The sequence below is a fragment of the Phoca vitulina genome, unplaced genomic scaffold (assembly GCF_004348235.1).
Source record: "Phoca vitulina isolate PV1807 unplaced genomic scaffold, GSC_HSeal_1.0 scaffold12, whole genome shotgun sequence".
Classification (NCBI taxonomy): Eukaryota; Metazoa; Chordata; class Mammalia; order Carnivora; family Phocidae; genus Phoca; species Phoca vitulina.
This window is the reverse complement of record NW_022589715.1, coordinates 16090810-16162898: the sequence shown is the minus strand read 5'-3', so window position 1 is coordinate 16162898 and position 72089 is coordinate 16090810. Positions and strand designations below refer to the sequence as shown.

The window sequence follows — 72089 nt, the reverse complement described above, 5'->3', positions numbered from 1 at the left end:
TGATGAAGTCCCAATAGTTCATTTTTGCCCTTGCTTCCCTTGCCTTTGGCGATGTTTCTAGGAAGAAGTTGCTGCAGCTGAGGTCGAAGAGGTTGCTGCCTGTGTTCTCCTTTAGGATTTTGATGGACTCCTGTCTCACATTTAGGATTTTCAACCATTTTGAGTCTATTTTTGTGTGTGGTGTAAGGAAATGGTCCAGTTTCATTCTTCTGCATGTGGCTGTCCAATTTCCCCAACACCATTTGTTGAAGAGACTGTCTTTTTTCCATTGGACATTCTTTCCTGCTTTGTTGAAGATTAGTTGACCATAGAGTTGAGGGTCCATTTCTGGGCTCTCTATTCTGTTCCATTGATCTATGTGTCTGTTTTTGTGCCAGTACCATACTGTCTTGATGATGACAGCTTTGTAATAGAGCTTGAAGGCCGGAATTGTGATGCCACCGGCTTTGCTTTTCTTTTTCAACATTCCTCTGGTTATTTGGGGTCTTTTCTGGTTCCATACAAATTTTAGGATTATTTGTTCCATTTCTTTGAAAAAAGTTGATGGTATTTTGATAGGGATTGCATTGAATGTGTAGATTGCTCTAGGTAGGATTGACATCTTCACAATATTTGTTCTTCCAATCCATGAGCATGGAACGTTTTTCCATTTCTTTGTGTCTTCCTCAATTTCTTTCATGAGTATTTTATAGTTTTCTGAGTATGGATTCTTTGCCTCTTTGGTTAGATTTATTCCTAGGTATCTTATGGTTTTGGGTGCAATTGTAAATGGGATCGACTCCTTAATTTCTCTTTCTTCTGTCTTGTTGTTTGTGTGTAGGAATGCCACTGATTTCTGTGCATTGATTTTATATCCTGCCACTTGACTGAATTCCTGTATGAGTTCTAGCAGTTTCTTGAAACCTGGGATTGTGTGAGCTCCAACTTTGTTCCTCTTTCTCAAGATTGCTTTGGCTATTCAAAATCTTTTGTGGTTCCATACAAACTTTAGGATTATTGATTGTAGTTCTGTGAAAAATGCTATTGGTATTTTGATAGGGATTGAATTGAATCTGTAGACTGCTTTGGGTAGTATGGACATTGTAACAATATCAGTTCTTCCAATCTGTGAGCACAGAATATTTTACCATTTTTGTGTGTCATCTTCAATTTCTTTCATTGATGTCATATGTTTTTTGGAGTATAGCTTTTTCAGTTCTTTGGTTAAATTTATTCCTAAGTATTTTATTCTTTTTGGTGCAATTATAAATGGGATTGTTTTCTTAATTTCTCTTCCTGTGACTTCATTTTTCATGTATAGAAATTTAATAGATTTCTATGTATTTATTTTGTATCCTATAACTTTACTGAATTCATTTATTAGTTCTAACAGGTTTTTTTGGGTGGAATCTTTAGGTTTTTCTATATATATAATATCATTTCATCTGCAGATAGTGACAGTTTTAGTTCTTCCTTACCAATCTGGATGCCTTTTATTTCTTTTTCTTGTAATGCTGCCGCTAGGATTCCCAACTAGAAAAAAAAAAAATAATGAAAAATTAGTAATCTTAAACAAGGAAACAAACACAATTTTAAAATGCCCTCCTTCAAACTCTTCAATACTTTCTCATTTTTATGAGAATAATTATCAAAATCCTTCTTGGCTCATTATATGTCCTATGTATTCTACCTCTGCCTTCTGATAAATTTCTTTTCTACCTTCTTTCCAATTTTTGTGGCTTTCTAATTAGAAATCATTCAGTTCCCCATCTTGCCATATTCTCTTCCAAATGAAAGCTTTTGCATACCAACTGCCCCACCTGAAAAGCCCTGGCCCCTCCTAAACAATCCTGCCTTTCACCTTGTCCTGGTTGTCTTCTAGTTATTCTTCATATCTCCCTTTGTGTGTCATTTCCTCAGGAAAATCTATCCTGACTCCTCAGACCAGGTAAAAGTGTTCAGAAAATTTCTTCAACAGATGAAGTGTTGTAATTGATTTATATACATTTAGCAATAAATGATATACTAAATTACAAAGTTAGCTCTCTAAATATAACTATTTTCTATTTTATTTGATTTATTTTTTGAAAACTATTTTATTTGATTTATTTAACTTTTTCCATATGCAATTTTATTGAGAAATATTCATTAATAAACTACATAGAATTTACTATTATACATTTTTAATTAGAAAAACTTTCATTCTTTAATGAAGGGATCAAGAAACTAAAAATATAATATGTGAAATAAAATATATTCTATATTTAATATATGTTAATAATAAATATATACCATGAGTTGACTTAGCATTAACCAAGTTGTTATAGAAATAAGTAATTCTAGATTTCTAGAGTTAGAAAAAAATCACATGGTCATATAGAGTCATCCTACTATTTGCCATAGACATAATGGCATGTAATCAACTTGGCCTTGAGAATTTTCTCTCATGAGATTTTGCTGGTGGCTCTAATGGGAAAATTAATTTTAAATACTGAATCAGCTCTGCCCCCCTACAATGTCTATTTAACGGTCTTAATATGGCTGTCTTACTACAGGGTATAACTTAAATAAGTAGGCGATAACAATACTTAAAATAACTGAAAACACAGATATTTTTCCCCCAGTGTATCTTTTCATCTCTAGTCTAAAAACTTAAGTCTTTCAGATTACCTTCCTGAATGATATTGTTTTGGTCAAAGTTAGTATTATAAGAGAGTGCCTTGAAATGAATTTAAGGTTCTTGATAGAGTTATATCTATTCAATGTTCAGTTGATATATATTTTTTATACTCTATGTTAGGGGACACCCCCTAATAACTTAGTTGATGGTAATCAAATTGCCATGTACATGTTGCTAATATTTTATCAACATCACAATGTATGTGTTGCAAATATAATATATTGTAGTATTTAAAATCACATGTATTCTCTTTTGCTTATTTTTAAGTTCTACCTGCAGAACATTCTTTTCTTCTTCAATTTTTATATTGTTAGATTTGATGATTATCAAATCTCTAGATATTTGAAAGTTACAGTTTTTTTCATTTATTCTATTTGCTGTGTCACCTTTGAGCCATATATATATATGTGTGTGTGTAATATATGTGTGTGTGTGTGTGTGTGTGTATATATATATATATATATATATATATATATAGCAATAATAATTCCAAATCTGCTGTAGAGACTTAGATTCTTTAAATTACTACCTATTAAAGAAAATGGTGGGGGAAATTGACCAAGACATGTGTTGACCAATACATATATATTTAAAATTAACCACTTATAATTAAGATGCTTTTTTTTAATCTTTACAGATGACTAGCTAAATCAGCCCTTAATACCCCATTTCCTTGAATTAGATAACAAACATATTAGTGTGTATCTGTGCATTACAGATCGTTTTCCATTTATTAACTCATCTATACTATATGCTCATGTACTATATAATTTAAATTTGTTAAAATCTCCATGCCTGTTAGAAATGTTTTGGCTGCCATTTTGCTGTGAGGTTATGAACTGAACCACAAATGCAAATTAAAACAATCCTGAGGTTGCATATATTTTTTTCTTCAAATCTATCTGCTCTAAAAGCTCTAATGACACAAATACCCATAAAACAGGGCAATTGAGCTCAACTGGAGACTTCATGTGGTCAATTAAGTGGGAAGATTTTTTTTGAAGCTTTCAAATATCCTTAAGCTGAGAATGTTTTATTAAAGGGGTTATTTTACTTTTAGTGGTTGAAATATTTCTGGGCTTTCAAGGCATATTTGGTCCTTAAGGGCTCCTTGGGGAGAATGAGTGACCTTTATCATCAAAGCACTACATAAGAACACCATTGGCATAGCTGCATTATCATAAAGCAAATTTAGAAACCAGATTTCTAAAAGGGCATGGAATTGGCATAATGGAAAAGGCCAACTGTGAGTCATTGTGGAATTTTCCCATTATTAAAGAGAGTGCAGATCAACTGGAGTGGGGCCAATTTCCTCTTTTAGAAATCTCTAGCAAATTGAGCATGAGATTATGAAGATAGGATAACATCATTGCAGAGGCCACACACCAACCATACATATAGGTTATTGTAAAGAAAATCTTCTTCTACAGATAATAACAGGTCAGGGGTGATTGACTCCATTCTAAACATTTGTTAACCTCCACTCGGTGACCAGTCAATGAGATAAAACACAGTTGATTGTCAAAGATAATTTTAAATCACTTCCATGTGGATACCAAGCACACTGAGTTATAGGAAAACAATATGATACTTTTATACCGAAAAATTGAAGAACTCACTGGCAATAATTTAATATCACTTGAAATACATAAAATGTAGCAGCATGTAATATAAAAGGTTGGTATAGCACAGATAAATAAGTTAATCTCTTGCCTTATCCTTTCTAAGGAACCCAAGCTGTATACGCACGTGCACACAGAAGGTCAGAAATATCAACCCCAAAATGTCAGTCTGATTTCTAATGTGCCTACAATTACCAAGATTGTGGAATATAAATTAAAAGTGTAAGTGTGGTTACCTCTGAGAATTGCTATATTTAAGTAGCTTACAAATAACATTTTATAACATTACCAGTTTCAAATATTGATCCTTTGAATTTTGTTAATGTGAGTAATCAAGGCTTCATATGCATAATATTACATATTTAAACGGACTTAAAAAGAGTACTGATAGATAAAAATAAGGAGTAAGAATTTGAACAAATGATTTCTGAGTAGTTTTAGACTTTCTTTAGTTATAACAAAATTACTCAGAGTTGATGAGGGTTTTTTTTAAATCAGATAAGGAAACATAAGTGAAAGTAAGGACAAATAAAATGTGGAGTATGATTTCATTAAATGCTTTCACTTTGTGTGTGAGTATTTAATGTTTCCTCAGCAGGTAATTAAGAGGCCAAGGAAAAAACCTGTTCAAATCAGTTAGATCTTAATAGTTTTAAATGTACATTGACTGAATTGAGAAAAATCTTAAAATCCCATTTGATATATACATAGATAGACGAATATATACACAAACTTAAGGGTCACACGTTAAACACAAATGAAGGAAGACATGTCTATTAAACTCAAGCGAGTTTAAGACTGAATCTGGACACTGAAATATTTTTAATAGTACATAGTATTTGTTTGGCATTCTCACTCAATGCTTCTAATTTTATGCTATCACAAACAGATCTGCTACAAAACCTTCATGCTGTGGCCTTAAGACTTAATGTGAGCATTTGTGTTTGCTACCATATCCAGCAGTGGGTTTGATGGGTCTTAAGTACACTTAATTTAACTCTGTGCTACCAGATTATTCTACTGAAGGGTGACAAGTTTATTTTTCAGTCACAGTAAAAAAAAAAAAAAAAAAAAAAAAGTCCTACTTTCCCACTTACAGGCCACACTAAATATTGTATTTTTCTCTGATTTTTGTCAGTTGGACAGGTGTATTTTTAATTTAATTTCTATAGATCTTATTTATTAGTGGGATATATAGTGGGACATTTCTCTTCAAAATGCCTATTGATTGTTTTTTTAAATTCACACTCCCCATTTTTATTTTGTTGCCTGGGAATAGTTCTTTTCATATGTGTGATAAAATCAGCCCCTTAATGGTGCAGACATTGATAAAAAATTTTTTTGCAATCTGTATCTATTAATTTTCCTTATAATATTCTCTTTTTAAGCATCATTTGTTAGATATTCTTTTTTTTTTTTTTTTTTAAGATTTTATTTAACAGAGAGAGACACAGCGGAAGAGGGAACACAAGCAGGGGGAGTGAGAGAGGGAGAAGTTGGCTTCCCGCGGAGCAGGGAGCCGTATGTGGGGCCCGATCCCAGGATTCTGGGATCATGACCTGAGCTTAACGACTGAGCCACCCAGGCGCACCAGTTTGTTAGATTATCACATATAACTTATACTTTTCTATTTTTTTTAAGAAACTTCTGAACCCATGGTCACAAATATATTTGCCAAATTTTCTGGATTTGGCTTTTTGTCTTACATTGTTCTTCTAATATATCTGATGTACAATTTATATATTGTGAAGAAAGATATTATTCTTAATATTTTTGTTATCTTTAATTGAAATTCTGACATTTCTAATTAGGTACTATTTGTTATTTGTAATATTGGTCATTTGTGCTTTATTAGCTTTTAGATTGACCTACTGTTATTTTACCTATTATATTTTTATTATTTCAAAGAAAAATCAAAATCATTTGGCTCTATTGGGCCTCTCTTTTATTTGTTTTATAGTTAATTCATTTATGTTCCTAACAATTAGATTCGTATTCTACATTTTCATAGGATCTTATTCTTTTTTTCTCTTTTCTTTGTATTCTTGATATTGGATGCTTACTTTTAAAATGTCCATCATTTTTAAGCATACTATAAGCATTTAAGGCCATGAGTTTCTTTTGAATTACCACTTTAGCTAAATTCCCTCTGAAAGTTTCTATTTATTATTTTAATGTTTTGTTCAATATAAACTATTCAATAAATTTACATAACCATTTTTGTGGCCTATTAAATATCCAGATGTGTGTTGTTGAGGTCCAGACTTTTCTTTCTTTTTGTAATTAATTTGTTTCTTTGATTTTTTTTTTAGAATTCTTAAATTGTAAATGTTTACCTTTTGTAGATGTTCTATAAGTAACCAAGAAGGTGTATTTTCTAAGTGTAGTATGTAGGATAGTATGTAGGATTCTACATATTTCTACATATTTCTGTTAATTCAAAGATGGTAATTACATTGTGTAGATATTCCCTATATTTTCTAATCTTTTTGTTTTGCTATTATTTGAAGGAGTATATTATACTCCTTGAAATAATACCCTAATTTTTTTTTTGCTTTTTATATTTAGACTATATTAACCTCATATAATTACAATTACAAATAAATATATATATATTTAATGTTATTAATTTTTTCTTGGTTTCTGTTTTAATGTATTTTACATATATTCTTTTGCTAGTCAAGTTTTTCTTCTTCATAACATAAATACATTTGAGTGTATTTTGTCATTCCTCGACATACATGATATATTTGACTAAATTCCTATTGCTGAGTTCTACTGAGAAAATTTTACTTTTTGAAATCAAGTGACAATTTGTATATGTCTTACAAGTGTAGTAATAAAGAACATGTTTTTTTTTATTTTTGGAGTGCAGGAATTTTTATATGAAATCACCTTGTTCATTACAAAGTTCATAGCTTTTATATTTTTTACCAATTTTTTTGTCAGTTTGCTTCATCAGTTTCTGGTAGAGATATTCTAAAACATTATGCTCTTATTTGGTATGTGTCCTCACAAACTGATTATTTTTGGTTTAGGTTTTGAGGCCTTCTTGTTAAGTACATCTCAATTCATGATATTTCATATTTGTGGTTTACTCCTTTCAGTATTGTATAGTGTCCTTCTGTCTCAGTCAATGTCAAGAGGAAACAGAGTATATACTCTAACATCACTGAAAATAAACTTATTTACAAACACAACTAATGACAGAGATATAGGAACAGTTTAGAGAAAACCTAAGGGGTAGTGCAGGAACCCAGAGTCAAAAGAGGACCTTAAGATATAGGGGATGATGGGAAGAAGTAGAATAGGCTGCCCGGAGAGGAATATCAGGAGGCAAAGCCCAGCATAGTAAACCTTCAGGAGAATAGCCTGGTAATTTCCTGGCTTCATTCTTCTTCCTCCCTTTAATTTTCCACACAGTTTTCCTTTTGCCCAAAGTCAACCAGAAACCACTGTTATTGAAGGTCATGCAGTTTCAACTCCTGTCAGAGAATAGGTTGGAGAAAGGTAGAGACTGAATCTGAACTTTCTGAAAACTTCCAGGTGGACTTTCCTGTCATAATTGTGACACTGGAAGTATCAGGGTCCATCGTAGTGATTCTATCATTTATTAATTATTTCTCTCAGCTATATATTTTGCAACTCAGTAATTATGGAAAACATTCATAGTTCCATCAGATCTCCTATTAGATACGCTAGAACCATAATGTGATTGATAACCTAACCCCCTTGAATCTCTCCTGGTGAACCACACTCTCATTTCTGGTCTCCAGAGATCAGTAAAAGTTCACAGTTAATATCTAATAACTCCTGGAAGATCTCATTAGTTTTTCTCTACCTAGTACATCAGTGCAGATGCCTCTTGGAAGGCTTGGAGAAAGATTTATAGTATATACCTGAGGGTACACTAAAGAAAACTTCCTAAAATAGATCGGGAATACTAATCAGTTGACTATCTCTCGGTCTATGAATTGGTCTGTGAACTGAAGAATGAAGATTGTGTGAATCTCTACATAGTGATTTCAGTTAGATTTCTCTCCAGGTGTCTAGGAGACCTCAAGGTTTTTCCCCAATGTATAAATATATAGAATCTTGGTAAGCTGCTCATTATTTCATTTCTAGAAATCCTTTTTTGTTTGCTTTTTGTTTTTAAACTTAGATTTTATTTTGTAATACTGGATGGCATTATTGTGTTACATTTATTAACAGACTCTAACTGCTGGTATCTTTTATTTTATTTTATTTTATTTTATTTTATTTTATTTTATTTTATTTTATTTTGTTCATCATGATGAATTTGCTTTTTAATCCCCATCCCCAATTTTCCCCATCCCTTCAACTGCCTCCCTTCTGGTAACATCAGTTTGTTCTCTATAGTTAAAACTATATTTCTTAGGTTGTTTTGTTTTGTTTTCTGTTTCTTTCTCTCTTTTTTCTTCTTTGCTCACTTGTTTTGTTTCTTAAATTCCACATATGAGTGAAGTTATATGTATTTGTCTTTCTCTGACTGATTTATTTCGCTTAGCATTATATTCTCTAGCTCCATCTATGTCACTGAAAATGAAATGATTTCATTCTTTCTTATGACTGAATAATATTCCATTTTGTGTGTGTGTGTGTTTATGTGTGTGTGTGTGTGTGTGTGCTGCTTCCATAGTTTGGCTATTGTAAATGATGCTGCAATAAACGTAGAGTGCATGTATCCCTTTGAATTAGAGTTTTTGCATTTTCATGTAAATAACCAGTAGTGTGATTACTGGGTTGTAGGGTAGTTCTATTTTTAATTTTTTGAGGAAACTCCATGCTGTTTTACACAGTGGCTTCTTCAGTTTGCAGGGTTCCCTACATCCTCACCAACACTTTCTCTACATCCTCACCAACACTTATTGTTTCTTGTGTTGTTGGTTTTATCCATTCTGATAGGTGTGAGGTGATATCTAATTGTAGTTTTGATTTGCATTTCCCTGATGATGAGTAACGTTGAGTGTCTCTTCATGTTTCTGTTGGCCATCTATCTGTCTTGTTTGGAGAAATGTCTGTTCATGGCTTCTGCCCACTTTTCAATTAGATTTTTTGGTTTTTTGGTGTTTTTTGTATTAGTTCTTAATATATTTTGGATACTAACCCTTTATTGGATATGCCATTTGCAGATATCTTCTCCCATTCAGTAAGTTGCCTTTTAGTTTTATTGATTTTTTTTCATTTAACCATTCAACAAGATCCCTAAGAATCAAAATAGTCAGAGCTCTCTGTTCTCATGATCTATAGTTGTAATTACACTCATCTCCTCTGTGATGAATAAGCAACAATACTACCTGGACTCTGCTACTCTGGGATCCAATTATTCCCACTAAGATTAGAACTAAAATACCACTGAAGAATCATCTAATGTCATGTCTTAATATAGTCTGCAACTACCATAAAGCTCCTCAGGGATGTTATCGCCTCTCATTACTAAAGAATCTCTAATGCCTTAGTTAAGACCATCCAGTAGGCCCTCTTGGAGGCTATGATTAAGGAAAGAACAGAAGAATTTGCCATAGAAAATCCATTTGAACATCTCCATTTCCCTGGGCCATTGTAACCCTTCATTTGGAGATCCTGGTATTTCAACTTGATTAATAGTAGGGCATTGGTTAGTCCAAGCTCTTAGTAAGCAATATAGAAGACCAGTGCTTATGTCTCTCTATCAAGAATATGTTTGAATTAACCCTCGGTATGGAACTTAGAGTCAGAGGTGATAGAAGTGCATGTTAAGGTAAATCATCAGCTGAAGAAACTTCCCTAAGGACAGTCATTGAAAGGATTTTATTTGAAAGCTGAAGAGAATGTTTAGTTTCAAGTTTCTGTTCCTCATTCATGTTTGTCCAAATGTCTCCATCTCAGGTTCTGCTTTCCTCTTCATCCCCATCAGTGTCCTTACCTCAGTGTAAGAAGATCATAAGATTGAACACTAATCAGTATTTCAATTCCATATTCATACTCTAGGCTTGGCCCTCAGCCTTATCTGAGTACAGCTGCAGGATGAGGGATTCCTTCAATGATGCCAAGGAGGACTTTCTGTCATGTGTAGTTGTATATTTGTAGCTTTTAATTATGTTTTTCTCAATATAGACTTTTTAGAGTCAACAGAAAAAAAACAGAGGACATCTTTATAAATTATTTTTGCCACAGTGACTAAGCTGCATGGACAGACACTCAATCCTTCTTATTCTCTGCTGTTCATTTCCCCTTTATCTCATGATGCCACCAGAACTAATTTGAATAACCATGTTGCCAACACGTATCATGAATTGTTTGTGTCCCATCTCATACCACCAGGGAGAAGGTTATCCTCAGATATATGTTCAATCCAATCCATGAAATCTATTTTTAAGTCTGTTTCCTGTGGCCACTTCCCACATTCTGTATCAAATAGCTTTCAAACCAGAGATAGAGCAACCATTCAAAATAACACAATTCAAGGAGGAATTATTTACAAAGGAAATGATTGCAAAAGTGGAAGTCAGATGTGGGGTGACTGTAATAACCTGGGGCTTGCAGAAGAAGAGTTATTACCATATCTTGGCCTAATAGAATAGAGAAAAGGATCAATGATGGGAAGACAGAGGGAAGTGATACAGAGGAGGCCGCAGGGAAAGAGGTAATAATGCTGAGTTGAGAGAAACAGACACCAGCTTAGGTCATACTTGTAGAGAGGAGATGCAGAAAGAAATCCCTTGGCCAAGCTAACCTCCATCTTTCCAGTATTTTGTATGGACTCACCATTAACCAAATCCAACTAGAGGACAAAGGACACAGAAGTTTGGTTGATGTAGTGCATTGCTGTCTTACTGGGGCAAGCAAAGTTTAGGGTGGAGAAATATGGAGGGTGGGTATGGAGGGCCAAATGGAACACTTCCAGCATTTCCTCTTATGCTTGTTTCCAAATTTATTATTTTTTATTAGGATTTCTCTAACAAATCATTTTCTTTAATATTTTTATTTTTTTAATCATTTGATTTTCATTTACTTTCTGTGTGCCTTTGCTTCAGGTTTCTTTTTAAAGTATCACATAATTTTTAAAGCATCATATAATCGTAATTCTAATCTGATCATCTTGAGTATTGAGTATTACATGGCAAAATTAAGTGTCTTTACATGTATGGTAGTTACTAATTATATCAGTCACTTATTGTCATGTAAAAAAGTCTATTAAACAAACAATTTAGTATTTCATTTATTTTTCTCATGCATCTGCAGGTCCTTTGGGTGTTTACTGAAATAGCTGGGTTTAGCTAGGACCAATCAGTTAGAGTGGATTTATTCCTTGTGTGTCTTACTGTCTTCTTAGAAACCAGAGGTCTACCCAGATATGCTTCAATCAGAGTGGTTTCAAAAGCTCCAGGACTGGGGAAATAAACTTCTCCCTGTTAATGGAAATAAATACCAGCTACCTGGTAAAGGGTGTGTAGACAAGTTGGGTTAAAGAACTGGGGCAATAATGTGATCTCTCACAAGAATAATTTGTAATTAGGATCTGCACCTTTATTTTCTTTTATCAGCCCTTTGATTTTTCTTTCTCTTACTGGTCTTTTGTGGGACTATTTTTTTTCTTGAAATCCCTTTATTGGGGCACCTGGGTGGCTCACATGGTTAAGGATCTGCCTTAGGCTCAGGTCATGATCCCAGGGTCCTGGGATTGAGCCGCATGTCAGGCTCCCTGCTCAGCAGGGAATCTGCTTCTCCCTCTGCCCTCCCCCCACTCGTGCTCTCTCTCTCAAATAAATAAAATCTTTAAAAAAAATAAATAAATCCCTTTCTTGTCCTATCACATTTTCAAAAATGTTATATCATTTTTATTTCATACCATAATACCTACAGAAATACATGTAACAATAGTTTTATTATATATATAGAATGCATAATTACTTTATACATACTCTATATATTATACTGTATATATTATGGTTCAAGGCTTTAGTTTTATCACTTTAAAAAAACACAATATTAGATGTTTTATTCTTTACTTAACAGTTTTGAACTAAACCAGACCAATTTAAATAATCTTTATCTTATTATTATTATTTATTTTAGTTAATCATTATGGCCATTGATATATCTGTAGTGAAAATTAATACTCATGTATGACCTTGCTACCAGGTACAAATGAGTCAATCTCAGACTAAATTTTCCTTGTACAGATGTAAATTATTTTTAATAACATTGAAAACTAAAACATGTCTACAATCTGTTCTGTAACTTCTATAAAGTCCTAGTTGTCTGTTGTTTTATATGCTCAAATCCCCACCTTGTAAGACATGTTCATTGCCAGCATATAGAACAATATTCCAAATACATGTTTGTTACCCATATAGTATGAAGTACTCAACCAAAGTTTGGGCACAGATCTATTTACATCTAAAGCTTCAGATGCTATGTCTAAGAAGTATAGGGAATAAGCTTCAGTAGCTTCTTAAACTATTTCAGTAAGAAGGTTACATATACAATATCTTTATTTAAAACATTCTTTAATGCCAATTCACAATACACTGATTTTACCAGTAAAGCTTACTTCTGACATTTGTTTTGCTAATTAACAAAATATCTGATGTTTATCAGAGTTAAAGAAAAAGTGACAGTTTAAGTGGCTGCCACCAAATATGGAATTTCTGATAATGCCAGCTACCCTAATCAGAAACACACAGTGCTACCAGAGTGTAGCTGAAATTAATTAACACATACACTGTTACTACAATGATGACATAGTTTAGAATAAGTTATAGACATAGTAACATCAGTCAATAATCATATTTATAAACACATTTTATCTTTTTTGTTTTCTTTTTTCCCTAATAATATTCTGCTCGATTGTCTTGCACTGAACTTAGATGCAAAAATTCTGCTACAGGGTGACTTGTGTGGTCCTAAAATTTACTGCATTGTTTAAAATTGTACGATAAAAAAATACATCGATTTTATGGATAAAATGGGATTGGGGCACAATACTCAGTTTGTTCGTGACACATAGAAAAAGATAGTCACCTAATAAAAAATGGTAGCAAAGTTTTATACATGAACAATGTTTAAGACATATGTAAAAACTTAAAATAACTATTATACTTTCCAAGAAAAAGACCTGAATTTTTCTTGTCCAAGTGGTGTGGAAAGGAATACAGCTTGTGAATTTTTGTGAAGCGATAGAAGGAGGGTTCTCTGAAATCTAGTGGAAAGTTGTAACACCAGATTTGGATGGGTGTGGCTTATCATACACGTGGTGAGCTGGGGGAGCCTACAGGTGTTTGAGATTTGTGTTTCCATGTGGCTTGATCAGCTAGCTGGGTGCAGTTTTCTGAATTTACCTACTGTTTCTCATGGATAAATGAAGCAAATGTAAAATTCATGGTATGCTCACATTATTCCCCAATACGTTAATTGTTTGGGAACAAACTCATATTTTAAAATAAACTTAATAACAAAATGTATTGCTTAATTATAAGCATTTTTTTTTTCCTATTTGAGGGTCTGTTCCTATTAAATTATTTTTTGCCTTTATATTACTGAACATTTCCTCTGCTCTTACTCTTGAATCATAATATAGTTAGGTGTAAAATTGTGGCATAGGTGCTTTGTATGTTTATTTGCAAAAACATTTTGAAGAAACTATTATATTTTGGTATATTATTATATTATATTATGTTATATTATATTATATTATATTATATTATATTATATTATATTATGTCGCTGATGAGAAATCTCTCCTCAGGTTTTGTGGGCAATCTTTCTACCCTCTATTGGACATAAAGGTTTTCTCTTAGCTTTCTTGAATTGCTGTTTTACAAAATAAGTCTGGGCATAGATTTTTTTTTTTTTTAAAGATTTTATTTATTTATTTGACAGAGAGATAGCAAGAGCAGGAACACAAGCAGGGGGAATGGGAGAGGGAGAAGCAGGCTTCCTGCTAAGCAGGGAGCCTGATGTGGGACTCGATTCCAGGACCCTGGGATCATGACCTGAGCCGAAGGCAGACGCTTAACGACTGAGCCACCCAGGCACCCTGGGCATAGATTTAATTGTGTTTATTCTATTTGGCCCCTGAGTGTGATTTTTATTATGAAGACTTATATTTTATTTCTCTGAAATTAACAGAATCTCTTCAAATATTCTTTTCCTCCATTCTTTTGTTCTTATACTCCTATTAGAAAAATTCAGAGTCCCTTAATCTATGCTCTGTACTTTCAACTTCTCTCCCTTCCTTTCTTCTTTCTTTCCCTCCCTTCCTCCTTCTCTCCCTTCTTCCTTCCTTCCTCCCTGCTGCCCTTTTTACCCCTTCCTTCCTCCCTATCTCCCTCTGCCCCTCTTCCTCCTCCTTCTCCTTCTTTTTCTTCTTCTCCTTCTTTCTCTTTCTGTCTCCCTCAATATCTTCACCTCTTAGAGTTGGTTCCTATGTGCTATGTCAATATTATCTTTTACTACTATACTATAATAATCCCGTGTACTATAATACTGTAGTACTATAGTAGTTATATACAACTATTAGTATATCACTAATTGGTTATTGGTTCTTCAGTTTTATCCTCCTGCATTTTTTAGATCAGTTTTATGGTATTATAATTTACATTCAATAGAATGCACACATTTTAAATGTATAGTTTGATAAGTTTTGACAACTGTATACTCATGTAACCACCATGTCACACCATACTCAAGATGCAAAATATTTCTGTTTTGCCAGAAAGTTCATTCATGGTCTTTATGCTGTTTTGCAGTCAGTCAACCCTCTCTCACATAGGGAACTGCTGATCTCATTTCTATCTTGATAGATTAGTTTTGCCCATTTTAGATTTTCAAATAAATTGAAACTATCAATATGTACTCTTCTGTTTATGACTTTTTATGGATGAATGGCTTTGCAGTATTTTTGTTTTTTGTTTTTTGTTTTTTTAATTACTGAATAGTATTAAATTGTATTTAGTCATTGACCACTTGATTGACATTTGGGTTGTTTCTGGTTTGGGGCTATTACGAATAAAACTGTTATGTATATTTGTATATAAATACCTAAGAATTGCATTTCTCAGTAATATTGTTAGTGTATATTTCACTTTATAAGAAGCTGCAGACACACTTTCCAAAAGGTCGTATGTTTTACAATCCCACAAATAGAGGTCAAGAGTTGTAGTTCGTCTATATCTTATATCTACATACTTGGCATTAATGATTTTTTTTTTTTTAATTTAGACAATTTAATGAGTTTGAAGTGGCATCTCATTGTGGTTTTAATTCGCATTTCCTTAATAACTAATGATGTTGATTAACTTTTCATATTGTTTTTGGTTATTTGTATATCTTCTTTTGTGATGTGTCTGTCCTTTGCTGTTATAAGTTGAGCTGTTTGATTCTTTATTTCTTTGGCATGACTAATTTAAATGGCTCCTCTTCATATCCAACGTTTTTAAAGATTTTCATGTAGAATAAATCCTATTCCAAATGTGAATTTTGGTAATTTTTTCAATGTTGGAGTTCTTCATATATATTGAAATTATAGTCTCTAAAACTCATTTTCAGGGAAAGTTTTATCTTTTCCTATTTTCCTTCTCTTTTCCCTCTCTGTATAAACTTTAGTGAGAGAGACATTAAGTGGTTTGACTTGGTATCTGTTGGTCTATATCTTCCAATAAGATTCAGTTCTATTCAGCACTTAGCAGGTTATATTTGTTTGCTTTACAGATGCAGTGAGCCTGACTTTGCTCTCCTCTCAATGATGAGAAGTTTTAATTCATTTTTTTCATGAAAGTAGTCAAACCTCCAATCTGCAGCTTCAGCCTTATTCATTGATTTACATTTCTATTCCATTTCTAGGTCTTGGAAAAGTTTACTTTGCATTTGATTCTGAATATTTATTTCTGGCTGTCTCTTTTTATAGGATGGCTGCATTTTGACATGTTTAAACAGAAAGGATTTTTGAAATGTAAACTCACTGTGCCGTTTCATCTCGATTTAGAAGTATACTTGTAAGTATTTTATTTTGTCTTGTTTTAGGCATTTGTGTTTTCTGACTTTGCATAGTAAACATGCATTGAATTTTATTAACTTAAGAAGACAGAGTTTCTTAAATTAAAAATGTCTTTAAAATCACTTGATACACACATACACACACATAAAATATATCACATATATGTATTTTTAATTTATAGTTCTAGATTACATACTTATAATTTAATAAATTTAAGAAAAATATAAAAATTATGTGAAAAATCATAAAAATAATGGAAATACATAGTCTCTATATAGTAATATGAATTTAAAAAAACAAAAGGAACATAATATTCACATGCTACTTAACTTGGTTTCCTCTGAATAGTGAAGTAATAAGTGCTGTTTTTATGCTTTTGTGCATTTTTACAAAATCCACCAATGAGCATATATTACATATGTATTTTGAAAATAATACTTTAAATTACCCTTTAAAATTTTGGGGGGAAATGAATAGCAACAGAATAAGAATGTAATCTTCACATACAATTGAGAAAAACATAAACCCACTGATTAACATACAGTAAATTCAAGCAGTGAAAATTATTTTGTAATCAGAAAAAATAAGATGTTTTCAGAAAAATTAATTGTGGTAAAATCTATGTTAAAATAATCAATGTATATGTAAGACTAATTTTTTTTCGGGGCACCTGGGTGGCTCAGTCAGTTAAGCGTTTGCCTTCGGCTCAGGTCATGATCTCAGGGTCCTGGGATGGAACCCCTCATCCTAGGTCTCTGCTCAGTGGGGAGCCTGCTTCTCCCTCTCACTCTCCCTCTGTGCTCTCTCTCTATCTCTCTCAAATAAATAAAAATCTTAAAAAAAAAAGACTAATTATTTTCTTACTCTGAATCTATTTCATATTCTATACATGTAAAATCAAATTAATGATTCTAGTAACACTTGCAGAATGCTGTACATTTTATTTGTTTTATTTATTTATTATATTTTTTTCAGATTCCACATATAACTGAGATCATGTGGTATTTGTCCTTCTTTGTCTGACTTACTTATGTAGCATAATGCACTCAAAGTCTATCTCCGTTGTCACTAAGGGCAAGATTTCACTCTTTTTGGATAAGTAGTACTCCATTCTATGTATATATACCAGAATTTTTTAATAACTCCCAGTAGTTGAGAATGTGTTAAAAACCTGTCAGTGTCGCTGAGGGGAGGATCTCAGCACTTAGATCCAGCCTGTTTGGAAGTCAGAGCCACAAGCCTTATCTTTAAAAATCTATGCAAATATATGTAGTCCTGTGAAACCACAAGCAGAGAAGCCCCTTTGCCAGGCTATCTGGCTGTGTCCCCCTCTGCAGCAGTTGCAAAAATCATGGCTCCATACAAGTGTATGAGCTCTTTCCTGGGGAAAACTGGCAAGCTGAAGCAAGACAGAGAGTGTATTCACAGAGCATCTGCATTACCCACTAGATGTGTGCCAAACCTGAAGCCTGGCCTCAGGCTGAAGCTCCAGGACAAGCAAAGGAGCCTCCGCCACAGAAAAACTGGGGTCATGTGCCACAGTTGGCTATCCACAGACTACTCTTGGGCAATGCCCCACAGGTGGCAATCTGCCAAGAACCGGTTGCCACAGTCTCCTGGAACCCAGGAATGCAAGCCACATTGGGCACCAGAACCAGGTGAACAGTGAACATCCCCTGGGTGGCAGCTTGCCAAAACCAGGGCACCAGCTACGTGTAAAGCTCCCCTCTAGGAGACACTGGCGTTCAGGAACTCGGCAGAGGGAGAGTGTGAAGATAGCACCCGCCCGACAAGGTTTCTGGAAAGTTACAGTCAGCGCCAAATGATGTGTTTAATTAGAAGCCTGCCCCTTGGCCACAGCCATTCTGATTAGCTACTCGGCCTCCTTCACAGGACAGAGTTCCTGGGTCCATTGCCTCTTGCTGTGCCCTGCGGAGGGTAGCTGTTTAAGAATTCTTTCTTCTTCATTGCTTAGAGTCCTGTGGGACCCACAAGAGTAAGGCCCACTGGTTGCCAAGGCCAGGCAATACATTAAGTGTCTCCTGGCGGTAGCTGTAAAAATCAGGGAGTTACGAGCTCCTTTCTGGGTAACATGAACTATTACACCCCTTGTGACCAGGAACACAAGCACCCCTAGCCTCTAGAGCCAGGCACTGAAGAGACATTTTCTGGATGGCAGCTGCAAAGATAGGGATGCTGGACGTATGTAAAAGCTCCCTTTGGGGAGATACTGGTACTCTGGAGCACTGCAAATACAGAGCCTGAAGATGGAATGGCACCTGCCAGGCTCTGGCCAGGAAGGTGTTCCAGCAGTCTCCTAGATGTGTGTCTTAAGCCTGCCCCTCCGGCTTGCATTTTAATATGAGAAGGTGAGCCTCCTTTACGTTAAGTCTGGCTTAATATGAGAAGGTGAGCCTCCTTTACGTTAAGTCTGGCTGAGCCCTTGGGAGGCTAAGTCCGAGTGCATTTACCCTTTAAGAATAGTTTCCCAGGGGTGCCTGGGTGGCTCAGATATTTGGGCGTCTGCCTTCAGCTCAGGCCATGATCTCCAGGTTCTGGGATCAAGGCCCGCATGGGGCTCTCAGCTCAGCGGGGAGTCTGCTTCTTCCTCTCCCCCTGCCTCTCTCCCTGCTTGTGCTCTCTCTGACTCTCTCTCAAATGAATAAATAAAATCTTAAAAAAAAAAAAAAAAGAACAGTCTCCCAGATCATTATGACCTTGTGGGTCTCGGCCCTGAGCCCTGTTGTTTTCAAAGGTAGATGTTTGGGGGGCTTATCTCTTAGGTGGAAGTCCTAAAAGTTGAGGTGCTTGATGTGGCGTTTGGATGTTTTGCTCCTCAGGGAGAAGCTCTGAGTTTTGAGTTCCCTCCAGGTGGTGAGTCTGTGTGACAGGTTGGGTTTTATGGTAAGATTGTGTCCCAGTCTCCTACCTGCTTCAGTGTGGTTTTCTTCTCATTTGCTCAATTTGTAGTTGTCACTCAGCCAGCCTGTGGAGTTTTTTAAGAGGAAATTGGTCTATACATATGTAGCTGTAGACTAAATGTATCCATAGTAGGAGATGAGTTCAGGATCTTCCTAGGTCACCATCTTGAACTGGAACTTCCATATTCATTTTTGAATGTATTAATCATTATATTCCCTATGTGTATATATGTGTGTGTATTTATATATAATAGTCACATATATATAATCTTCACATATATATGTATACATACACATACATATTCACACACATGCTCATATAAGTATAAACCACATATATTCACACTCATTTTTTTTTTACTTCTTTTAAGTTAACATATTATGTATTATTTGTTTCAGGGGTACAGGTCTGTGATTCATCAGTCTTACACAATTCACAGCGCTCACCATAGCACATACCCTCCCCAATGTCCATCACCCAGCCCCCCCATCCCTCCCACCCCCCTCCACTCCAGCAACCCTCAGTTTGTTTCCTGAGATTAAGAGTCTCTTATGGTTTGTCTTCCTCTCTGGTTTCGTATTGTTTCATTTTTCCCTCCCTTCCCCTATGATGCTCTGTCTTGTTTCTCAAATTCCTCATATCAGTGAAATCATATGATAATTGTCTTTCTCTGATTGACTTATTTCACTTAGCATAATACTCTCTAGTTCCAGCCACGTCGTTGTAAATGGAAAGATTTCATTTTTTGATGGCTGTATAATATTCTATTGTGTATATATACCACATCTTCTTTATCCATTCATCTGTTGATGGACATCTTGGCTCTTTCCATAGTTTGGCTATTGTGGACATTGCTGCTATAAACATTGGGGTGCACATATTCACACTCATTCTAAATGGTCGTTTTGGTCAAAACCAAATCAAAAGCCTACTCCAGGATCAATATGCCATTACATTAAGTATAACCAGATATTCATTAAGCACATTATATATGTGCGATTTTCCAAAGTGAGGCTAGATGAGCAATAATAATCATATTCTATCCTACCCTTTGAAACCATAGTCTGTAATGATGATAGGGCCTGAGGTTATTCCCATGTAATTACATCAAGCAATTTGATACATATGATAGTCAAACCCTTGATTGTGTTGCTTTAACACAATACTATAATCAGTGGATATAACTATTCATTATAAATGGTTAGTACATCATGAATGAGCAGATGGATAGATGACTTCTAATACTTCAGTTATGTCATCTGCCAATCTCAACAAATGACCAGAAAGAAACACAAATCAATTTTAAAAGATTTTAAATGTGGTTTAAAAAGGAAGCTTTTGAATTTTGTAAGTCCATTTCGCATATTTATTAAAATACTGCACAATGATGTGCATTTTAAATAACGTGCTTTCACAGATGTGTTGTTTGATGCTAAACATAAACAACCTAATGTTTTCAAAATAAATAGCGGATTGTTTGAAAATACTTAAATCATATTATTTTAAAGTTTGGTTATTTTTCTTAGAATCTTTGTTTTCTAATTAAATATACATTCATCATTTACCACTTAATATCATTATAACAAATTACAAAAGCGGACTCACTTTGTTGACTTGTTTTCACAAAGTAAAATTGAATGATGTTAAATAATAATAAACTAAAGCTATTTGATGTAGCAAATGCAAAATCAAAATGTCTGGTGACATCCAAATTCTCACCCAGAGGAACAGAAAGATAATGAAAGAGTTGTTATTTTGAGAACACAGAGATCACAGAGTCCTAAGAGTTATGCAGTGCTGGAGTTATGAAGAACATGAAGGACTTCCTTTAATTTTAAACTAATAGTTGGGGAATATCTGAGTCAAAATACATGGAGCCCGAAGTAGTGCTATAGTTATTTTGCTTTCATGAATTCTCATTTTGAAATTTCTTATCTCTTATTTTCATATATTATTCATACCGGGAATTATAGATATATTAAGACTAATGAAATCATTTTTCCATTGGTGGAGGAAATAAACAACTTTACATCTAATAAAAGAGCAACACTTTAGAATAATTGAATTATTTTTCTTGATGTTTCTTGATTTGCCAAGATAATGGTGCTACCCCTGGTAAGATAACATAATATGTGGGGGAAGACAAATCCAAGCTTTGTTTGACACACATACAAATGTTAGGAAATGTTTGCAAATGTTAAAGGTTTTGTGTTTAATTTCTTATCATTTTGAGTTAATAATTAATGAGAAATTTGTCTTTTTATCACAGTTATTAGACTAACACAGATCAGAACTCAATGTGAGTTATAAAGCACATAGGTATAAATTACACTAAAAATAAAAAAGTTTCATTTTTTTCTTCCACGATCATCATCTTCATATTCTGCTTTATCTGGAATATATTCATTCTAGTTGCAAGAGAAATGAGGATATGCTCCAAATACAGAAGCCAAAATTCTAAAGTAACTCAGAAATGCTTTATATGCTGCAAAACTGAAGAAATTGGGAGGTTTCAAATGGAGAAGAGAAGATCATGAAGTATTATGAGAGATCTCATTGGGGGGGAAAAAGCAGACTTCTTTCCTGTGTCTAGGGACCAATAAGATGTTATATAGACCATTCTCTTCCTTGACAATTCCCCACGTTTCTATCATCACATAAAGCTTTGCTGGGGTGCCTTGGTGGCCCACTCAGAAGAACATGCGACTCTTGATCTCAGGGTCGTGAGTGTGAGTTGGGTGTAGATATTACTTAAATAAATAAATAAATAAATAAATGAAAACTTAATTTAAAAAAATGCTGGGCTGATACCATCTCCTCTACATAGCTTTATTTATGTCTTCCCTAGAAAAATAAAATACATCAATGTATATATTATGTTTATAAATATATCTATAAAAACACTTACATTTTATGTTTATGATTTGATATTACTATAATAAATGAATCAGTGAATTTTTCAGGGATAATAGCTGTGCTTTTTCATTAGTTTATTGCAGATAGAGAATAGGTTCTCAATAAATACCTATGGTGGGAGTGATTGAATTGATAAACAAGATTGATTTCTATTTGATACGTAATATAAAGTGCTAAGAAGCATAGCAGATAACATTTTAAGTGAATTTTCTATTGCTCTGATGTTGGATGCAAGTTTTTTTACATTGTTGTTCACCATATAGGAAAGATGTGGAAGGAATTCAAATATTTGTACAATAATTGGATTAGTCTTCAGTGTCTGTTTTCTAATTTAAAAATTCAATAATTCTCATATCAAAAAACAATAAAATACTTAAGACTTGCCAAATGCAAGTTAAGTATCAAATGATTCTCCAACTTTGCATGTAGAAGATTCCTTACTTATAGTCACATCTATGAATTGGGTCCTCCGGTATATATAGGTGAGGTCTAGTCTTCACCCATATTCATAGACACATTTTACATGTGGTTGATATTAACGGATGCGAAATGTTTAAAAAGATGCCAATCTCTGTGATTCACACCTTTTTATTTTATCTTGGGTTTAAATAAAAATAACCAGAGGCATAGTTTTCCTTTCTTATCTATAATACTAAGTAGCATTGCACAAGAACAAATTTTAATTTTTTTCTTTTAACAAAGACTTTGAGGAATACCCAAGTAATGCCCCCAAATATTGGAAGTGTAACATCGATGATTTACCAAATTTCAACTATAATATAAGTACTTCAGCCTTTACCTCTGTGTCCTAAAGGCTTATCTGCAATCCCAACCTAAAGTCCTATACCACCATTTCAAGTGCTGAACTCATTATCTTCGCCATAAACAGGCTTGTTTTCGAAATACTTCTGCCTTTAGAATATTCTTCTGCCCTTCTTTCCAACCTTGAAATCTTACGGTTTTATCACTTCAGTTTGTTTTAAATATTTCTTGCAGAAATATAAATGATCTATTTCTTTGGAGTCCCTCTTAAACAACTAAACAGTGTCTGTTGATGTTACAGTGCTAAGACAGGTAATTTCATTAACTTTTCATAATATAGAAACAATCCAGTTATTGAATTTAAACCTAAGTATCTGTTACTTAGATTGCTAATTTCTTTGTCTGCATTTTTTTTTGTTATACATTTTTGGGATAATAAGATAAAGTTACACAATATAAGGGAAGGTTTAAAAAATCGGTTTATTTGCTTGAACAATGCAAAATACATTGTTATTTGACTAATGATTAACTGAAAATAAAGTTTTCTAAACACCAGCAAAAGGTAAACACATGTTCTACTGGCTTTAAGTAAAAGCATGTATTGAATTTACATGGTTTTTATTTGAAGCAAAACAATTGCATAGGGTCAGAAAATGTAAAGGACTCATGAGATCCCAAAGCCTCTATAAGGATAGATAGAATGATACATTAGAAAAAAGAAAGTGAAGATAAACACAGTGAGGTTGGACTTCAGGCACACCCTGGACATCTTTTCAGTTGTCATATATAGATTGTGCATTTGTATTAGGAACCACCCTGATACACATGAGAGAAGCCAAACCACAGGATTACTAAGGTGTCTTTTGTACCCTACTCGTCATGTATCTGAAATCAAGCTCTGTAATCTATTGTTTAGCAAGATGAAACCCATCAATCTGATATTTTCATTAAGTAATGTAGAAAAGCTAGTAAAGAGATCATTCAGGGGACTTTCAAACTATAAACAGCATATTATAAATTGCTAGCTAAGACATTTTCTTCTAATGTTGGCTAAGGTCAGTACCAGGTATCTTTCAGGCATCTCAGAAATAAGCGTGGTGATATCACATACCACCTATCATTTAACCCTATTTTTAGGCAAAACTAAATTTATAAGAAGTGGTAGGCTGAGTACTATGACCCATTCAGCCCACATTAATATTTCTTACAGTAGCATCAATGGATTTGTTACTGGAGACCCTGGTAGTAACTTTTTAGGATAAAAATCTTCCTTGGAAATTTTAAGGATAGATAAAATGACAGTTAATTTTCCCAAAGGATTAATTCAAAGCAGAATTAATTCACTGGATTTTGTTGTTGTTATTATTGAAATATATTTTACATATAGTATTGTATAAATTTAAGGTATACAACATGTTGACCTGATACGCTTACATATTGTAATATGATTGCGGTTGCAGTGATACTTAGCACCTCTATCACATCATAATTATCATTCCTTTTTTTGTGGTTAGATAATTAAGATCTATTCTCTTAACAGGTTTGGTGATTATAATACAATATTGTTGTCTCCATTGACTATACTGTGCATTAGATCTCCAGGACTTATTTATCTATGAGTTGCAAGTTTGTACCCTTAAACATCTCTCCAATTGCCCCATCCCCAACCCCTGGTAACCACCATTTTACTCTCTGTTTTTACAAGTTTAGCTTTTTCAGATTCCACATAGAAATGATATATAGTATTTATATTTCTCCATTTGACTTACTTCACTTTTGGCTTTCATTTTAATCTAAAAATATAGTAATGGAAAGACATAGTGATTTGTTTCTATGAACCTTTTAATGGACCTCATATGTGCAGATCCAGAATAAGCCACTTTACCATTATTATTTAATCTTGACCAAAAAAAGAAAAGAAAAAAGAATTTGTTTGTGTTCCAATTTACTGACTGGTTATCTAAGTTTCAGAGAGGGTAACAAATTTGGCAAAAGTCACAAAGCTACTAAGAAGTGGAGCTTGTATTCAAACCCTCTTTTCAAAATCCGTGCTTATTAGGTTTATCTGTTCTACCATGTGTCTGGCTTATGGGTCCCATGAACATCAAAGGTTTCTCATAAAATTATATTTAATGCTGCATTTTACTATCTTAAAACTTTTTTTTAAAGTTCTCCCTTGATATAAGAAATGCTTTGAGAATTAAGCCAGAAATGCTGCAGAATACTAGAATGCAGTAGAGCAATTCATGCTCCAGATTTTGGTCAAAGGGCTTTGACAAGGTCCTGCCACTTACTGTTTCTGTGTCTTTGAACAAAGACACAATGAATGTGAATATTGCTTTTCTTGTTTTTGGAATAATTGCCCAATAGTCTGATTATTTCCTCCATCCTATTAGCAATCATTGAAAACAATCAGGTCACTAAAACAAACTCATTCATTTGACAGATGGTCATATATTCTTTTAGTAAGCACATAACTTGAGTATGACTTCTTTTTTATTTGTCTATGAAGGAAGCTAATATCACAAGTATTAAGTCTTCAATGGTTAGCATTGATTTAAGCATATTTGGGAAAAAATACGCAGGACACTTTAAAAAGAAATGCAGGGTTTCTAAAAAAAAATATGAGATATATTATAAAACACCCCAAGCAATGTAAAAACAATTTAAATAATTGCAGGGAGACATGTAGTTCCATTATAAACTAGATTAATAAGGCAAGAAAATCTAAGAGAAGAAAGTACTCTACAATTATTTAACTGGGGAAATGGTATATAAAAATGAAGCTGTCCTGAAGACAAATTACATATATATAATGTATAATATATAATGCATAAATTTATATAAATTTTTAAATATATTTATATGAAATTATACATATACAAAATTGGAAACAGTTATGTGCAGTCTTTATAAAAAGTGATGAACAATCAATCTAGTCTCAATTTTAGCAAGTGGGTCAATATACCCCCTCCAAAAAATAAGAAGAAAGCATGGGAAAAGGGAGGAATGAAATATATATTATAAGGAGTAAGAGATTTGGTGTAGAGCCACTTAGGGAATAATCAGTATTCTTTACTGAAATACAAACGGTGTTTCTATTTATTTTACTTCAAAAGAGCATTCATACCTCATGAATGGAATTGTTAATAAGCACTCAAAATTGGAGGGCAGAAGAAATACCTACAGAACCCTACAAAACTTTAAAAAAAAGTAGAGTATGACAGAAACAATATTAGGTTGGGAAATTGTAGGAAGACATTTAATTCAAACTCTAACCCCAAGTATGATATCCATAAAGGGTATGAAAAAAACTAGGTGTACTCTTCCTACACCTTTCTTACCTTTCCCTCTAGGAGCTCTGTCCATCAGGAACAAGCTAAGAGTCCAGACTGTCTATACTGTGTCTTAATGGCACCAGACCTCATGCTGCTATTGGCGCAAAGAAACTGAGAATTTACTCAGATGAAGTGACCCATAGCTTTAAATATACAAATAGTCTAAGTTTCTAAATGTCCCAATATCTTCCCACCCCTACCAGCACCTGAGCAAGTGTGATTAGTGTGGTAACAAGAATGGCACAGAACAAGCATAGACAGACTAATTTTCCTAAAAAGGAAAACAGAAATGGGGTCAATGTTTATGATCAAAGTTAGATTGAAAATGTGTTCTTTTGAATATTGGAAAAATAAAGCATATTTTTTTGCTGATAGAAATGATGTGTTAGTAAGGGACAAGAATAACGAGAGAAAAGGGAATATTGCTGGAAGATTGGTCAGGGAATGGAAAGGAAGTCTACTGGACATACAGACTTTGGTCTCATCTAGGAGCATGGAGTTCTGATCTAGAGCAGCTGGGGAAGAGGAAAGACTGAAGTTACAGGTGCAGATGTGTGTGTTGCTGGGAGCTATATGTGTTTTCAGCTGATTGTGTCAATTTCCCCCCAAAAACAAGGCCATGAGATGAAAGTGAAGATGGGGAATATGGTGGAGGATGTTTGAGGAAAGAGGAAAAGATTTGAAATACTCATCGTATTGAATGGTTGGAGGAAGATCAATAATAAATCACTGGGAAAAAAAGAAGGCCAAGGATTTGAAGAGCCAGGGAAGCAGAAGGGTCATCTAGGTGCATATGAAAACACAAGGGGCAATGGCAAAAGCAGTACTGAAGAGAGTGACAGCAAATCAAGAGTAAGTGATAAATCAATAACTTAAGAGTTCATGACTCTGGGAGCTCTAGATGATTATAACATGGGGATGTACTGTTTTTAATCGAATGACCAATAACAGCCAAATGGAATATACGATTAGAGAAAATTAGCTTTTTCTCATTGGTAGTCTCATTAGTTGTCCATACTTTGGTGGATTCTACCATTACCCAGTGTCTGACTACAAACTGAATTTTATCAGCCTAATATTGAATGATAAGACTTTGGAGATATATTTTATAATGACCAAATGTAAAGAGATACTGACAAACAAATCATAATGGCATTTAGTTATATTAGAAACCTCTCTGCACACAGAATTAAAGCCTTCTCCAGTTGTGCACACAGCTTCAAGAAGAAGACACCATATGTGTTGAAATGTATAGAACTTATTGTAGTTGCACATTATTTATGTCTTATTCATGTCTGTGTGGCTTAGGGATTTGTAATTTAACAGAAAAAAAAGACAATACAGGGCATATGAAAGCTTTGAATCTAAAGCTATGGATTTAAGACTTTTTTCTCTAGTTATTGTATATAAAATATATTTTTCTAATAGTATATATATTTTCAATTTATATTTGTGATCATTTCTTTTCATCTAAAAATAATTATGGTGGATAATATCTTGATTTTAGAGATATTTAAACTGAGAATCACATAGACAGAAGCCAATTAACATATCAGAAACAAAACTGGCCTTTGTTGAAGCAGGGATTCAGACTCCTACATTATCAAGAGGTCATTCTCCTTTTATACATATTCAGACCCTCTGTATCTTTGACGTCTCACTTCTTGATAAAATCTCCAGAACTCTGCCCATAAATATTTTTAATCTTTTCTGAATGCCTATTGTGTTTACTCTCTTTCCCACACATTCAGATATGATATGAGATAAATAATGAGTTTATGCATTTTCTGTATGTCATCACTTAGTTGGAGTAAATACCTAATTTTCTAATATAGTATTCTCAGTTCAATTATTTGATTAGATAAATATTGCATCTGTAGCCCAGGTTTTTCTCTGAAAGTACCAATTAAATTTAAGTAGGATGATCATTTATCAGGGAATATGATTTGACTCTTTGTTTTAAAAGATGGTGATTGGCACACCTGGGTGGCTCAGTTGGTTAAAGTCCAACTCTTGATTTCTGCTCAGGTCATGGTTTCTGGGTCCTGAGATGGAGCCCCGCATTGGGCTCCACACTCAGCAAGCGGGGAGTCTGCTTAGGATTCCCTCTCTCCCCCTGCCCCCCCTCCCCCCACTCACGCTCTCTAAATAAATAAATAAATAAATAAATAAATAATAAATAAAATCAAAAAAAAAAAAATGATAGTTATTGCTTCATGTTGGTGAGTGGATCATTGATCCCAACGATGGCTACCAAAATGTGACTCCATGCAGCTCATATTCACCTGATTTACAAAGTGATTTATTAACATCATCAATGTTAAACAAAGTACAATGTTAAAAAGCCATTTCTAGATTTCTTTTCCTAGCTCAAATAATGTAATACTAAATGTTACAGAATAACAGATTGACTGAGTAGTCAGTCCTCTCTATGCATATCATTTACCCTAGTTCTGGCCATCTTGTTTTGGTTAGAGTTTACAGACCTTCTAGAAGCTCACAGATATTTCCAGTGCAAGATTGACTCTCCTGGGAATAAGAAAGGAATGAGAGATTTATTGTAATTTACATACTGTTCTTATAATTGGTCATGAGAATAACTATTTTTATTCTGTCAAATAAGATTTATTTCAAGAAACCTTAGCGTCTATAAAAAACAAATCTCAGTAATTGACTACCTTTCTCCCCCACCCCCAACTAAATGTACAGTTGTAAATTTTCCTAAAGGTCTGAGGATGCTTCTTAAACAGAAGTTGAGAAGGTAATGTAGAAGCTGCTAATTAGTAACAAATGCATTATTTATGTATGCCTAAAAATATTATTTAAATGACCCTTAAGTTAACAATGTTGCAGAATTAAATTTTAATTGGATACGGTTTCATTGTTTTTGAGATGCAGTGGGGTTTTTGTTCATATACTTTTTTATAGAAAAAATATAAAAATACCTCTCTGACCAAATTTTCTTTGCATAAGAATGCTTTCTACAGTAAATCTGGCTGTATTTGCACAACAGAGCTGTGTTTGTGTGTGTGTGCATGTGTGTGTGCACCTTGCTTTGTCCAGAAAGTACATGTTCAAAATTATATTAAGTAGATTATGTTGGGTGCTCTGTGCCAAATGTCAAAATGGTCAAGGACATTTTGAAGATATATTCACCAAATTGTAGAGGATGTCCTAGGTATATACATATTCAGCATGCTTTCCTCCACTATTCCCATCCAGCTGTAATTTTGTAAAATTAGAATTGATCCTACATCCTACAAGCAATGAAGAGAATACAGAATCGATTTGATGATGGAGAAATCTAATCAACAAAGGGAATAATCAAAGTAAATAGGTGAGAAACAAAGAAGCCATCCTAAAGTGAGCAAAGGACCCATTAATGCTTAGAACTAAAGCTACAACTGTAAAAACTTGCAATATTTTATATTTTTATTGTGGTGAATAGTTATAGTAATATATGTATTTATCAAAAAGTATAAAACTGTATACATAAAATGGTTGAAACTTGTTTCATATAAATTATACCCTGAGGATGGTAATTTTTTAATGTTGCTTTAAGCTGTGCTTGTATTTATTTCACTTTAGAAATTAGAACTACTCTAGTGTGCTTTGCCTCAATGAAATCTAATCACCTAAATTTACTTTATAATTTTCTGTATATTCTTTAATATAAGAATATTGTAAACATTCTGAAAAATATTATATAATTTTATATTTTCATTTATATAAAGGATATTATAAATATTCAGAATGTTATTATATTCTATAAAATTAAGAATAAGAGAAATATAAAGGTTTTTCTGAGGATTAAATATGTTTGTGAATATAAAGTAGCTAGAACAGATCCTGGCATATCAATTCTATATTTCATGCCAGTATATACGCTTTAGAAAAGTATTACGCTTCCCAATAATTTTTTTTCATGTCAGCTGGTGCTTAACTCACATAAGTGCTTCTAATGTAGAATATTTAAGATATAGTGTGAGGTGAAAAGCTGAGGAAATAGTTTTATGACGTTCAAGAAACATTTTACATATGACTATCTGAATATAGGTTCAGATCTGTTACCTGGATGGGATTTAGGTAATAATAGGATTAAGATGCACAAGTATGAACATGCTTACTAAGAATATATAAATATGTTTGTCTTATTTGTTTTTAATTTTAATGCATCAGTTCATTGGTGCCCAGATCACATAAAGGTAAGTGATTAGCAAATATCTTTAAAACTTCATGAATATCTTCTGTAATATCAGAGTAATCTCTTAAAGACGTTGCAAGACACTTGCAAGACACACACATTAGGACAAAATACATCTTTCAATGGTCTGTGTACAAATAAACTATGTTAGTTGTGGCTACAACCACCATGTGGAATGCCTTGGGACTATCTTTAAACTCTTATCCCTGTGTCATTGTCATCCACATAATTACTTTTTTTTGCAATTTCTTAGTATAAATGCATTTTCACTTTATTGAAGCACAATATTTAAATTATCTTGGCCCATAAGGAAGCTGATGGTTTTGCTTACTCTCTCACCTTACTTCACCCCCAGTGTACACTTCAGTGTCGCTGTTTCCAAATTCATATTCAACAAGTCTGTCACTTGGGGAAATTATGGGCTTTGGAGTCATTGAGATGTGAGTTTGGGTTTTTAGGTTTATCAGCACAGTGGCATTTTGACTGTGTCCATTTTTCTTTTCTTTTTCTTCCCCCTAAAGATTTTGTTTATTTGTTTGACAGAATGAGAGAGAGCAGAAGCAGGGAGAGCAGCACGCAGAGAGGGAGAAGCAGGCTTCCCACTGAGCAGGGAGCCTGAAGCGGGGCTGGATCCCAGGACCCTGAGATCGTGACCTGAGGCAAAGGCAGACACTTAACCGACTGAGCCACCCAGGCACCCTGCCACCCAGCCACCCAGGCGTCCATTTTTCATCAGCTCTATAGCATTCAGTTTCCTCATTTGTGTGATACAGAATATTATACTTACCTTATGGGATGGTTTTTCAGAATAAGTGAGATAATACAGGTAAAATACAAAGCAGAGTGCCTGAGATAGTTAGTACCCTTTGTCACCACTAACATGACCTCCATTGCTCTTAACTGTTGATGAGAGGTATATATATATCATACAGACAACTCTATGAAAGGGTATATATATATATATATACTGGATGTGAGTGTTAGCAAATTTAGTAGCAAAAATGCATATATGTGCATGGGTGGAAGATGGGTGTGGTCAAAGAGAAGCTTGGCTTTCAATACTGGGGACCTTTAGAATGTATTATTGTCTTGTTCTTTTCTTTCTTCCTTCCTTTCATTCCTTCCTTCCTTCCTTCCTTTCTTCTTTCCTTCCATTCTTTCTTTCTTTCTTGTGGTAAGGAGAGGAAAGACCAACTGGAAATAAAATAAAATCTGAGTTCACGCCACAGCATGAGGTAGCTACCACATGGGCCAATGAAACTGTCGAAGAAAAGGAATTTGGAGGATGTTTCTTCCATTCAGTATTTTGCCTAAGGGTAAGTTTGACTTGGTAATTTAGATATTCATCCTCTGTGTGTTCTTGCTGCTATGTACAGTTGACCCTTGAAGAACACAAATTTGAATTCCATGGCTCCACTAATATGAAATTTTTCTCAATAAATACAGTAGAGTACGGTAAATGTATTTTCTCTCCCTTATGATGTTCTCAAGAACATTTTCTTTTCTCTATCTTATTTTATTGTAAGAATACAGTATGTGATACATGTAACATAACAAAATATGTGTTTATCAATATGTTATGGTCTTGGTAAGGCCACCAGTCAGCAGTAGGCTATTAGTAGTTATGTTTTGGGGGAGTCAAATATTATACATGGATTTTTGGCTGTGGGGTGTTGGTGACCCTAACCCTTGCATTGTTCAAGGGTCAACTGTAAATTCGTCTAAATTAACTAAGGTTTTTGAAAAAAAAGCCCTTAAGACAGAAAGCACCAATCACATCAGAATTTAAAATAAATGTTATTTAATCAGTTCAGTAATAACTTTTGACAGATTAGTTCTGGTATCCACTATATACTTCCTAAAGATATACAGACTCTCAAATGAAATGTCCTGCAATATAAATCTCACGAGAGACAAATAAATTATACTGCTAAATAAACATTGTTTTTTAGGAAATGAGAAGATAAACACAGTTACATTACAACAAATAATTAACCAAACCTGTGTAGACAGCACCGGTCTTTTGTAGAACCTTTGAAATTAGGGTTTTGTTTTGCTTTTTAATTGATGCAAAGGTACTCTGAGCCTGGCTGCGATAAATGTGAAGTCCCTGAATCAATGCCCTGCATTGTGCATTCTGTCATGGTTAAGTTAATGGGAGTGTGAGGTTCATTAAGCAAGTGTTAATGATTTTCTTCCTATATAGTCTGACCCTCACTTAGTTACAGTCAAATATTAATATTACCAGACCTGGTCATCTGTCTTATAAATGCATGTCAATGGTGATAAGGATGATAATATGGATACTGCTGCTCACTTATCTAGGGAAGAAGTCATTCATTCAAAACATTCCAGGTAAGAATGTGTCTCAGGTTTCACGTGGAGAATTGAAAGGAAGCACTATAATGCAGAGCTCTCTGAGTACTCTGTAACATGTGTGTATGTGTGTACACAGTCTTATAAACATACACACAAACATATATATTTCTTACTGTAGGTATACATTAATTTTTTACATCATAAAACTAAATATTAATGTAATAAAAAACTTTTTCAAGGTCATTTTTGTGTAAAGGTTGGGTAGGAAAACATTTTCATAGAGTTGTCTGTATGATCATGACTAACTTTTTAAAAAATTTAATCCCCCAGACTTGCCAGTGGTAACTAGTCTGTTCATTTAAAGATATTTCTGTAGTTTGCTTTCTAGGACTTGCAGTTAAATGCCAAAAGACATTTTTAACACTTATTCAAATTAGCTTTTCCTGTTTTATCTATTTTGAGTATCTCTGAATAAAAACATCTGAAAAACAATTTCCAAGTCTTATAACTACATAATTTTGGAGACAGAATTTTATTCCAGGTTTTTTCATAACATTATCTTTGCTTTTACATTAATTGCAAAGACATGGTTCTCACCCTAACAGTTGTGTACTCTTAACAAATAATACACTAATAATTATAGCACAAGATCAGTAAAAAAAGAAAAGAAACAGTAATAAACTATTTAGATAAATGCATTGATATATTTTAATATGATCAGTAAAAATCCATAGTATAAATACATTGATATATTTAGATATATAGTGATATATTTTGGGGAGCAAGGATTGCTTCTCTTTGAAGAAGAATTGTGGAAATCTTCATAAAGTAGTGAAGGAGGTGGCCACTGAATTGGATCCTGATGGCTAAGTGTGAATTGAGCATATGGAAAATAAGGAGATGCCTTTCCTGATAGAGAAACCATGTAAGCAAATCTATTTGTAACCTGTGATTACATGTAGGAAAAAAAACACAATGTCATTTTGGTCTAGATGTTAGAAAATAAATTAGTAATTAATTTAAGCTTGTTTAGGATGTTTCCGTAACTTGACTGTCATCCATCCAGAAAAGGGTTAAGTCCTGGGGCAGAAAATAAAGACTAAGGAAGTGGATCTTAACACAAGATCCTTCTTGAAGAAACAACTTTCTCTTCTCCATATGTCAGGGAATTAACTGACTTTAGCTCAGGGTTTCCCAGTTTTCCGGGAGTGGAGACAGAGCCTCTATAGGGAAATAGTTTAGCCAGGTGGGATACAGACTTTAGTAAAATCTTCTTTAGAGCAACAGCCTTTACTCCATTTTCTGAGAATAATTAAGAATAGCCTGCGCCTATGGTTGAGGCAGAGATCACATTCAGACTAGTCTTTGCTCTCCTTGTGCGGGAGTTGGAGAGGCAGTGCCACGAGCGAGGAAGGGATGCCAGTGTTCAGCATCCCATCTGCCTCATGGTGGTTGTTATCAGGGGCCGAAGTCATGAGAGGACCAGTCAGGGAGGCAAAGCAATAAGCCATTTGCAGGACCATTCTAAAATTGTGTTTTAGAAACAGTGAGTACGGAACTTAATTTCTATCCGTAGAATCAATAGAGGAGTTGGGACCTCATGCCATCCAAGTTTAAGTTAGACAAATAGACCAAATATTGGAAATCATATTCAACCAATGGGGAGAACTTCAGCTTTTTCTAGAGTCACCTTCTTCTCACTTCACTTGCTGTTGTGAGATATACCATTTTCTCCCTTTCTGATCATACCTTTAAAAAATGTGTATAAAAATTCTCCATTACAAAACTCCCCAGACCATTTATACATGAAGAGTCACTACGAATTTTAAAGAAGGGAGTATGACATAGAGGATCCCACTATCTTATTTGAACACAGAAGCCATCTGTGGAAATTGTGTTTGCTTAGAACATATTTTGGGCAACACAACCAATTCAAGAGTAAGGCTCTTTGAATGGTAAATAGGTTTTTACAGCTTCTTATCTAAGGTTCTCTCTCCAACTCTAATAATACAATTACGGGTTTTAGAAAATTATTTCTACTCCCAATACTTCTGTTTTCACTTCCCTCCTAAAAAAGAAGTGTTATTGTATGCGTTTAATATTACTTCCAGATTTAAGTCTGAAATTCAATGTGTAGACTTGATCTGTATGTATCCGCTTTATCAATTTGCAAACATTATAGAGCATCTGTGATTCAGCATGGGGCAGTTTTTTATGTGAAGATATTAAGATTTCTCCATTACTGCTGAATGCTGTGCTCTAATTCTCACCAAAATTTTTACAGCCTTACATGTATTGACGGGAGGGCATCAAAGTTCAATAACCCAAGAGTCACAATTCAATCAGTTAAATAAAACCAGGAAGGGATTAAACTATGACAACTAGACCATAAATGTCAGATTAATTCACCTTCACTTTAATATTTCAGGCATTAAATATTTTAAGAAGTGATTTTTCTTATAGACTGAATGTAGAATTGGATAATGAAAATTGGCTTATGAAAAAGGGAACATTTATTCTCAGGCATGTACCAATGCTAGTTTTATATACTACTGAGGCTTTATGAACTTTTCTGAAATCCACATTACCATCTGGAACTTACTTTATGAGTTCCACTTTAAGAACTTCAAATAGTTTTGTAAGGAACCTAAAAGGAAAACAAAACAAAACAATAACAACAATAGAAACTTCTTTACAGGCTGTTTTCCTTGGGTAGTTTAGGTAGTGCTGGCAATTTAGCTCACTAATTTAAGAGCTGATGCTTGTGAATCAGTGTCATTGGTTCTTCCAATTAGTTGTGTTGCTCCTCTGGACACAAACCTCCCTGATAACCTTCATCTGGCATCCTGAACACTTCTAACTTCAGTAGCAAGAGGACATAACTAAGTGAGCCATGAGAACCCAACACAAACCATGGTGTTATTTACGAACAAGTAAGAATGCATGCCCCGCTGACCCTGAGGAAAGAATATCACTCTCATACAGGAAAGGTAGAATATTTTAAAGCTGAGTTGGGACACTGATTTTTCAGAAAATGGCACAACTTGTAATTTCTTGTCCAAAACAGAAGTATCATACAGGTTTTAGTTCAGGGTGACTCATAAAAAAATTGAAAATCAGAGAAAGGATCTATAAATGTAGAACCATTACCCACTTGTAGAGGAACTAGGAAAAATGTAACTGAAAGTTTTGGTAAAACAGAAGTACTTTTTTCTGCAAGTATGTTCTTATAACTTTATTAGTAACCACATTATGTTGTTTATAATCCAACAGAAATTTATATTAACAAAATTTGAAGTTTAAACATAAAGCATCATTTGAAAATATGAGACAAAATATGTTTATTATTTGTGTTTTATAATTTGAACATAGCTTTTTTCATCACAATTGGGCATTCGGTCAAGAATTATAGGATAGGTTTTCTATTCTGTTCTATTGATCTATGTGTCTATTTTTGTGCCAGTACTGTACTGTTTTGATTACTACAGCTTTGTAATATAACTTGAAATCCAGAATTGTGATGACTCCAGCTTTGCTTTCTTTTTCAAGGTTGCTTTGGCTATTTGAGGTCTTTTGTGGCTCCATACAAATTTTAGGATTGTTTGTTCTAGTTCTGTTGGTATTTTGATGGGGATTGCATTAAATGTGCAGATTTTTTGGGTAGTGTAGACATTTTATCAATAGTTGTTCTTCTAATACATGAGCATGCAATGTCTTTCCATTTCTTTGTGTCATCTTCAGTTTCTTTCATCAGTGTTTTATAGTTTTCAGAGTACAAACATGTTGGCAAATATATATGCATATATGTAATATACGTGTGTGTATATATATATTTCCTTTTAATCCATACGAAAATAATAAATTCAGATAGAAAAATAGGCAAAGTAAATGAATAGGCAGTTCATATGAAGGAAATATCACCCGCCCAAAAAAGGGACAGTATTTTAATTAAAAAAATTATCAGAGAAATCAGAGAAATGCAAATTAAAACAGATATACCATTTCACTGGCAAAAAAATTAAATCCTTGGGACACCTGGCTGGCTCAGTCGTTAAGTGTCTGCCTTCGGCTCAGGTCATGATCCCAGGGTCCTGGGGTCGAGCCCCGCATCGGGCTCCCTGCTCAGCGGGAAGCCTGCTTCTCCCTCTCCCACTCTCCCTGCTTGTGTTCCCCCTCTCTCTGTCTCTCTCTCTGTCAAATAAATAAACAAAATCTTTAAAAAAAAAATTAAATCCTACAATACACACTGTTGACAAACTTATGGGAAATAAAAACTCTCACATTTTCTTTTGGTAACCATATGAATTGCTAAAGCAGCTTTGAATAACAAAATATAATTACTAATTAAATAGCAATCTAGTCAAGATAAAAATGCACATAGAATGCCTCCCATCAATTCTACTCTAAAATATACTCTCTGTAGGAATTCATTAAAATTTGACCAAGGACTTGCAGATCCTGCGCCCGAGGAGACGCACGCAGCTAACATTGTCTTCTTCGCGCGACTCTCCCAGCGGGTTCTCTCTGGGCACAATGGCAACTCTTAAGGAAAAACTGATTGCACCAGTTGCAGAAGAAGAGGCAACCGTCCCAAAAAATAAGATCACTGTAGTGGGTGTTGGACAAGTTGGTATGGCGTGTGCCATCAGCATTCTGGGAAAGTCTCTGGATGATGAACTTGCCCTTGTGGATGTTTTAGAAGATAAACTCAAAGGAGAAATGATGGATCTGCAACATGGGAGCTTATTTCTTCAGATACCTAAAATTGTGGCAGATAAAGATTACTCTGTGACTGCCAATTCTAAGATTGTGGTGGTGACTGCGGGAGTCCGCCAGCAGGAAGGAGAGAGCTGGCTCAATCTGGTGCAGAGGAATGTTAATGTCTTCAAATTCATTATTCTGCAGATAGTCAAGTATAGTCCTGATTGTATCATAATTGTGGTTTCCAACCCAGTGGATATTCTCACATATGTTACCTGGAAACTAAGTGGACTACCCAAGCACCATGTAATTGGAAGTGGGTGCAATCTGGATTCTGCTAGATTTCGCTATTTTATGGCTGAAAAACTTGGCATTCATCCCAGCAGCTGCCATGGGTGGATTTTGGGAGAACATGGTGATTCAACTGTGGCTGTGTGGAGTGGAGTGAATGTGGCAGGTGTTTCTCTTCAGGAACTGAATCCAGAAATGGGAACAGACAACGACAGTAAAAATTGGAAGGAAGTGCATAAGATGGTGGTGGAAAGTGCCTACGAAGTCATCAAACTAAAAGGATATACCAACTGGGCTATTGGATTAAGTGTGGCTGATCTCATTGAATCCACGTTGAAAAATCCATCCAGGATTCATCCAATGTCAACAATGGTGAAGGGGATGTATGGCATTGAGAACGAAGTCTTCCTGAGCCTTCCATGAATCCTGAATGCTTGGAGCTTAACCAGTGTGATCAACCAGAAGCTGAAGGATGATGAGGTTGCCCAGCTCAAGAAAAGTGCAGATACCTTGTGGGACATCCAGAAAGACCTAAAAGATCTGTGACTTCTGGCTTCTAGGCTGTAGAAATTTAAAACTACAATGTGATTAACTGTGAGCCTTTAGTTTTTCATCCATATACATGGATCACAGTTTGCTTTTATCTTCCTGAATATGTGAATCTGTGCTCACAAAATCAAAGCCCATGCTTGGTTTAATGCTTGCAATATGAGCCCTTGAACAAATAAAATTAACTATTGCAGTGTGAAAAAAAAAAAATGTGACCAAGGAGATGTTTACACAGATTTTTATTGTTGTAATGTTAATAATAGTAATTGTTTTAAAAAACCATAGATGTCAATAAACAGGTGATAAAGCATCCATAAAAAAAAGATGCAAAAAATTAATGTAGATATATATATATATGAATATATATTTTTAAATTTTGAGTTAAAAAACAAGTTTTGGAATCATATACAAAGGAGACTATTCACATTATATTCTAAAAGATGAAAACATACTGTTATGCTATATACTCTCCCTATATATATATATAATATTCACATGACTTTTAGAAAACATGTAAAGATATGATCGTTATGAACCTTGAGGTTAGAGAAAAAGGAATAAGATCAGGAAGAGATACATTCTGGATTCAACTTTATAATGTTATCCCTTAAATTTGAGATCTTACAGAGATATGGGAAAATATGAAGCTAACTATATAAAATTATATGAAAGTTAATTGAATAAATGAATATTCAAATATATGGAACATGCAGATACCTTGATCACATAATTGTGTTTTATCAATAATATCCAACTTTCATTTCATAGGGATGTGGTGGGAAACAAGTGTATTGCATTGAAAGAAAGCATGTGAGGATTAGAAACAGTGCTTTGAATCTCCAGACTATTATTCCTTCTTCCTACTGCAGCAAGTGGGAAATTATGTGTATGTAAGAACTGGATAATTGCGTTTGTGATCTCTGATTACTGGAACCGGGGCCAGAGATGCTCCTTCAGTGAGGCTGTATCTATAATGAAATCACTAATTGAATCTTCTACATATACCTCTCTGCCTCAAATATGAAACATGTATTAAGAGGCTTCTAATAATACTTGAACAGCCAGAGAAAATCAAATATGGCAAAGACACTCATATTTTAAACAATTTGAATGCTGTTGTTCTAACGTTGGATAATAAGGAACATTTCCTTTTCTCCTTTATCAAAGTAGTTTATTTACTTAGTACTCATTAGTATAATTTTCTTTAAAGTTTTTTCTCTTATTTTAATAACAACATTTCTAACAGTTCTTTTCTCAGGAAGTCATATTTAGCATACATATTTTCTAAAAGCAGCCCATGAGACAGGAATGCAGGTGGTTTTTATGGGAAGTGATTTTAGGAAGGACAAGTGATGATCAGGGTGAATGTGACAGGAAAGGAGGTTATACCATAAAGGATAAGGTACTACTTAGGAGGTTACCACTGTGGGCAACTGGAACTTAATCCCATTAGGAGTCCTCTGAGGAGACAGGTAAAATACATCCCAATATTAACCAACCAAGGAATGCTAAAGCAGGTGTATTTATTTGGGATTCCAGTGCTTATTGCTTGTTTCCACGGCATTAATTTTTCATCAAGTCAGAGTATCTTGTGTGCACTGAGCAAATTCTCATGGCACCAGAGAAAGACCTTGGCCTAAAGAGCAGCTGAGAGACTTGAGTGCTTGAGATAGGAAACTGTGAGCAAGCAAAGCAACTGTTCACCAGCTGTGTAGCTGAGGAGAACTCAGGTGTGCTGAGGGGAATGGAGTGGGGCATCAGCTGTCAATACCAGCCTCTCATACATCCTCATACCTATCCCTTAAATTTTCCTGTTTTCCAGACTTACCCAATCTCCACACTTTGAACTTTCTTTACCTCTCTTCCATTTATTAAAGATTTTCCGAATGACCTCAGTAAAGTACATAATAAGGGGACACAAAGAAATTTGGAGAACACTGGATTTTTTTCCCTGCAGTAGATCCTCTTCATTGCTTTAACACCACTAAAGTTGGGAGTCACATTATGGTTTTTTGTCTTGAAAATCCCCACTGAGCAAAGTGATATTCAAGAATTGACAGGACAAGAAACAATAAGGATGGGGAGATGTAAAGCAGTCCCATGGATCACAGCCAAGAGGCTAATCATGCAAAATGTTGAGTTGCATACCCACTGTGTGCCATAAATTAAAATCTTTACTGTGGCTTTAAAGATACTGTTTTTCTACTTCACAGATGACTCTGATGTTCTTCCTAATGCTTTCTCCCTAACTTACTGCACTCAAGGCCAACCAGCTTCCTTGTTGTTTCTCAAGCATATCAAAAATGCTTCTGCTTCTATACTTGCCTTTTTTTCCCCTACACCTGGAAATCTGCAAGAACTTTCCAAGACTCCTTCCAGTTTGTGCACATTATTCAGAATATTGCTTGAAAAAAATCACCTTTTCAGGGAAATCTTCTTGATTCTGTCATTAAAATAACACCTCTGAGATGACTCCAAATCCCCTTTACCCTCATTTATTTCTCTCTACACATAGACAAGCTAACAAATACGTACTTTTTTGTATCACTTATTATCTGTGTCACCCACCTTGAATGTTTAAGCTACTTCTCCTACTTCTCAGGAAAGACATTGCCTTTTTATTTGCTCTTGTATCCCAGGTAGTTAGTATCTTAAACATAGGTACTTAATAAATATTTGTGAATAAATAAACATAGCATTTCCTAATTGGTCCCTTGTTTGTATTAATATATACCACCAGTGTGTTTCATCTTCCCCTATGGAGGGTCTGTTTAATTTGTCTTTATCCCCAAGACATAATATAGACTCTGGTTCATGTCATTATTCAGTTTTGAATGCATTAGTCAAAACCCTAAAAAGGTAATAGATCTAGGATGTCCATACAATTGAGGTCGACATAATGTGAGCTGTCATTAGAAACAAGCTTTAGGTGTAAAGCTCTTCTGGGTGAAGTCTCACTTCTCTCATTAAATGCATAGTGCCCTTGTGTGACAACCCAGCTAGTATATTAAGACAGAATTGCTTAATTGTTTATATTGGAAATAACGTCCCTAGATTCATGAAGACTTGTTGTTTTCCTGGTGTTCTAAGTGGTTTGTGTTTTTTTGTTGTTGTTTTGTTTTGTTTGTTTGGTCTTACATTGAGTTCTAAATATATTAAAAACACTCACCTGCCATCATAATAGAAATCCCAGCAAGGTATTTTTGAATATCAGCAAACTGATTCTAAGATTAATGTAACAATTTTGTGTTAAATAGCTAACACAAAATTGAAGAAAACAAAGTTGGAGGACTGACACTACCCTACTTCAAGATTTTTATAAGGCAGCAGTAATCAAGACAGTGTGGTATTTGTGAACGAACAGACAAACAGATCAATGGAAAAGAACAGAGAACTCAAAAATACACCAGCATAAATATAGTCAGCTAATCTTTGAAAAAGAAACAAAGACAATATAATGAAGCAAATACAGTCTTTTCAATACATGGTGCTGAAACAGTAGACATCTACATGCCAAATTAAATAAATAAATAAATAAATAAATAAATAAATAAATAAATCCAGATATGTGTACCTTATACCCTTCACAAAAATTAACTCAAAAAGGATGATAGACCTAGATGTAAAATGCAAAACTATAAAACTCCTAGAAGATAATAAAGGAGAAAATCTAGATGGCCTTGGCTATGATGATTACTTTTTAGATACACCCTCAAAGGCATGGTCCATGAAAGAAATAATTGATTAGCTGGACTTCATTAAAATTAAAAAGCTCTGCACAAGTAAAAGACAATGTAAAGAGAAGGGGGGGAATCGGAGGGGGAGACGAACCATGAGAGACTATGGACTCTGAGAAACAAACTGAGGGTTCTAGAGGGGAGGGGAGTAGGGGGATGGGTTAGCCTGGTGATGGGTATTAAAGAGGGCACGTACTGCATGGAGCACTAGGTGTTATATGCAAACAATGAATCATGGAACACTACATCAAAAACTAATGATGTAATGTATGGTGATTAACATAACATAATAAAATAAAATTTTTTAAAAAGACAATGTAAAGAGATTGAGAAAACAAGCCACATACTGAGAAAAAAAATATTTACAAAAAGCACACTTTTTTTTTTTTTTTAAAGATTTTATTTATTTATTTGACAGAGAGAGAGATAGCAAGAGCAGGAACACAAGCAGGGGGAATGGGAGAGGGAGAAGCAGGCTTCCCGCTGAGCAGGGAGCCCGATGCAGGACTCGATCCCAGGACCCCGGGATCATGACCTGAGCCGAAGGCAGACGCCCAACGACTGAGCCACCCAGGCGCCCAAAAAGCACACTTGATAAAGTTCTGTTATCCAAAATGTACAAAGAACTTTCAAAATTCAACAATAAGGAAACAAACAACTTGATTAAAAAATAGACCAAAGACCTTAACAGATGCCTCACCAGAGAAGACATACAGATGGAAAATAAGCATATGAAAAGATATTTCACATTTTATGTCATCAGGGAAATAAAAATTAAAACAAGATACTAGTATACACCTATCACAATGGCCCAATTCCAGAACACTGACAATACCAAATGTTGGTGATGATGTGGAGCAATAAGAACTCTCAATCATTGCTGGTCGGAATTCAAAATGGTATAGCCACTTTGAGAGACAATTTGGCAGCAATGATTACCATGCAGTCCAGCAATAGAACTCCTAAGTGTTCACCCAAAAGAGCTGAGAAATTAAGCCAACAGAAAACTAGCATACAAACATTTATAGCAGCTTTATTCATAATTTTGAAAACTTGGAAGCAACCAAGATGTCCTTCAGTAGGGGAATGGACAAATAAACTGTGGTATATCCGGACAATGGAATATTATTCAGTATTAAAGATAAATGAGCTATCAAGCCATGAAAAGACATGGAAGAAACTAAAATATATTTTACTAAGTGAAAGAAGTCAGTATGGAAAAGATTACATACCATATGATTCCAACTGTATGACATCCTGGAAAAGGTGAGATTATGGAGACAGTAAAGAGATCAGTAGTTGCCAGGAGTTAGGGGCCAGGATAGGAGGTGAGATAAAGAGGTAGAACACAGAAGATTTTTAATGCAGTGAAAATACTGATGAATACATATCATTATACTTTTTTCCAAACCTATAGAATGTACAACACCAAGAGTGGACCATAATATAAACTATGGACTTTGGATGATGATGGTGTGTCGATGTGGGTTCATCAACTGTAACAATTGTACCACTCTGTTAGGGGATACCAATAACAGGGGAGGCTATGCATGTGTGGGTGCAGGGAATATATAAGAAAACCCTGTACAGCCACTCAATTTTGTTTTGAACCTAAATCTGCTTAAGACAATGAAATCAGAAAGAAAAAAAACAATTATCAACTTGTCATAGGAGTGGGATTTAGAATTTGTCAAAATATCCTGAGCCTCTGTATTCCCAATTTATTTATGAAGTACAAGATTGTTTTCAAAGCCTGAATGAAAACATTGGTGAGGATTTACACAATGCTTAAGGGGAAGTGATAAAAGACACGTATCTCTCCAAATGTAAGTAATGGAGCTTCAGATATGTCCTCACAATTGCTAAGGCAAAGACAAAAACATTTTATGGAATTTTTGAAATTTGAAACGCCAGAAAGATTGAGAAACTAATTTGATCAGGAAGATAGAGAATTCAGGGAATTCAGACAGCATTTATAGCATTTAAAGGGCTCAATCTCTACCCAAATGTGTTTCCTGATAGGCTATGTATTGCAATCAGTATGTTGCTGCTTTTGATCTAAATTGCAGTGGGAATTTCTTCTGCTTCACCTACCATGGTCGCTTTATGAAAACCCATGCCCTCTGAACTCTAATTATTATCCAATTTCTTGGATGTCTGGAGAGGGAAAACAAAAATACCTAGAGTTTATTTTTATAAATTTTGTAGGGCTATAATAGATCTCTGATTTGGAAGACACAAATTTTTTTAAATATTTTTTTAATTTTTTTATTGTTAGGTTAATCACCATACATTACATCATTAGTTTTAGATGTAGTGGAAGACACAAATTTAAACTAGTCCAAATGGATAAGTAAATCTGTATTAAGTAACTATGATATGCAACTTAGTACTGGGAATGCCACAACTGAACAAATACTATTTCCCTAACCCAGTGAAATCAACGTTGAAGAGGATCTGATCATACCTAGTGGAATGCAGCTAAAAGGAAAGGAAGGCATATATAAAAGCCTAGAAGTCCATGTATAAATAGAATATTTTTATTTTTTTAATGAATGAAGTAAGAACTATATGAATGAAAAATGGTCATTTAAAAAAAGTCAGAATTGTGTTCATACAAAATACTCTTTTGTTTGGCAAATAGTGGGATGACTCAGACTGACACATGCAGTTTGATGATGAATCTGAATTACTCTCGCTACTCTCTTAGGAAGACAGTGAGAAGCCCAGGGCTTACAGTCAAGTCATGCATTTGTTAGTTATAGTGTGAATTCAGAAAAAAAAAAAAAAAATCACTTCACCTTTCTGGGCCTGTTTAGTTTTCTTTAAAATGACAAGATGTCATAAAGTTTTTGTTTTTTGTTTTTTTCTTTCCTTGCATCACAGAATTTCACATTTTCTACTATATTATATGGGACCCAGCAACGGTTGCCCAGGATCCATCCACTCCTCTCTATTATGGGAAAAGAAAAAAAAAATCCATAGCCAGGCCAGTGGTTTGGTCTTTATGATAATTGCCCATTAAATTGAATAAGATATATGGAATGGAGCAATTCAACACCTACCTCTTTTAGACTACAGATACCAGGTCCAGTCTGCTTGCTGGCGTTGAAATACTGTCCTCTAAAAAAAGGGGGAGGGAAGGAAGGGAGGAAGGAAGGAAGGAAGGAAGGAAGGAAGGAAGGAAGAAAGAAAGAGAAAAGAAAAGAAATAGTGTCTTCTTTTTAGTCATTTTTTCATTTCCTTATTCATTTCTCTCTCATTCTGCTGTCACCTGCCTGCATGGTCCAACATGACCATACTGTAGTGCTTATTGCCACAGTGGCTGTACTTGTGTGGATGTAGGGAGTATTGGGGAACTCTCCCTGCTTTCCACTCCATTTTGCTGTGGACCTAAAAATTATCTAAAAAAATGAACTTTATTTAAAAAAATTAAAATTTCTGCTCTGCTGAAGACATTATTAAGATATTGAGTATTAAGATAACAAAAAGATAAGCCAAAGACTCGGGGTGCAGTGGGAGTAATACTTGAAAATTACTATCAAATAAAGTACTTGTATCCCACATATACAAAGTTCTCATAAGCTCAACATTAAGTAAACAAATAACCCAGTGTAAAAATGGGCAACGCATGACTGAACCTTGAGGAAATCATGCTAAGTAAAATAAGCCAATCACAAAAGAAAAGTACTGTATGATTCCACTTATATGAGGTATCTAAAGTAGTCAAATTCTTAGAAACAGAAAGTAGAGTGGTGGTTGCCAGGGGCTTGGGAAGAGATGGAAATTGGGTATTATTGTTTGATGTGTATTAGTTTCAGTTTCCCAAAGTGAAAATGCCTTAGTGATCTCTTGTACAACAATTTGAATATAGTTAACACTACTGAATTGTATACTTTAAAATGGTCAAGATGACCAATTTTATATTATTTTACCACAATTGAAAATAATTATTTTTATATATGAGAATATGGCATATAAAAAATGGGCAAATAAATGATCTGAACAAACAACTCACCAAAAAGAATTAGAAGTGGCAAATAAGCATATGGAATGATGCTTAACATCATTTGATAAATTGAAATTAAATGCACCTTAAAACAATAATACATTATGATTATAAACATATTTGAATAACTAAAATCAAAATAAGAACAAAAGAAACTGATACCACATATGTTTGAGGATGCAGAGCAATAGGAGCTCACATTTTTTTTGGAGAATGCAAAATGTTACAGTTAGTTTCGAAAACAGTTTGGCTTTTCATTAGGAAGCTAAATGTAGTTTTACCATATAATCCATCAATCATACTCCTCTGCATTCAACTGATTTGAAATATTATGCTGGACATAATAAAACCTGGACACTGACCTTATAGAAGCTTTCCTCATAATCACTGAAAACTGGAAGCAGTCAGGATGTCCTTTATTAGATGATGGGTGTAAAAACTGTGGTATATGCATAAAATAGAATTCTAATCAATGATAAAAAGGCATGATCCATCATGCAAAAATGTGGATAAATCTTGAATCCATACTGGCTAAATGAAAGATGGTCTGCAAAGCCTACCTACTGTATGACCCCATTTATATGTAATACTCAAAAGCTGTATTATAGAAATGATAAACACATTAGTAATAATCTGCAATTTGGAGATGGGGAAAGATTAAATAGATGAAACACAGGGTTTGTTTTCTTAGGTTGATGAAACTATTCTGTATGATACTGTAAAAGTTGTTGGTACATATGATACTATGCATTTCCAAGTACCATAAAAATGTATAACACAGAGTGAACATTAATGTGTGAAAATTAATATATATTATATATTTGAACATTAATGTATGCAAAGTAATAATATATGTTATATATTATATATATGTATGCAAATTAGTAATATATATATATATATAATATATATACCTAGGGACCTCAGGATGGAATTCAGACTGTTTCAAAATGATCTAACTGTATGTACTATATGGAATAACTTCACCTAAGGCAGTGGGCATGGGAAAAGTATAGACCTAAGTTACTTTGGATATGAGCGGAGACTAGAAGATTAAAGGCAGGCATAGACATTATACAAAAGGACTGTACTTTAGGTAACAAAATTGTTTCCCATGGAGATATGGGCTTAACATTTTCAAATCACTCTACATATATACTAGAATTGAACAATTAGGTAAATGCATAAATGTTGATAGTCATGTTTCTCACTGTTTGGGAAGAAGTTAAGACAAACAAAGGGAGACGGCTGGAATGATTTATGTAGTACTGAATTCAAGCTGGGAATATTACTTTGCATGTTTAGCTTAATATAAACAAAATAGAAATATTTATAGATATGTCTGTACATAGGTTAGTATACACACATGATTTCCTTGCTCCATCCATTGGAAGGATCTAAAAACAATAGCACCCAGCCCCAAAAAGCATGTCCAGTGCCTAAATCTAGCTTTCTAATAACATTCTCCAATAAAAGGAACTATGGCTCCTTGGAGAAGTGGATGACTTTAGAGTTGGAAGAAGGAATATATGAGATGAGCCTTGGCCATTTTGTAGTGCCCAAAACTAAGGAAGCTCTCAACAAGCTCTGCAATGTTGGCAGATACATACAAGGGGCACAAGAGCCAACTGAAAGTAGCCAATGGATAAAGCCAGAACAATATGAGAAACAGAATACATAAAGCAGTAATGGATTATAACTCAAAGCATAAAATAAACATCACTCTATACTCATGGACATATAAATAATTTTAAATAAATAATTATATAAATAAATGCTAGAAAGTAGACAAATCTCTTGTGCAGAATAACAAATTATTTATGTCGATACTCTCCCCTTAAGGAGATAGAGTATGATTCCCACACTCTAAGTGTGGGCTGTACAAAATGGCTTCCTTCTGAAGAGTACTGTATAAAAAAAGGGTAAAAGAGTAACTTACAGTACAGAAACAGGATAAACACTACCTCAGCCAGGTGATCAGTGGCTATACTCAATAAGGTTTATGTATTTGCAAATCAAATAAATACATTCACAAATACAAACAGATAGCAATGTGCTTACACCTACTAGAATTGCAATATTTAAGAAGTATGAGGACATTGGGTGTTGTCAGGAACATGGGCAATTGGCATTCTTGTATGTATACAATGTTAATGCAAACACTTTTGGCAAATAACTTGGAATTATCTCTTAAAGTGAAATAGTTTAGGATTTTAATGTTTGTTAAAAGTTCTGTGCATAGGCCCCCCTTATCTGCAGTTTTGCTTTCCACGGTTTCAGTTACCCAAGATGAACCATGGTCCAGAAGCAGATGATCCTGCTTCTGACCTATCAACAGAAGGTCATTAGTAGCCTAATTCTACATCACAGTGCCTATGTCATTCACCTCACTTCATCTCATCCAGAGGCATTTTATCATCTCACATCATCACAAGAAGAAAGGTGAGTGCAGTACAGTAAGATATTTTGAGAGAAAGGCAATATTCACATAACTTTTATTACAGTGTATTATTATAATTGTTCTATTTTATTATTAGTTATTGTTCATCTCTTACTATATATAATTTATAAATTAAACTTTATCATAGGTATATATGTATAGGGAAAAAAACATGATATATATAGATTTGGTACTATCCATGGTTTCAGGCATCCATTTGGGGGGTCTTGGAACATATACCCCACAGGTAAGGGCTAGAGGACTATGGTATCCTCTTTTCTCAGCAGCTAATTAATATCAGAGATATAGGACAAGCAATCTTGTCAAAATATTAGATTAATCATTCTAATTAATATAAAATAACATAGGTAATAGTAAATAACTATATAACCTGCTTTTAAATATTTGGAGATGTTAGTGAACACTGTAATTTTAGCCCATTTCACCTCCTTGATATCATTAACCAATTTTTTTCATTCTCAGTTAGAAGACACTATTTAATGTCAATTTAAGAATCATCCCAATTTTATTTAGGTTTTAATCCCATGCCCAGCTCCACAGTGGAATCAAATTAGTCCAAGCGAACATGCTCAAAAATTTTTCTTGCTATTACTGGCTTTGAAGTGGTCATTTAACCTAAATTGATTCAGTATTTTTGAGAGGATGGTTATATCTGATGTTTCTGAAAAGGTTTTTCCTTTTTTTTTTTTGTTCACAAAAAAATTATGTTCTATTTGTTATCAGTGACCATCTCCAAACCAATAAGTTAACCACGGTTACGATGAAGACAGTGATGGCCTAGTAGGGAAACAATAATAAATGTAGTTAACAATGAATAACAATTTCGAGAAGAAAGATTTATGAAAATAAGTATAAGAGTTAGGAAGAATTTAAAGAGAATAAGTGAAATATTAGGAGGATATACTTTCATTTTTATGAAAAATTGAGACAAAATAGACCAAAATCTTAAGAATTAATTTCTATACTGATTGGAAAAGGAGTTGAAAAAAACATAGGAGTATTATTGAGCTGTGTCCAACTGTTACAGTGCATTCTGTCCTGCCACAAGTTGTGAGAGAATTCAACAAATACCCCTAGGTACAAATAGAGAATTTTCCTTTAATTATGCTGAAGATGTAGCTTAAGTAAATACTACTCACAATTTCACATATCTGGAGACTCCAGGTTAGTTTGCATCTTTTGAGCCAAAGGAGTAAAGTTGAATTAATCTCTACTTGTGAATTAACAGGAACAAAACCTCTGGTAAGACTATTTTAGAAGTATTAATAAAAGAATGGAAGAACAGATTTCTTTATTTTCCACCTCTGTGAACTGTCATATTCCAAGCCAGTATAAGATGATATTTCTATGCATTTGTCCTCTGATTCTGTTATTAGCTTTGATTTTTGTAGTTTAGAAATGTGATTATATTTGTCTTTGAAGTTCATATTTCATGTCTTGAGATATGTTGCCATGTTTTTTTTTTCCTGCCTACCCAAAATTGATTTCAACTTCTTAAAATCATGAATTATGCCTTTGACTTTGGTAACAACCAAGTACAAGGTGCAAGAGTCCTTACAAAAAGGATTCTCAATAACAATGCATCATTAAAGCTGATTAGCTCAGATGGAAGAAAACATACATAGGCACAAACTAGGTCTACAGTGAGTTTAAAAATATGAATTTATCACAACAATAACCACTCATTTATGAGACACAAAATGAGAGAATAAATACCAATTTTTTTTGTTTCTTGTTTGCTTGTTCTCTAACATTACTTGTATCAATGCCTTGAATCTGAAATAGACCCAAATTCCCTCCAGTGGATTGTACCTTTTCAATATAGTGCTTCTTTTGCTAATGTTTCTAAATCTTGCAGGTAAACAACCTAACCCCATAGTTTCATAAGGACATTATGCTAATGATGGTAAATTCAATAGATTATTTATTCGTCATGATTAGCACTGTCTAATTCTACTAGTAAGGTAAACATAAATAGCCATTTGAAGTTAAACATAAATAAAATGATATTTAAATATTAATACTTCAAGTACACAATTCATTTGATAAAGATGACTAAATTAATAAAGGAAACAAGTATATATGAAATAATTAGGCTGAATCTCTCAGTATACACTGCACTTAATTAATTATACAAAGAGGATATTAATCCACATACTCAGTCATATATATCTAAAGGTATTAATATGAAATATATGAAGCTATCAAAAATACTTCCTTAAATATGTGAATAGGAGGCAGGTATATATAACTGTATGTTTTATCTTTGATCAACCAAAGAAACAAACCATTAAACAAAACACAATATGTTTCAGATGGAACACATGTATCTCCTCTCAGCCCTACATCCTATTCAGAAGCATCGTCTGCTGACACCTCTCCAATATCAGGGTATTAATCTAAATACCACAGCAAAAAAATATGTAAATTTTAAAACCTAATCTCAAAGCCATGTGTGTTTCTTAGGTATTCACTGCATTGTTCACCATGCATTATTTGTGTTTGGTACTTAAGTTGTAGATGATTTCTTTTGTCCATACTCTACACATCAAAATGATATAATCATTAAAGAAGATATCCAGGTGAGTAAGATCAAAGAAACGTAGTTTAGAAATCCTGCTTTGAGTTTATGGTTTAGATCTATATGCAAAAATTGGGATGGGTGGAACAAGAAAGAACATACAGTTAACAACTCAGTAAATAGGAAAGATATCCTGATGTACAATACAAGAACAGTTAAAGCAGTTCTACAAAGGCTTCAGTCAGACTCTTGTCACCTCTATATGACATCTTCAATGGGAAGTGGCCTTTGTCCTCATGGTGTGAGGTGATTGCAAGAGCTCCATCTATAACATCTTCACCCCAGGCTGCAGGCTGGAGAAAGGGAGTAAGATTTCTGTGATTCATTACTTCTAGAAGAATTCCTACAATACTCAAAGATCTCTATAAGTAACACTTTCCTTTTAAAAATGATCATATGACTGGTTGTTTAATATTTATATTGACATTTCTAGTTCTCTAAAGCTAAAAAAATATCACTTTTTTAACTAAGGAGAGTATCATTAGAAATTCCTTTTTCTCTCACATTCATGGAGTTAAAACAAACCTAAGACTCTATTATACTACTGATTGATAGATTCTGTCTCATTAAATGAGTCCTTTGTCTAAAGTATTTCAAAAATAATTAGTAAACTGAGCACTTACTTTTGTTCTAAATTCTTTTTCTGACTGAATAGGATAAAATAACACCAGCAATATCAAATAGGTGGTAAAAACTCTCTAAAAGGCCATCAGAGCACCTTGTTCTTCCAATTTAGTTAAGATAGTCTCACATTTTTATGTTTTAATCTTACCCCGATACAGAAAGAACCCTTGTCACTGCTTTGAATCTATGAGACAGCGGTTGAATAAATGGCATTTGGCTTTTTTATAACAGTAAAACTTATACACAATTAGGGAGGTAGAGGTTACAAGAAACATAGTGGTTACAATCTTGAGCAAGATCATAAAACAGGTAATCAAAGGGATGGTTTGTGGGTCACCTATAAAATTGGCAATCACTGAGAGGGATGTAAAATGGAAAATTTAGTAAAGAATCAAATATAGTAAAAATTACATGTTTGAAGATCTAGATCTAGATCTAGATCCAGATCCAGAAAGGTATTTATTGTATTCCAGGATCTAAAAACAACAACAACAACAAAAATGTGGATCTAGCCTAGAAAATAAGTGAGCAAGTGATACTAGATGTGTGAGAAAGGATTGACTTGGCTGGCCAAAGTAACAATTCTCTATGTTATCTTGAGTACACAGAGATGCCATGAAAACTTTTCAGAAAATAAATGGCAAGAGTACGTCTGCCTTTTTACAAAACCTTACTTGTCATAGTAAGATGAAAATATTAGACAAATGCATATGTAAAGCAGGAAATCCATTAGAAATATATTATAATAGTTCAACTAGATAACACAAGTGCAGTGGCATTGTTGGAAGTCAAGGGTCAGATGGAAAAGAGACTCAGACAGAATCACAGGCCTTGGGGTGCCTGGGTGGCTCAGTTGTTAAGCATCTGCCTTCGGCTCAGGTCACGGTCCCAGGGCCCTGCGATCAAGCCCGCATTGGGCTCCCTGCTCAGAGGGAAGCCTGCTTCTCCCTCTCCCACTCCCCCTGCTTGTGTTCCCTCTCTCTCTGTGTCTCTCTTTGTCAAATAAATAAATAAAATCTTTAAAAAAAAAAAAAAGAATCACAGGCCTTAGTAAGTAAACGCACTTGGATGTAGGGAGATGTCAATCACTTTCTCAGCTTCAACAACTGTCTTTCTCTCCACTGAAGCTCTTGCTATCATCTTGCTGATTTTATTTATTTATTTAAGATTTACTAATTTATGGGGTGCCTGGGTGGCTCAGTCATTAAGCGTCTGCCTTTGGCTCAGGTCATGATCCCAGGGTCCTGGGATCAAGCCCCGCATTGGACTCCCTGCTCAGCAGGAAGCCTGTTTGTCACACTCCCACTCCACCTTGCTTATGTTCCCTCTCTTGCTGTCTCTCTCTCTGTAAAAAATTTTAAAAATCTTAAAAAAAATGATTTACTAATTTATTTGAGAGAGAGAGCAGCGGCAGGGGCAGAGGGAGAAGGAGGGAAAGAATCCTCAGGCAGACTCCCCACTGAGCATGGAGCCTGACATGGGGCTCAATCCCAAGACCCTGAGATCATGACCTGAGCTGAAATCAAGAGTTGGCCATTTAACAGATTGAACCACCCAGGTGCCCCATCTTGCTAATTTTAATATCTACATGGGAAATTCATCCAAAACCCTAGATCCTGAATAGCTTACCTCATTTCCAATGAACTTCTCTTGGTTTCAGCAAATAACTCCCAGTTATACCCTAGACTTTGACATTCACATCAAACTAATCAAAATGCAAAGTTATGTGGTTCCAGAGTCCACCTCTCTGTATGTGGGCCACCTCTCATAGTTATCCTCTCCATGAAGACTTCTAGTTATTAGCATACATAGTTATCCTTTATACATTAACTTCTTCTGTCTTATATTTTTCATACTTGGTCCATCTGGTTCACCATGTCAATAATTCTCTAATCTCTATTTTTTGTTTTGTTTTGTTTTTTTGAGAGACAGAGTACACACAAGTGCAAGCGGGGGGAGGGGGTAGGGGCAGAAGTAGAGAGAGAGGATCTTGGAGAGCTGGGCAGGGAGCTGGGCATGGAGCCCAAGGTGGGGCTCCATCTCACAACCCTGAGATCATGACCTGAGCCAAAACCAAGAGTTGGATGCTTAACCAACTGAGCCACCCAGGTGCTCCTCTAATCAATGTTTATAACTTCCTTGCCACTATGTTAATTCCTTGTCCTCTTCTAGCATTCTGGTTGCACCCAGTTATTACTTATTCATACTTTGGTTGGGTTTTGATGTTCCCTTAGGTCTTTGTGAGTTTATTGCCACTTCAGGCTTGATTTCCTATTTTAAGTAGACATTAACATTATCCAGAAAGCACTCCATATTTTAGTTTGTTTTAGAGTAGAATGAGACATTTATAGTATTGAGGCAAAAACAAAACAAGTAAACAAACAAAAACCTAGAATTTTGTACTCTGTGAAGTTATCCTTCAAAAGTAAAGGAGAAAAAAAGACTTTTTTTACACAAACAAAATTGAGGGAATGTGTTGCTAGTAGACATGCTTTGCAAGAAATGTTAAAAAGTTCCTCAAAGAGAAGGAAAATAATATAGGTCAGATACTCAAGCCTACACTAAAAAGAAGGAAGAACGATGGAAAACGAACAAGTGAGGGTAAAATAAGAACATTAATTTTTCTTATTCTTAATTGATCTAACATAAAATTTGTTCACAATAATAACAACACTGTATTTATTTGTACATGTTTATATATCCTTGTATATGTAAGCTTGTGTATGCTTATGGATAATTGAAATGAATGACATCAATGATACAAGGGACAGAAGGAAAGAATTAAAATCTTTTTGTTATTATCAGGTACTTGTATTACCACTGAAGCAGTATAGTGTTATCTGAAAGTGTACTTGGGTTATTTGTAAATATATATTTCAAACTTTAGGGAAAACACTCAGAAAGTTTTTTAAAAAAGAAGTACAATTGCTAAACTAAGGAGAGAAAAACAAATCATATACAAGTATCAAATAAAATCACAAAAGAGTGGAAAAAAATAGGAACAAAAAAAGAGTGCTAGGACTACAAAACAGTAACAAATATGGTATATATTAGTCCAAGTATATAAATAATCACTTTGAATGATAATGGTCTGAATGCACTAATTAAAACAGAGATTGCTAGAATGGATTAAAAAACATCTGTTTGTTGTCTACAAAAAACAGAATTTAAATATAAAAACACATAAATTCAAAGTAAATGCATGGATAAAGATACCATGCTAACACAAATTTTTTTTTCTAAAATGCTAGAGTAACTATATTAACCTCAAATAGATCTGAATTCAGAATTCTTAATGTGTATGTGCCTAACAATACAACATCAAAGGAGCTGAGGCAAAAATAAAACTGCAAAGAATAATTGGTGAATCCACTCTCTGATTTAGAGACTTCAACACCTCTCTATTATAAATGGACAGATCTAGCAGGCAGAAAATCAGTAAGGACACAATTGAACTCAACAGCATTAGTCAACTGGATATAATTGACATCTATGGACTACTTCAACAGTAACAAAATACACAGTCTTCTCAAGTTCACATGGAACATTTACCAATATAGACCTAATTCTGGGTCATCAAAAACACATCAATAAAACACCAATTTAAAGATATATATGCACCCAATATTTACTGCAGGATTCTTTACAATAGCCAAGAAATGGAAGCAACTGAAGTGTACATCAATAGATGAATGGATAAAGAAAATGTGGTGTGTATACACCATGGAATATTACTCAGGAATAAAAAAGAATGAAATGTTTCCATTTGCAAAAACATAGTTAGACCTAGAGAGTATTATGCTAAGTGATATGGGTCAGACAAAGACAAATACCATATGATTTCACTTCTATATGGAATTGAAAAAACAAAATAAATGAATAAACCAAACAAAATAGAAACAGAGTTGTTGGGGAAGGGTTGGGGGCAGGCAAAATAGGTGAAAGGGATTAAGAAGTACAAATTTACAATTATAAAATAAATAAGTCATGGGGGTATAATGCATAGCATAGGGAATATATATAGTCAGTAATATTGTAATGACTTGGAAACTTAGATGGTAACTAGACTTATTGTGGGGAGCATTTCATAATGTATAAAAATATCAAATCACTATGATCTGCACCTGAAACTAATAGGATTTGTATGTCAATCATACTTTGATTTTAAAAAAAACTCAATAAATTTAAAATAAAAGAAATCATACAACACCTACTCTCAGACCACAATGGATTTAATTATAAATTAATACCAGAATGATAGCGGGAAAAATCCCAAAATAATTTGAGATTAAATAACATACTTCAAAATAACACGTGTTTAAAGAAAAAATATTTAAAGATAAATTAAAATGTTTTTAATTAAATGTAAATTTAGTTACTTGATTTTTTCAATAGATGCATTAAAAATGCATTTGATAAAATTCAACATGCATTCATGATTTTAAAAATCTCAGCAAACTAGGAATAGAATGGAGTTTCTTCAACTTGAAGAAGACAGTTACAAAGAATCTACAGATGACATCATACTTAATGGTGAGAAATTCAAAGTTTTCTCACTAAGATCAGAAACAAGGAAAAATATCCCTTCTCACCCCTTGTCAACATCGTACTGGAAGTCCAATCTAATGCCATAAGACAAGACAAGGGCTACAGATTGGGAAGGAAGAAATAAAACTGTATTTGTTCTCAGATGACATAATTGTCTATATAAGAAATGTTGATTTCATTGGAAATTCCCCCTTTCTTACCTTCTTTATGTCTTTCAATGTAGCAGTTAGAAGCAATATTTTACTAGAGTATTATATTTGCAATGAATATTAGGAGAGAATAAAGTGTTTCTTCTGGGTAAGCCATAGTTAGCCAAACTTACTTATTTTCTATCTGGTGAAACAGGCCTAGAGAGGAAAGTGACAAATCCATCTACTTATGAGGTTGGCCCTAAGGGACCATGCGGAGAGAAACCAGAGAAGTAATTTGTCTTGCAATACATCTAGTAACCATGGAATATTATTATTATCATTTTCCTTCATGCAAGTTATCCATTTGTCAAATGGACACCTTTGTCATAGCACCCAAAGGAGAAAGCACATTTTTGCTGTGGAATTTTGACATTTCTTAGGTCTTTAATTTCACTTAAAATAATCTACAGATATTAATCTACTTTCCAATTTCTTGAAGGTTCGTTCTGAGGTGAGATAGTTCTTTCTCTGGGAAGACAGCATACTTGTGAGGAAAAAAAAATTACATTTGGTAACCAAAACACAGGGGTCACAGTCTACTTGTAAGAGCAGATAAACACAAGGGCTTAGAGACTTAATGATCTTGTTAATTCTCTCCCCTCCATTTGCTCTGATTACTTTATGCTTATTTTAATCTAATCACAAAATCCATGATTGTGTACACTATTCAATTTTTTTAGACAATGAAGCAAAACATAAACACATATGTATTGATTAATAGATTTGTTATCCTTATCGGATGATTGACGTTGTAGACAATGATAAAATACAGAAGAATTTAAGATTATTCAGAGGGTGGTAAGATTAGCTACTATTCTGTTTACCTGAATAGAGTGGATATTGGTCTCCTTTGGTTTCTAAGTTCCTTGAGAGGGCAAATAGTGGAGTATACAGACAGAAGAACCAGAAACATGGAGTTTTTAGTAGACTCACAGCCATTCAGAACTATGCCTTGTCTCTGAAATCTCACAGCTTTCAATGCCATTTATGAAGGTTTCCAAATATGGAAGGATTGAGTCCAATTACAGAATAAACTCAGATATTGATGAACATGCTGTTGGGTTGAGAAGAGAGGCCCAGGTCCACAGTAAATCCTTTGAAGCTAGTTGTGAAAACTAAAGTACAGGCAGACATCCCTGCATCCAAATATGATTTGTTTCCTTACCAGATGACAGATAATCAAATACCAATCACTCCTTTAGTTTGCAAACAATGTAAACTAATTTGGGTCAATATAATTTTGGTTATTTACACATTTATTTAGTCACAAAAGGACAGCGTAATAACCTATATTCTGTTATCAGCAGTGAGCTGACAAAAATGAAATAGTCCCAAGTGTTTGGGGAAAGTTGGTAAAAAGTTGAAATGTGGGGAGATATGCTACCAGGCAGATGGGTTTCTGTGACAGAATATTGCTTGAATGTGTATAGGTCACACAACAAGCATGGAGATGTGTCTGTGATTGATAGATGAGCAAAAGAGGAAGGGAAAAGAGACTGAAGAAATTGCAGAAATCTCATTTCCTCTTCTCACCTTCTCTATTTCCTCCTCAAGCAGTCAGTCCCTCAGTGGAGGAGTATATGAAGAAGTATGTTTGAGAGCTTCATGTATTATATTTGTATGTATTATAATGTCTTAGATATTATAATGAACACATTAGGGAAGAGCATTGTTATGGCCCACTATTAGTTTGAAATCTATCAAGACTAGTAAGAGAATATACAAATGAAACAGAGTATATAGATGAAACAGGCAGAAGACTGTGTGAATGGTGGAAATAAATAGCATACAGATTTAACTTGTAGAATAAGGCCTCCCTCTACCCCTACAAGTCCACACTAGACATACCAGTACTGCACCTCTGCTTATAAATACTGGTTGTGAAAAACGTACACCTAATGTTTTGATCTATTTTAGATTAGATTTTTAATAATCATGTTTCAAATATAATGCTATATTTAAGCATCTCAGTTATCAATCAGTGATAAAAGACACAGGTCTTGGGGGAACACTGTAGATGGTGCTAGGGTCCAAATACATGTGTCCCTCTCCTTTCACCTAATTCATATGTTAAAGCCTATGCTTCAAAGTGATGGTATTTAGAAGTGGGGCCTTTTTAGGTAATTATAGTTAGATTAGATCATGAAGGTGAGGTTTTCATCATGGGATTAATGCCCTTAAAAGAAGAAGAAGGGGCAGAAGAGCTCACTCTCTCCAGAGCAGGAAAGGAGGAAAGGCCATGTGAGCACACGGATGGAAACTGACCATCTACCAGCCAGGAAGCTGGCTCTCACTAGTCACTGAATCGTCCAGCACCTGGACGGTGTACAGCCTCCAGAACTGTAACAAATAACCAGTTTTCGCAGTTACTCAGGCTGTGGTAGCTTGTTACAGTTGTCCAAACTGACTAAATAAATGGACTTTGGAAAACAGAAACAAATTAGCATGCAGTTTTTTATTTGTTCCATTACCTCTCCATCATTCTAGGGTTTAACATCCTATTCATCCTCAATATTTCTTTCTTTAAAGATTTTATTTATTTATTTGAGAGAGAGAGATGGGGGGGGTGTGCAAGGACCAAAGAAGATCTCAAGCAGACTCTGTGAATTCAGAGCCTGACACAGGGCTCAGACTCAGGACCCTGAGATCATAACCTGGGCTGATACCAAGAGTTGGATGCTTAACCAACTGAGCCACTCAGGCACCCCCATCCTCAATATTTAGTATGGACAGAATATACAGAAAATTCTGTGTTAGTGATATTGTGAGGGGAAATGGTGTGGCAGCATTAAAGTAAACTTTGAAGAATGTATGGAATCATAATTAAAGCATAAGGGCAGAAACATAATTAAAATAATGTACATTAAAATAAGCTGGGCTCTGAACATTTACAAATAAGAACTGAAACATTAGTTGGGGATATATCCACAAAAACTGATACATTATAAAATATAAAGAGATAATTACGGGCTCCCTGCTCGGCGGGAAGCCTGCTTCTCCCTCTCCCACTCCCCCTGCTTGTGTTCCCTCTCTCGCTGTGTCTCTCTCTGTCAAATAAATAAATAAAATCTTTAAAAAAAAAAAATAAAAAAAAATAAAAAATAAAGAGATAATTAGGAATAATAACAATGTTCATTCTGGATGGTGGCTACCATTTTTTTTTTCTTTTAGCTGAATGGTCTCTTGATAATTTTTTACAGATATAAAAAAATCACCAAAATACAAACAGTCGTAATTTCTAGGTGGTAATATATGAAGCACATTTTAGTTTTCTATTTATATTCTTCAGTGTTAAAAAAAATCTAAAATTTTAATCTCATATTTTAATAATTAGAAATGAATAAATCACTTAATCAGGTTTTTAGTCTGATCACATATCTGGATTTTCTGCTTTCAGGATCACCTTTCATCCCATACATCAAAGTAATTTAGGTTTGAATAGTTCTTAGATATCTTCAATTTGTCTTATTGCCTCTTTGAGGGTAGAGGCGAAGACAATGCTTTATTCTTGCTTATATTTTCTGTGGTCAACATTCACTAACTGATAAATACAGGAATGAATAATTACACGTATTGATGCTTTCATTTCCCTAATCCAAAAGCCTGAATTTATTTCACACTGCTCCCAGATTATAAAGTCCATACTTTCCAAAGACCATATATTTTCTTGCTAGATATCCACTCCCTGGTTAAATTTTATTCAGGTAATGGTGATCAGTTCGTACTCTGGTACATTTGTATTTTAATCCTGTTGGGAACATTCTACAAGATAGTGATGCTAGCCTATCTCAAAAGATGTTATGGAATGTTCTCAAAATACAAATTCGTACACACAAAATCCCATCCCAATACAGTCCCAATACTGGAAAGACAGTCCCAAAAAGGAAACTTCTTTCTAGGTGAGGAAAACTGATATATATACGAAGTTGTTCCTAGTTTGTAAGATGTAGGAAGAGAAGAAATTTTTAGCTAAAGCATGTATCTGAAGATGCAGAAAAGCTAAAATCTAGGATCAATGCAGGGATTTATATATGCGGTCCTCTGTCTTTCACCTTCAGCAAAGCTGGCTTTGTTTTCCTTCCAAATGTGTTCAAGGTACCAAGCAGCAGATTTCATCAGGCAGCTTCCAACCTTCTGGTGGAAACTCATTATTCACGTGCAAACCTGTCTAAGACAGATGTCCATAGCCATAGCATAAGAAGCTGCCCAAATCTGACATTTGGCTATTTCCATAATTTTCCCAAAAAATGCATTTTAAAGTTGATTTCTGACTTTATAAGAATAATAAAGCCCTTCACTGAATACATTTTTCTTTCTTTTACTTCTTCAAATTTCAGTCTGTAAAATAGGGGAAAAATAGGACTTAACTGCTTAATATGGAAATAATAAATGTGTACAAGTTGGTATGGGCCAGGAAAAGTAGTCAAGACTACCTATCATACACATACATTCCCTCCTTTTATATTTTCCTCAATCTCAAGATTCCTTGTCTTTTTCCTGAAAATCATTAAGTGTCCTCAGGTGTCTTGCCTAACTAGCCAACTCACTCATTGTCCTACCCTCCATAAGAACATGCCCATTCCTAAAATTATTCCACCTCCCAAAACTATAATTTTTTTATTAGTTTAGGTTTTAGCCATTTTTTTGGAGAACAATATTTAATCAGTACTGAACTAACATCTCAACAATTAATTTGTAATCTGTTTTAGAAACATCTACATGTCTAAGGGAAAAAAGTTATGTGATATACAAAGATCTATTAAAATATTAGATATTTTGGGGGCACCTGGGTGGTTCAGTCGGATGAGCGTCTGACTCTTGGTTTTGGCTCAGGTTTGCACTCAGCGGGGAGTCTACTAGAGATTCTCTCTCCCTCTCCGTCTACCCGTCCCCACTGCACTCTCTTTCTCTCTCTCTCTCTCTCAAATAAATAAATAAATCTTTAAAAAAATAATAAAATATTAGGTATTTTCACATAGCAGTATACATTCTAGAAATTTGGTAAATGAAATATTTATATATTTTTTAGGTTCATGCAAGTATAAATAGTTTGAGTGTTCATTAAAAATTCACATTTCACCTTCAGGATGCTAAAATGTATTAATAAGCTTATAAATAAATATAACCCTTCATATATGTATTTATATGAGATGTAGAAAATTTATAATTCCATAAATAGTAATAATATATTCTGTGAGTATGGATTATTTTTCATACTGATACTAAACTCACTTTCCAACTTTTTCTCAGGAAAATGTATATTCTCATTATATGCTATAATAGAATTTTATTTTCCAAAAAAGCAGCATATATTATAATAGAAAGTGAGTACAATGTGGAAAATAATATGCATATATATCCATAAGATTACTAATTTTATATTAGAGTTTACATTTTTCATACTAATTTTAAATATTTTTTGATGGATGAGAATGTAGTTTGAGGATAACATTTTTAAAGATAGCCATGCTCATTTGTTTATGTATTGTCTAGGGCCACTTTTGTTCTACAACCACAGAGTAGAGTAGTTATGACAGAACGCTATAACCCATAGATGGAAAGTGTTGTTCAGCACCTGTCAGATACAAGTTAAATATAAAAAAGAAAAAGTATACACACACACACACATTATAAAATTATGTTATTTTTCACCTTTAAGTGTTTCATTCAACTTATTCTTTGATATCATATTCTTGTGTTTTAAGTATTTTTTAAACATTTCTTTAGATCTGTTGTGTTGGAAATAAATTCTCTAAATTTTGTCTACAAAGTTTTTTTTTTAATTTCACATCCTTTTTTTAGTAAGACTTTATGTTTTTAGAGCAATTTTAGGTTTGTAGCAAAATTGAGAGGTAAGTACAGAGATTTCCCATTTATCCCCTGATGCCATGCATGCATAGACTCCCTACATCATCAATATCCCCTACATAATAGTACATTTGTTACAAGTAATAAACCTATATTGACACACTGTAATGACCCAATGTCTAGTTTACATCATGGTTTGCTGTTGGTGTTGTATATTCTGTGGGTTTGCACAAATATATAATGACATGTATGCATCATTATGGTATCATATAGAGTATTTTTATAGCCCTTAAAATCCTGTGCTCTGCCTCTCTATGCCTCCCTCCTCCTCAGACCTGATGTTTTAAATGTTTCTGTAGTTATGCCTTTTCCAGAATGTCATAAATTTGGAATCATATAGTATATAGCCTTTTCCAGATTGGCTTCTTTGACTTAGGAATACGCTTTTAAGTTTCCTCCATATCCTTTTATGGGTTTGATAGCTCATTTCTTTTTAGTGCCGAATAATATTTCATCGTTTGGATGTACATACCATTCCCTGACTGAAGGACATCTTGGTTGCTTCCAAGTTTTAACAATTATGAATAAAGCTGCTATGAATGTTTGTGTGCAGGTTTTTGTGTTGACATAAGTTCTCAACTGTTTGGGTAAATACCTAGGAGGGCTGTTGCTGTATAGTATGGTGATAGTGTATTTAGTTTTGTAAGAAACTGCCAAACTGTCTTCCACAGTGGCTATACCATTTTGCATTCCCATGAGCACTAAATGGGAGTTTCCATTGCTCCACATCCTCACCAGCATTTGATGTTAGTGTTCTGGAATTTGGCCATTCTAGTAGGTTGTAGTGATATCTTGTTATTGTGTTAATTTGAATTTCCCTGATAAAAAAAATTATGTTGTGGAACATCTTTTCATATGCTGTTTTGCCATGTGTATATCTTACTTAGTGTGGTGTCTGAAGGTCTTTCATTTGTTTAAATTTTTTTTCTTGTTTAGTTTTAAGAGTTCTTTGTATATATTGGACAATAGTCTTTTATGAAATTTGGCAAATATTTTCTCCCAGTGTGAAGCTTGTCTGCTCATTCTCTTGATGTTGTCTTTCATAGAACATAAGTTTTTAAACTTTAATGAAGCCTAGCTAATCAATTTTTTTCATGGATCATGCCTTTAGTGTTTTATCTAAGAAGTCACTACCATGCCCAAGGTCATCTAGGTTTTCTCCTGTGTTATACTGAAGGAATTTATACTTCTGTATTTCATATTTAGGTCTATGGTCTATTTTTTAGATAGTTTTTGTGGAGAGCGTAAGGTTTGGTTCTAGATTCTTTTTTCTTTCTTTCTTTTTTTTTTTTTTTTTGCATGTAGATGTCCAGTTATTCCAGCACCATTAGTTCAACACTATCTTTGCTCTATTATATTGCTTTTGCTCCTTTGTCAGAGATCAGTTGACCATATTTTGGGGGGTCTATTTCTGGGCTCCCTAGTACAATGCATTGATTTCTTTGTCCATTCTTTCACCAATACCACACACTGTCTTGATTACCAAGGCACTATAGTATGTTCTGAAGTATGGTAGTGTCAGTTCTCCAACTTCATTCCTTTCCTTCAATATTGTGTTGGCCATTCAGGCTCTTTTGCCTCTTTATATAAACTTTATCAGTTTGTTGATATTCGCAATATAATTTGCTGGGATTTTTATGGGAATTGCATTGAATCTATAGATCAAGTTGGGAAGAATTGGCATTGTAGTAATATTGAGACTTCCTATTCATAAACATGACATATTTATCAATTTATTTAGTCCTTTAATTTCATTCATCAGAGTCTTGTAGTTTTCTCTATCTTGTACATATTTTGCCAGAATTAAACCCAAGCATTTACTATTTTTGGCTGTTTATGCAAATAGTATTGTGTTTTTAATTTGAATTTACATTTTTCTTGTTCCTGGTACCTAGAAAATCCATTGACTTTTATATATTAACCTTGTATTAAAAATACTTGTAATTTGTCTTAAGATTTCTACTTTCATCGATGTGTTATTTAGAAGTGTGTTGTTTAATCTCCATGCATTTTGCGATTTTCCAGCTATCTTTCTCCTACTGATTTCCAGTTTAATTCCTTTGTGGGCTGAGAATAAACATTGTATTTCTATTATCTTAAATGTGTTAGGGTGTTTTATGGCCCAGAATGTGGTCTATATTGGTAAATGCTCCATGTGAACTTGAGAAGAACTTGTATTCTTCTGTTGTTGGATGAAGTACTTTATACATGTCAATTATATCCAGTTGATTGATGGTGTTGTTGAGTTCAACTATGTTCTGACTGATTTTCTACCTGCCAGATCTGTCCATGTGTGATAGAAGAGTATTGAATTCTCTAACTTAGATATGGATTCATCTGTTTCTCTTTGAAGTTCCATTAGTTTTTGCGTCATGTGTTTTGATGGGCTACTATTAGAGCATTCACACAGTTGGGACTGTTATGTCTCCCTATAGAATAACCTTTTATCACTATGTAATGCCTCATCTTTATCCCTGATAATATTTTAGCTCTGAATTCTGTTCTATTTGAAATTAATATAGCTACTCTAGTTTATCTTTTTTTAAAAAAAAAAAATTAGTATCAGCATAATATATCTTTATCCATGCATTTGCTTTTAATTCATATGGGTCATTATATTTCAATTGGGTTTCTTATAAACACTATATAGATAGGTCTTATTTTGTGATGGATTCCAAAAATCTGTCTTTTAATTGGTACATTTCGGCCATTGACATTCCAAGTGATTATTGATGTAATTGGATTGATATCTACTGTATTTCTTACTGTTTTCTATTTGTTGCCCTTGTTTTCATTTTTATTTTTGTCTTGCATTATTTTTTCTGACTTCTGTGGTTTTAAGTATACATTTTATTATTCCATTTTCTCTCCTTTCTTAGCATGTCACTTATAAAGTTGATCCTTGAACAATAGGGGGGGTTAGAGGTACCACACCCCCACCCCTCTCCTGAACAATCAAAAATTCACATATAACCTTTGACTCCCCCAAAACAACTACAAATAGTCTGCTATTGACTGGAAACCTGGGTTATGATAACATAAATAGTCCATTAACACATATTTTGTATGTTATATGTATTATATACTATATTCTTACAATAAAGTTAACTAGAAAAAGAAAATGTTTTTAAGAAAATCATAAGGAAGAAAAATACATTTGCAGTACGGTAAAATATCCATGTATAAGTGGACCTGCACAGTTCAAACCCACGTTGTTCAAGGGTCAACTGTACTTGGTGTTTTTTATTCATTTTGCTTTTTCTGTTGTTGTTGTTAACTCTTTTATTGGGGACAGGAAGTAGTTTTTATTGGTAAGTAAAGATCAGGCAGTGCTGATGACTTCAGGAATGCAGGGCCTGCTACTTCTCTAAGGCCATGAGTAGAATGTATTTGACCCCACAGCCAACCAAAAGGAGCTGCTTTTCAGCTACCATGTATTCAAATCCATCCATGTTAAACTTGGCACCACCTTACTTCTTGGAGATGTGGGTCTTCTAGCAGCCAGGTAACTTGAATTTGGCCCTGCATAGGGCCTCAATCCTTGTTTTGTGGTGTGGAACTGATGGATCTGATGACTTGGCCAATGTGGATCCTGGCCACTGTGCCCTGAGGCCAATGGCACTCCACATACCTGTCTGGGGCCTGGACTAGGACAACTTCAGACATAAATGTCCAATGGAAAGGTCTATCTCTTTGTTCTTAGGGCAACCCATATGCGCAACAGACCGTGTATACTGCTGAGGAAGCTGCTGTTTGCAGTCATTACACATCTGGGAAAAGAGCGTGGTTGGCCTAATTGGCTGTAGGTTTTTGTTGTTGTTTTGTTTTGTTGTTGTTTTTTATTTTTTTTTAGTGTTTGTCCTAGAGTTTGCAATATACATTTTACAGGCTAATCCAAGTCCACTTTGAAATAATGCAATACACATCATAGGCAGTGTGAGTACCATATAATAACAAAATAATACTAACTTCTCCTCCTGTCCCTTGTATCATTATTGTCTTTCATTTCCCTTATGCATAAACTTATGTAATCAAATACATTTTTGATATTATTATAATTAACACACTGTTATCTGATCACTTAGTGATAAGAAAAACAATTTTTCATTTTTATTTTAGCTATTAATTCTTTGGCACTATTCCTTTCTTTACATTGATCCAAGTTTCTGACCTACATATATTTTTTTCCTTCTCTAAAGAATTTATTTTAACATTTCTTGCAAGGTGGGTTTACTGGCAAAAAGTTCCCTCAGTCCATCTGAGAAAATTTCTCCTTTATTTCTTTTTCACTTTTGAAGAATCATTTCTAGGTTGGTAGTCTTTTTTTTCCTATACTTTAGTTATTGGGTACAATTCTGGTAAGGTGTTTATTTTTCCCCTTTGGCATTTTTTCAGGATTATTTCTATATATCTGATTTCCTGTAGTTTGAAATGAAATTCCCAGGTGTAGTTTTCAAGGGGCATTTATCCTGCTTAATACTCTGAGATTCCTGGGTCTATGGTTTTGTGTTTTTTATTAATTTGGGGAAACTCTGACATTATCATTTTGCATATTCTGTTTTTTAGGGTTTTTTTTGTTTTGTTTTGTTTTGATTTCTTCTCCTTCTGGTAGTCCCATTATGTGTATGTTACACATTTTGTATTTGTCCCACAGTCCTTGCTCTTTCGTTTTATTTTATTTTTCAATCTTTGTTGTCTTTGCTTTTGGTTTTTGATATATCCTCTAGCTCAGAGATTCTTTCTTAGCCATGTCCTGTGTTCTAAAAAGCCCATCAAAGGAAGCAAACCATCAGAGACTCTTAACAATAGAGAACAAAATGAGGGTTGATGGAGGGGAGGTGGGCAGGGGGTGGGCTAAATGGGTGATGGGTATTAAGAAGGGCACTTATTATGTTGAGCACCTGGTGTTGTATGTAAGTGATGAATCACTTAATTCTATTCCTGAAAACTTTATTACCCTACATGTTAACTCACTAGAATTTAAATAAAAAATTGAAACAAACAAACAAAAAAGGCATTCTTATGGTTGTTTTATCCACCTGTTTTTAATTGAAGTATAATTAACACACATTATATTAATTTCAAGTGTATACTATAGCAATTCAACATTTATATACATTATGGAATGCTCACCACAAAGTGTAGTTACATGTCACCATACAAAGTTATTACAATAATACTGACTATATTTCCTATGCTATATTTTACATTCCTTTGACTTATTTTCTAACTGGAACTTTGTATGTCTTAGTCCCCTTCACTGATTTTGCCTATCCCTCTACCTCTCTCCCGTCTGACAACCACCAGTTTGTTCTCTAAATTTATGAGTCTCCTTTTTTTTTTTTTTTTTTTTTTTTTTAGTTTCCACATACAAGTGAAATCATACTGTATTTGTCTTTCTCTGGCTAACTTATTTCACTTTGCATAATACCCTTTAAGGTCAATCCATGTTGTTGCAATTGGCAAGATTTCTTTCTTTTTTATGTCTGAGTAATATTCCTGTGTGTGTGTGTGTGTGTGTGTGTGTGTGTGTGTATCTATCAGTGGACACCTGGGTTCATCTATCAGTGGACACTTGGGTTGCTTCCATATCTTGGTAATTGTAAATAATGCTGCAATCTATTATGTTTCTATACATTAATGACAAACTAGCAGAAAAAGAAATTTAAAAAACAATTCCTTTTACAAAATTGCATCAAAAAATACCTAGGATTAAATTTAACCAAGGAAGTGAAAGACTTGTACTCTGAAACTTATAAGACATTGATGAAAAAACATTAAAGATGTTACAAATAAATGGTAAGATATTTCACAGTATTTTTAAATTCTTGGTCTGATAATTCCAACATTTCTGCTGTGTCTGTTTCTTATGTTTGTTCTGTCTCTTCAAATAGAGCTTCTTTGTTTTTTACCTTTTAGTATACCTTGTAATTTTTGTTCTTGATAGTGGGACATGATGTACTGGATAAAGGAACTGCTGTAAATAGATCTTCAGTAATATGGTGTGAGATATGATGGGAGGGTAAGTGATCTATGGTGCTATGATTTGATCTCTGTCTATTGGTGAGTCTATGCCTTTGGACTATGTACTTCACAAGTGTTTTTCAGTGTTTTTTTTGTTTTTGTTTGCTTGTTTTGCTTACTTGTTTTGTCTCCATTAGGTGAGATAGGATGGCTAAAGAGGGTAGGAATTGGGTATTTCCCTTTTGCCAGGTCAGTTAGGCTGTGATAATACCACAGCGAGTTAGGCTCTGGTTAATTGGTTTCTGCTGAGGGCAGGCCTTGTTAAGAACACACTGCTGTTCAGTATTTCAGAATGCTTCCTTTTCACTTCCCTCTGCTAGATCTGAAGGGGATTTTCCTCAGATCTCTACTGTGAGAAACTGTTTGAGCTTCTGGAGGTAAACCTCACAAAATTCTTGTCCTCCCTACACTGCCTGGGTCCCTTGGAAGTTTCAGCTATTAGTTATCCACCCTGAGACTCCAGCAATTCATCAATTACAGTTCTGGTGTTGCTGCTCTGGCATTGGTTCTCGCAGAAAGCTCTACTGTGAGTCTCTGCTCAGGTAAGCCCCACAACTTCTTATATTCACCTGGCTGTCTCTCCAGTCTTGAGGGCAGTATTTTGCCCTGTGTCCTCTCTTCTTGAGCACACAAGAAGAGTTATTAATTTTTCAGTCTGTTCAGCTTTTTACTTGTTAGTACAGAGTGGTGACTTCCAAGTTTTTTACATGTGGAACTGGAAAATGGATTCCATTATTTTTCATATAATAAACTTTTTATTTGAGAGTAGTTTGACATTTATGGGAAAGTTACAAAGATATTACAGAGTTCCCAGGTACACCATAGCCAGTTTCTCCTATATTAACATTTTTCATTAATATGGTATATTTAAAAATATATATATATATGACATATTTTTCACAGTATCAATGCATTATTGTTATACCAAGTCCATTCTTTATTCACATTTCCTCAGTTTTTCTAAATGTTCTTTTACTGCTCTAGGATCACATGCAAGATAACTATTACATTTATTCATCATCTGTAGGCTTCTACTAGCTGTAAGAGTTCATCTGTCTGACTTCCTTGTTCTTGATGACCTTGACAATTGTGAGAAGTACTGGTCAGGTATTTTGTAGAATGTTTCTTGTTTGAGGGTTTCTCATGATTGCACAGGGGTAATGCATTCATGGGAGTCAGACCACAGAGGTAATGTACCATTCTCACAATTTCATATCAAGGATATATATTCTCACGATGACTCATTACTATTGATGTTAACCTTGATAGAGAGTTGAATTATCTACATAAATTATTTTGATTAATTATCCACAAGTGTTTCACCTATCTTTTCCCATTTATTTATTTAATCATGTGCTTATGTCAGTATTCATAAATTTGTATTTTATATTTTGTGTTATAATCCAATAATTATTTATTTTTTTGCTCATATTATCCCAGCTTTGTCCACTGGGAGCTCTTTTAGTTGATTCTTGTGTGTCCTTTAATATGCCCATACTCCCATTTGTGTATGTATGTTTAGCACTTTCCTACTTTCTGGCATTATAAAACTCATATCTTTCCTGTCCTGGTCCTAGAATTCCAAGGAACTCTAGTTTCTTTTAATGGAGAATGGTATTAGAAATTAAGATCTGGGCATTAGGTGTGCTCTTGTTTTACTTATTTATTTGCGGGGGGGAGGGGGTTGGTTTAGTTTTTCCCCTATGGATCCCATAATTTCATTCTGTGCTCATTTTCTTCATTTTCAAATACGTTTTTTAGAAGTTCCTTGAGTTTGTTGGTGCTAGATTTTAACATCCTTAGCCTTTGTTTATTTTTAAGTGATTTTATCTTTTCATCAATCTTGAAAAATTAATTATAAAAATATAGATTTTACTTGTTTCATGGCATAATCATTTTATACATGAAATTTGCCTCTTTTTTTACAATTATGTACTTCTTAATTGAATATTATTAAGTAATTTTATAGCTTACATTGTTTTGAAGTGTAGTTGAAGTATTTAATTCTAGAAGACCTTAAAGTAAAGATTTTCTTTTCATTGTCCAACTCATGTTATGAAAGGTATTTCTCAATCACCTGAGACTAAAATCAAGTTACCTACAAAGGAATAAACTCAGAAGAGCATCATATTTCTTCTCCTTCATGACTGAACATTTTAGACATACATATTAAGGACTGTGATAATTTGAAATGAGAAGATGTTGCCCTATGAATTCTCTTTCCAACCATAGTCATCTCCATGGGTCGTGATCCATGCTCTCTCCTCTCCCCCTTCTCATCTCATATTTACTTCAGCATTCCAACTGCAGTATACTATATCTATGTAAAGTGTTTTAAGGACTTTCAAAAGACCAATTGTTATATTCATTAGGCTGTTTTATGTATAGCTATGATTTAAATTGACTTAGTTATTGGGGCGCCTGGGTGGCTCACGCGTTAAGTGTCTGCCTTCAGCTCAGGTCATGATCCCACAGTCCTGGGATCGAGCCCCTCATCGGGCTCCCTGCTCAGCAGGAAGCCTGCTTCTCCCTCTCCCGCTCCCCCTGCTTGTGTTCCTGCTCTCGCTCTCTGTCAAATAAATAAAATCTTTTTTAAAAATTAAAAAAAATAATAAAATAAATTGACTTAGTTATTAATTAATCTTCTAAATTACAAATGCTAAGTTTAGGTTTATATATCATGCCATTCTACTGATTGGGTAAAAAAAAAATAGGATTAGGGTGATTATAGAGGCAATAAATTAGTTCAGGTGAAAGATGAATCTTTGAAAAGGGAAACTGGGTGTTGTGCCATATTTTAAATTTATTTTTAAGGAAGCATTGTTAGAACTTATATCAGTACATGTAACTTGAGTGAGATGATAAAGACAAAGTAGAGAATCAGTCTAAATTAATCATTTGGCTCATGTGGGTTGGCTATGGTTCCATTTAATGAGACAATAGAGAGAAGGATATACTGAACAATGCTAATTGAGATCTTTTTAAGCATCTGAATTGCAGTGTGTCTCTGTTCAGCAGGTATCCAAAGATATTAATCTTTCCCTTGTAAGACATATGAACAGAAGATAGATTTAGGAGTAATAAAGGTACTGTTGGTTCTTGATGAGATAGCCTAGGAATACTAGATAGGGTTCTTCTACTTGATCAGAAAGGATAGCTTGATATGCTACCCAGTTAGACTAATTTTGGTGTGGGTTTATCTTTATGTGATAAATTTCTCTGTATCAACTATCAGTTGATCTTAATGACTGAACTTAATGACTGAAAGTAGTCATAAAAGTAAAATCTAAAATGAAGATGAAAGTCCTATTTTTTCTTGAACATTGTCAGACTACTTGTCAATAATCTGTTGTTATATGACATGGAAGACTTTCTGACATAGAAGACTATTGGAGGTTATTAAAATTCTCAATACACATCAATTGTAAACAAATTTTGCACAGATTTTGCTCTTTAGAAAACAAAACCTTATCACACTGCCAGTGTATGTGAATTATAAAAAAATCTGATTGCTCTGGAATATATAATACCTGAAGTTTGAGACTATCCCTCTCAAATCTTGAAATGGATCATCCTCAGAAGACTTGATCCAGATCAGTCTGGCAAGCAAGTCTCATGCTCAGTAAACCCTTCTCCACTGATACTTACATGTATTCTTACTTAAAATTTATGAAAAAGACTCATGTCTCAAACATTTACTAATATTAGACATAGTTAAGTTTTTGCATTTCGAACCCCCACATCTTACTGTTTTTTTCCCTC

At 34.1% G+C, this 72089-nt stretch overlaps 1 protein-coding gene and 1 pseudogene across 2 annotated transcripts; one reads left to right on the top strand and one right to left on the bottom strand.

Annotated features, from left to right (window-relative positions):
• The first annotated feature begins 37207 nt into the window (after positions 1-37207).
• LOC116636368 (L-lactate dehydrogenase B chain-like) lies at positions 37208-38158 on the top strand. 2 transcript variants are annotated; one of them, XM_032411149.1, is made up of 2 exons: positions 37208-37521; positions 37696-38158. In XM_032411149.1, the coding sequence occupies exons 1-2, from the start codon at positions 37277-37279 to the stop codon at positions 38156-38158; spliced, it is 708 nt and encodes a 235-aa protein (XP_032267040.1). In that variant the 5' UTR covers positions 37208-37276. The 2 variants fall into 2 exon arrangements, with proteins under 2 accessions (XP_032267040.1, XP_032267039.1); XM_032411148.1 differs by having other exon boundaries at positions 37208-38158.
• A 27828-nt stretch (positions 38159-65986) lies between these two features.
• LOC116636523 lies at positions 65987-66109 on the bottom strand (annotated as a pseudogene).
• Between the last annotated feature and the right edge of the window lie 5980 nt (positions 66110-72089).

Coding starts and splice junctions, on each gene's coding strand:
- LOC116636368 (XM_032411148.1), top strand. CDS start 37,277: ATGGCAACTCTTAAGGAAAAACTGATTGCACCAGTTGCAGAAGAAGAG.